Here is a 72,089-nt window from a genome sequence, read left to right as displayed (position 1 = left end):
CTAGAAACAAGGCTCCATGATGACACCGTGGGGAATCATGGAACCACATGGAAATGTGTTCCTCATGAGACGCAGCAGGGCCTTGTTGGAACCAAAGACACCTCTGCAAAAAGCAGGGTAGCTCACAGAACCAAGGAGTCCATTGTTACAATAGAAAACCTATGGAAGCAAGGAGACCATTGTGACCCAGTGGGGCCACATGGAAGCCACGGAGCCATTGTGACCCAGTGGGGCCTCATGGAATCAAGGAGACCATGGTGACACAGGTGATGCACATGAAGCCAAGGAGCCATTGTGACCCAGTGGGGCCTCATGGAATCAAGGAGACCATGGTGACACAGGTGATGCACATGAAGCCAAGGAGCCATTGTGACACAGTGGGGCCTCATGGAATCAAGGAGACCATGGTGACACAGGTGATGCACATGAAGCCAAGGAGCCATTGTGACACAGTGGGGGCTCATGGAATCAAGGAGACCATTGTGACACAGGTGATGCACATGAAGCCAAGGAGCCATTGTGACACAACAGGGCCTCATTTAATCAAGGAGACCATGGTGACACAGGTGATGCACATGAAGCCAAGGAGCCATTGTGACCCAGTGGGGCCTCATGGAATCAAGGAGACCATGGTGACACAGGTGATGCACATGAAGCCAAGGAGCCATTGTGACCCAGTGGGGCCTCATGGAATCAAGGAGACCATGGTGACACAGGTGATGCACATGAAGCCAAGGAGCCATTGTGACACAGTGGGGCCTCATGGAATCAAGGAGACCATGGTGACACAGGTGATGCACATGAAGCCAAGGAGCCATTGTGACCCAGTGGGGCCTCATGGAATCAAGGAGACCATGGTGACACAGGTGATGCACATGAAGCCAAGGAGCCATTGTGACACAGTGGGGCCTCATGGAATCAAGGAGACCATGGTGACACAGGTGATGCACATGAAGCCAAGGAGCCATTGTGACACAGCGGGGCTTCATGGAATCAAGGAGACCATGGTGACACAGGTGATGCACATGAAGCCAAGGAGCCATTGTGACACAGCGGGGCTTCTTCCCTTCAGCTCTGCAGCTGGCTGTCCCAGACCGGGGCACCATGTGCCAAGTACTCTCCTCAGGGCTCTGCCTGCACACAGGCCCAGGAGAAGTTTTCCTGTTTGTAAGGAAAGAATGAAAAAGCCTGAGCAGGTTCCCTAGACAACCAAACCCACATGCTCAAGTCCAGGCTGCCTGCAATGATGTCCCCTTTCTACAAGGGACACTGTGAGCAGGAATGATCTCTGGGAGCAGAATTCTCGCAGTCTTTCCACAGAATTCTCTGTCCCTGGCCTTTCCCTGGCTCTCTGTTGCAGATGGAAGCTGCTGCTGCCATTCTCTGCTTGAAGCCCTCTTTTGATGCAAGCAGATGCTCCCAGGTGTGTTCAGCAGCTGTTGCTCAGTGTTGATGCAAAGCTTTTGTGTTCCTCATGGAAGCAAGGAGCCATTGTGACACTGCAGGGGCTCATGGCATCAAGGAGACAATTGTGACACTACAGAACCTCCTAGAAACAAGGCTCCATGGTGACACCGTGGGGAATCATGGAACCACATGGAAATGTGTTCCTCATGAGACGCAGCAGGGCCTTGTTGGAACCAAAGACACCTCTGCAAAAAGCAGGGTAGCTCACAGAACCAAGGAGTCCATTGTTACAGTAGAAAACCTATGGAAGCAAGGAGACCATTGTGACCCAGTGGGGCCACATGGAAGCCACGGAGCCATTGTGACACAGTGGGGCCTCATGGAATCAAGGAGACCATGGTGACACAGGTGATGCACATGAAGCCAAGGAGCCATTGTGACACAGTGGGGCCTCATGGAATCAAGGAGACCATGGTGACACAGGTGATGCACATGAAGCCAAGGAGCCATTGTGACACAGTGGGGCCTCATGGAATCAAGGAGACCATGGTGACACAGGTGATGCACATGAAGCCAAGGAGCCATTGTGACACAGCGGGGCTTCTTCCCTTCAGCTCTGCAGCTGGCTGTCCCAGCCCACAGCACCATGTGCCAACTGCTCTCCTCAGGGCTCTGCCTGCACACAGGCCCAGAGAAGTTTTCCTGTTTGTAAGGAAAGAATGGAAAAGCCTGAGCAGGTTTCCTAAACAACAAACCCCACATGCTCAGTCCAGGCTGCCTGCAATCATGTCCCCTTTCTACAAGGGACACTGTGAGCAGGAATGATCTCTGGGAGCAGAATTCTCGCAGTCTTTCCACTGAATTCTCTGTCCCTGTCCTTTCCCTGGCTCTCAGTGTCAGATGGAGGCTGCTGCTGCCATTCTCTGCTTGAAGCCCTCTTTTGATGCAAGCAGATGCTCCCAGGTGTGTTCAGCAGCTGTTGCTCAGTGTTGATGCAAAGCTTTTGTGTTCCTCATGGAAGCAAGGAGCCATTGTGACACTGCAGGGGCTCATGGCATCAAGGAGACAATTGTGACACTACAGAACCTCCTAGAAACAAGGCTCCATGATGACACCGTGGGGAATCATGGAACCACATGGAAATGTGTTCCTCATGAGACGCAGCAGGGCCTTGTTGGAACCAAAGACACCTCTGCAAAAAGCAGGGTAGCTCACAGAACCAAGGAGTCCATTGTTACAATAGAAAACCTATGGAAGCAAGGAGACCATTGTGACCCAGTGGGGCCACATGGAAGCCACGGAGCCATTGTGACCCAGTGGGGCCTCATGGAATCAAGGAGACCATGGTGACACAGGTGATGCACATGAAGCCAAGGAGCCATTGTGACCCAGTGGGGCCTCATGGAATCAAGGAGACCATGGTGACACAGGTGATGCACATGAAGCCAAGGAGCCATTGTGACACAGTGGGGCCTCATGGAATCAAGGAGACCATGGTGACACAGGTGATGCACATGAAGCCAAGGAGCCATTGTGACACAGTGGGGGCTCATGGAATCAAGGAGACCATTGTGACACAGGTGATGCACATGAAGCCAAGGAGCCATTGTGACACAACAGGGCCTCATTTAATCAAGGAGACCATGGTGACACAGGTGATGCACATGAAGCCAAGGAGCCATTGTGACCCAGTGGGGCCTCATGGAATCAAGGAGACCATGGTGACACAGGTGATGCACATGAAGCCAAGGAGCCATTGTGACCCAGTGGGGCCTCATGGAATCAAGGAGACCATGGTGACACAGGTGATGCACATGAAGCCAAGGAGCCATTGTGACACAGTGGGGCCTCATGGAATCAAGGAGACCATGGTGACACAGGTGATGCACATGAAGCCAAGGAGCCATTGTGACACAGCGGGGCTTCTTCCCTTCAGCTCTGCAGCTGGCTGTCCCAGACCGGGGCACCATGTGCCAAGTACTCTCCTCAGGGCTCTGCCTGCACACAGGCCCAGGAGAAGTTTTCCTGTTTGTAAGGAAAGAATGAAAAAGCCTGAGCAGGTTCCCTAGACAACCAAACCCACATGCTCAGTCCAGGCTGCCTGCAATGATGTCCCCTTTCTACAAGGGACACTGTGAGCAGGAATGATCTCTGGGAGCAGAATTCTCGCAGTCTTTCCACAGAATTCTCTGTCCCTGTCCTTTCCCTGGCTCTCTGTTGCAGATGGAAGCTGCTGCTGCCATTCTCTGCTTGAAGCCCTCTTTTGATGCAAGCAGATGCTCCCAGGTGTGTTCAGCAGCTGTTGCTCAGTGTTGATGCAAAGCTTTTGTGTTCCTCATGGAAGCAAGGAGCCATTGTGACACTGCAGGGGCTCATGGCATCAAGGAGACAATTGTGACACTACAGAACCTCCTAGAAACAAGGCTCCATGGTGACACCGTGGGGAATCATGGAACCACATGGAAATGTGTTCCTCATGAGACGCAGCAGGGCCTTGTTGGAACCAAAGACACCTCTGCAAAAAGCAGGGTAGCTCACAGAACCAAGGAGTCCATTGTTACAATAGAAAACCTATGGAAGCAAGGAGACCATTGTGACCCAGTGGGGCCACATGGAAGCCACGGAGCCATTGTGACCCAGTGGGGCCTCATGGAATCAAGGAGACCATGGTGACACAGGTGATGCACATGAAGCCAAGGAGCCATTGTGACCCAGTGGGGCCTCATGGAATCAAGGAGACCATGGTGACACAGGTGATGCACATGAAGCCAAGGAGCCATTGTGACACAGTGGGGCCTCATGGAATCAAGGAGACCATGGTGACACAGGTGATGCACATGAAGCCAAGGAGCCATTGTGACACAGTGGGGGCTCATGGAATCAAGGAGACCATTGTGACACAGGTGATGCACATGAAGCCAAGGAGCCATTGTGACACAACAGGGCCTCATTTAATCAAGGAGACCATGGTGACACAGGTGATGCACATGAAGCCAAGGAGCCATTGTGACCCAGTGGGGCCTCATGGAATCAAGGAGACCATGGTGACACAGGTGATGCACATGAAGCCAAGGAGCCATTGTGACCCAGTGGGGCCTCATGGAATCAAGGAGACCATGGTGACACAGGTGATGCACATGAAGCCAAGGAGCCATTGTGACACAGTGGGGCCTCATGGAATCAAGGAGACCATGGTGACACAGGTGATGCACATGAAGCCAAGGAGCCATTGTGACACAGTGGGGCCTCATGGAATCAAGGAGACCATGGTGACACAGGTGATGCACATGAAGCCAAGGAGCCATTGTGACACAGCGGGGCTTCTTCCCTTCACCTCTGCAGCTGGCTGTCCCAGCCCACAGCACCATGTGCCAAGTGCTCTCCTCAGGGCTCTGCCTGCACACAGGCCCAGAGAAGTTTTCCTGTTTGTAAGGAAAGAATGAAAAAGCCTGAGCAGGTTCCCTAGACAACCAAACCCACATGCTCAGTCCAGGCTGCCTGCAATGATGTCCCCTTTCTACAAGGGACACTGTGAGCAGGAATGATCTCTGGGAGCAGAATTCTCACAGTCTTTCCACTGAATTCTCTGTCCCTGTCCTTTGCCTGGCTCTCTGTTGCAGATGGAAGCTGCTGGTGCCTTTCTCTGCTTGAAGCCCTCGTTTGATGCAAGCAGATGCTCCCAGGTGTGTTCAGCAGCTGTTGCTCAGTGTTGATGCAAAGCTTTTGTGTTCCTCATGGAAGCAAGGAGCCATTGTGACACTGCAGGGGCTCATGGCATCATGGAGACAATTGTGACACTACAGAACCTCCTAGAAACAAGGCTCCATGATGACACCGTGGCGAATCATGGAACCACATGGAAATGTGTTCCTCATGAGACACAGCAGGGCCTTGTTGGAACCAAAGACACCTCTGCAAAAAGCAGGGTAGCTCACAGAACCAAGGAGTCCATTGCTACAATATAAAACCTATGGAAGCAAGGAGACCATTGTGACACAGTGGGGCCACATGGAAGCCAAGGAGCCATTGTGACACAGTGGGGCCTCATGGAATCAAGGAGACCATGGTGACACAGGTGATGCACATGAAGCCAAGGAGCCATTGTGACCCAGTGGGGCCTCATGGAATCAAGGAGACCATTGTCAGGCAGGTGATGCACATGAAGCCAAGGAGCCATTGTGACACAGTGGGGCCTCATGGAATCAAGGAGACCATGGTGACACAGGTGATGCACAGGAAGCCAAGGAGCCATTGTGACACAGCGGGGCTTCTTCCCTTCAGCTCTGCAGCTGGCTGTCCCAGCCCACAGCACCATGTGCCAACTGCTCTCCTCAGGGCTCTGCCTGCACACAGGCCCAGGAGAAGTTTTCCTGTTTGTAAGGAAAGAATGGAAAAGCCTGAGCAGGTTCCCTAGACAACCAAACCCACATGCTCAGTCCAGGCTGCCTGCAATGATGTCCCCTTTCTACAAGGGATACTGTGAGCAGCAATGATCTCTGAGAGCAGAATTCTCACAGTCCTTCCACGGAATGCTCTGACCCTGTCCTTTGCCTGGCTCTCAGTGTCAGATGGAAGCTGCTGCTGCCATTCTCTGCTTGAAGCCCTCGTTTGATGCAAGCAGATGCTCCCAGGTGTGTTCAGCAGCTGTTGCTCAGTGTTGATGCAAAGCTTTTGTGTTCCTCATGGAAGCAAGGAGCCATTGTGACACTGCAGGGGCTCATGGCATCAAGGAGACAATTGTGACACTACAGAACCTCCTAGAAACAAGGCTCCATGGTGACACCGTGACGAATCATGGAACCACATGGAAATGTGTTCCTCATGAGACACAGCAGGGCCTTGTTGGAACCAAAGACACCTCTGCAAAAAGCAGGGTAGCTCACAGAACCAAGGAGTCCATTGTTACAATAGAAAACCTATGGAAGCAAGGGGCCATTGTGACACAGTGGGGCCACATGGAAGCCAAGGAGCCATTGTGACCCAGTGGGGCCTCATGGAATCAAGGAGACCATGGTGACACAGGTGATGCACATGAAGCCAAGGAGCCATTGTGACACAGTGGGGCCTCATGGAATCAAGGAGACCATGGTGACACAGGTGATGCACATGAAGCCAAGGAGCCATTGTGACACAGTGGGGCCTCATGGAATCAAGGAGACCATGGTGACACAGGTGATGCACATGAAGCCAAGGAGCCATTGTGACACAGCGGGGCTTCTTCCCTTCACCTCTGCAGCTGGCTGTCCCAGCCCACAGCACCATGTGCCAAGTGCTCTCCTCAGGGCTCTGCCTGCACACAGGCCCAGAGAAGTTTTCCTGTTTGTAAGGAAAGAATGGAAAAGCCTGAGCAGGTTCCCTAGACAACCAAACCCACATGCTCAGTCCAGGCTGCCTGCAATGATGTCCACTTTCTACAAGGGATACTGTGAGCAGCAATGATCTCTGAGAGCAGAATTCTCACAGTCCTTCCACGGAATGCTCTGTCCCTGTCCTTTCCCTGGCTCTCAGTGTCAGATGGAAGCTGCTGCTGCCATTCTCTGCTTGAAGCCCTCTTTTGATGCAAGCAGATGCTCCCAGGTGTGTTCAGCAGCTGTTGCTCAGTGTTGATGCAAAGCTTTTGTGTTCCTCATGGAAGCAAGGAGCCATTGTGACACTGCAGGGGCTCATGGCATCAAGGAGACAATTGTGACACTACAGAACCTCCTAGAAACAAGGCTCCATGATGACACCGTGGGGAATCATGGAACCACATGGAAATGTGTTCCTCATGAGACGCAGCAGGGCCTTGTTGGAACCAAAGACACCTCTGCAAAAAGCAGGGTAGCTCACAGAACCAAGGAGTCCATTGTTACAATAGAAAACCTATGGAAGCAAGGAGACCATTGTGACCCAGTGGGGCCACATGGAAGCCACGGAGCCATTGTGACCCAGTGGGGCCTCATGGAATCAAGGAGACCATGGTGACACAGGTGATGCACATGAAGCCAAGGAGCCATTGTGACCCAGTGGGGCCTCATGGAATCAAGGAGACCATGGTGACACAGGTGATGCACATGAAGCCAAGGAGCCATTGTGACACAGTGGGGCCTCATGGAATCAAGGAGACCATGGTGACACAGGTGATGCACATGAAGCCAAGGAGCCATTGTGACACAGTGGGGGCTCATGGAATCAAGGAGACCATTGTGACACAGGTGATGCACATGAAGCCAAGGAGCCATTGTGACACAACAGGGCCTCATTTAATCAAGGAGACCATGGTGACACAGGTGATGCACATGAAGCCAAGGAGCCATTGTGACCCAGTGGGGCCTCATGGAATCAAGGAGACCATGGTGACACAGGTGATGCACATGAAGCCAAGGAGCCATTGTGACCCAGTGGGGCCTCATGGAATCAAGGAGACCATGGTGACACAGGTGATGCACATGAAGCCAAGGAGCCATTGTGACCCAGTGGGGCCTCATGGAATCAAGGAGACCATGGTGACACAGGTGATGCACATGAAGCCAAGGAGCCATTGTGACCCAGTGGGGCCTCATGGAATCAAGGAGACCATGGTGACACAGGTGATGCACATGAAGCCAAGGAGCCATTGTGAGACAGTGGGGCCTCATGGAATCAAGGAGACCATGGTGACACAGGTGATGCACATGAAGCCAAGGAGCCATTGTGACACAGCGGGGCTTCATGGAATCAAGGAGACCATGGTGACACAGGTGATGCACATGAAGCCAAGGAGCCATTGTGACACAGCGGGGCTTCTTCCCTTCAGCTCTGCAGCTGGCTGTCCCAGACCGGGGCACCATGTGCCAAGTACTCTCCTCAGGGCTCTGCCTGCACACAGGCCCAGAGAAGTTTTCCTGTTTGTAAGGAAAGAATGAAAAAGCCTGAGCAGGTTCCCTAGACAACCAAACCCACATGCTCAGTCCAGGCTGCCTGCAATGATGTCCCCTTTCTACAAGGGACACTGTGAGCAGGAATGATCTCTGGGAGCAGAATTCTCGCAGTCTTTCCACAGAATTCTCTGTCCCTGGCCTTTCCCTGGCTCTCTGTTGCAGATGGAAGCTGCTGCTGCCATTCTCTGCTTGAAGCCCTCTTTTGATGCAAGCAGATGCTCCCAGGTGTGTTCAGCAGCTGTTGCTCAGTGTTGATGCAAAGCTTTTGTGTTCCTCATGGAAGCAAGGAGCCATTGTGACACTGCAGGGGCTCATGGCATCAAGGAGACAATTGTGACACTACAGAACCTCCTAGAAACAAGGCTCCATGGTGACACCGTGGGGAATCATGGAACCACATGGAAATGTGTTCCTCATGAGACGCAGCAGGGCCTTGTTGGAACCAAAGACACCTCTGCAAAAAGCAGGGTAGCTCACAGAACCAAGGAGTCCATTGTTACAGTAGAAAACCTATGGAAGCAAGGAGACCATTGTGACCCAGTGGGGCCACATGGAAGCCACGGAGCCATTGTGACCCAGTGGGGCCTCATGGAATCAAGGAGACCATGGTGACACAGGTGATGCACATGAAGCCAAGGAGCCATTGTGACACAACAGGGCCTCATTTAATCAAGGAGACCATGGTGACACAGGTGATGCACATGAAGCCAAGGAGCCATTGTGACCCAGTGGGGCCTCATGGAATCAAGGAGACCATGGTGACACAGGTGATGCACATGAAGCCAAGGAGCCATTGTGACACAGCGGGGCTTCTTCCCTTCACCTCTGCAGCTGGCTGTCCCAGCCCACAGCACCATGTGCCAAGTGCTCTCCTCAGGGCTCTGCCTGCACACAGGCCCAGAGAAGTTTTCCTGTTTGTAAGGAAAGAATGAAAAAGCCTGAGCAGGTTCCCTAGACAACCAAACCCACATGCTCAGTCCAGGCTGCCTGCAATGATGTCCCCTTTCTACAAGGGACACTGTGAGCAGGAATGATCTCTGGGAGCAGAATTCCCGCAGTCTTTCCACGGAATTCTCTGTCCCTGTCCTTTGCCTGGCTCTCTGTTGCAGATGGAAGCTGCTGGTGCCTTTCTCTGCTTGAAGCCCTCGTTTGATGCAAGCAGATGCTCCCAGGTGTGTTCAGCAGCTGTTGCTCAGTGTTGATGCAAAGCTTTTGTGTTCCTCATGGAAGCAAGGAGCCATTGTGACACTGCAGGGGCTCATGGCATCATGGAGACAATTGTGACACTACAGAACCTCCTAGAAACAAGGCTCCATGATGACACCGTGGCGAATCATGGAACCACATGGAAATGTGTTCCTCATGAGACACAGCAGGGCCTTGTTGGAACCAAAGACACCTCTGCAAAAAGCAGGGTAGCTCACAGAACCAAGGAGTCCATTGCTACAATATAAAACCTATGGAAGCAAGGAGACCATTGTGACACAGTGGGGCCACATGGAAGCCAAGGAGCCATTGTGACACAGTGGGGCCTCATGGAATCAAGGAGACCATGGTGACACAGGTGATGCACATGAAGCCAAGGAGCCATTGTGACCCAGTGGGGCCTCATGGAATCAAGGAGACCATTGTCAGGCAGGTGATGCACATGAAGCCAAGGAGCCATTGTGACACAGTGGGGCCTCATGGAATCAAGGAGACCATGGTGACACAGGTGATGCACATGAAGCCAAGGAGCCATTGTGACACAGCGGGGCTTCTTCCCTTCAGCTCTGCAGCTGGCTGTCCCAGCCCACAGCACCATGTGCCAACTGCTCTCCTCAGGGCTCTGCCTGCACACAGGCCCAGGAGAAGTTTTCCTGTTTGTAAGGAAAGAATGGAAAAGCCTGAGCAGGTTCCCTAGACAACCAAACCCACATGCTCAGTCCAGGCTGCCTGCAATGATGTCCCCTTTCTACAAGGGATACTGTGAGCAGCAATGATCTCTGAGAGCAGAATTCTCACAGTCCTTCCACGGAATGCTCTGACCCTGTCCTTTGCCTGGCTCTCAGTGTCAGATGGAAGCTGCTGCTGCCATTCTCTGCTTGAAGCCCTCGTTTGATGCAAGCAGATGCTCCCAGGTGTGTTCAGCAGCTGTTGCTCAGTGTTGATGCAAAGCTTTTGTGTTCCTCATGGAAGCAAGGAGCCATTGTGACACTGCAGGGGCTCATGGCATCAAGGAGACAATTGTGACACTACAGAACCTCCTAGAAACAAGGCTCCATGGTGACACCGTGACGAATCATGGAACCACATGGAAATGTGTTCCTCATGAGACACAGCAGGGCCTTGTTGGAACCAAAGACACCTCTGCAAAAAGCAGGGTAGCTCACAGAACCAAGGAGTCCATTGTTACAATAGAAAACCTATGGAAGCAAGGGGCCATTGTGACACAGTGGGGCCACATGGAAGCCAAGGAGCCATTGTGACCCAGTGGGGCCTCATGGAATCAAGGAGACCATGGTGACACAGGTGATGCACATGAAGCCAAGGAGCCATTGTGACACAGTGGGGCCTCATGGAATCAAGGAGACCATGGTGACACAGGTGATGCACATGAAGCCAAGGAGCCATTGTGACCCAGTGGGGCCTCATGGAATCAAGGAGACCATGGTGACACAGGTGATGCACATGAAGCCAAGGAGCCATTGTGACACAGCGGGGCTTCTTCCCTTCACCTCTGCAGCTGGCTGTCCCAGCCCACAGCACCATGTGCCAAGTGCTCTCCTCAGGGCTCTGCCTGCACACAGGCCCAGAGAAGTTTTCCTGTTTGTAAGGAAAGAATGGAAAAGCCTGAGCAGGTTCCCTAGACAACCAAACCCACATGCTCAGTCCAGGCTGCCTGCAATGATGTCCACTTTCTACAAGGGATACTGTGAGCAGCAATGATCTCTGAGAGCAGAATTCTCACAGTCCTTCCACGGAATGCTCTGTCCCTGTCCTTTCCCTGGCTCTCAGTGTCAGATGGAAGCTGCTGCTGCCATTCTCTGCTTGAAGCCCTCTTTTGATGCAAGCAGATGCTCCCAGGTGTGTTCAGCAGCTGTTGCTCAGTGTTGATGCAAAGCTTTTGTGTTCCTCATGGAAGCAAGGAGCCATTGTGACACTGCAGGGGCTCATGGCATCAAGGAGACAATTGTGACACTACAGAACCTCCTAGAAACAAGGCTCCATGATGACACCGTGGCGAATCATGGAACCACATGGAAATGTGTTCCTCATGAGACGCAGCAGGGCCTTGTTGGAACCAAAGACACCTCTGCAAAAAGCAGGGTAGCTCACAGAACCAAGGAGTCCATTGTTACAATAGAAAACCTATGGAAGCAAGGAGACCATTGTGACCCAGTGGGGCCACATGGAAGCCACGGAGCCATTGTGACCCAGTGGGGCCTCATGGAATCAAGGAGACCATGGTGACACAGGTGATGCACATGAAGCCAAGGAGCCATTGTGACCCAGTGGGGCCTCATGGAATCAAGGAGACCATGGTGACACAGGTGATGCACATGAAGCCAAGGAGCCATTGTGACACAGTGGGGCCTCATGGAATCAAGGAGACCATGGTGACACAGGTGATGCACATGAAGCCAAGGAGCCATTGTGACACAGTGGGGGCTCATGGAATCAAGGAGACCATTGTGACACAGGTGATGCACATGAAGCCAAGGAGCCATTGTGACACAACAGGGCCTCATTTAATCAAGGAGACCATGGTGACACAGGTGATGCACATGAAGCCAAGGAGCCATTGTGACCCAGTGGGGCCTCATGGAATCAAGGAGACCATGGTGACACAGGTGATGCACATGAAGCCAAGGAGCCATTGTGACCCAGTGGGGCCTCATGGAATCAAGGAGACCATGGTGACACAGGTGATGCACATGAAGCCAAGGAGCCATTGTGACCCAGTGGGGCCTCATGGAATCAAGGAGACCATGGTGACACAGGTGATGCACATGAAGCCAAGGAGCCATTGTGACCCAGTGGGGCCTCATGGAATCAAGGAGACCATGGTGACACAGGTGATGCACATGAAGCCAAGGAGCCATTGTGAGACAGTGGGGCCTCATGGAATCAAGGAGACCATGGTGACACAGGTGATGCACATGAAGCCAAGGAGCCATTGTGACACAGCGGGGCTTCATGGAATCAAGGAGACCATGGTGACACAGGTGATGCACATGAAGCCAAGGAGCCATTGTGACACAGCGGGGCTTCTTCCCTTCTGCTCTGCAGCTGGCTGTCCCAGACCGGGGCACCATGTGCCAAGTACTCTCCTCAGGGCTCTGCCTGCACACAGGCCCAGAGAAGTTTTCCTGTTTGTAAGGAAAGAATGAAAAAGCCTGAGCAGGTTCCCTAGACAACCAAACCCACATGCTCAGTCCAGGCTGCCTGCAATGATGTCCCCTTTCTACAAGGGACACTGTGAGCAGGAATGATCTCTGGGAGCAGAATTCTCGCAGTCTTTCCACAGAATTCTCTGTCCCTGTCCTTTCCCTGGCTCTCTGTTGCAGATGGAAGCTGCTGCTGCCATTCTCTGCTTGAAGCCCTCTTTTGATGCAAGCAGATGCTCCCAGGTGTGTTCAGCAGCTGTTGCTCAGTGTTGATGCAAAGCTTTTGTGTTCCTCATGGAAGCAAGGAGCCATTGTGACACTGCAGGGGCTCATGGCATCAAGGAGACAATTGTGACACTACAGAACCTCCTAGAAACAAGGCTCCATGGTGACACCGTGGGGAATCATGGAACCACATGGAAATGTGTTCCTCATGAGACGCAGCAGGGCCTTGTTGGAACCAAAGACACCTCTGCAAAAAGCAGGGTAGCTCACAGAACCAAGGAGTCCATTGTTACAGTAGAAAACCTATGGAAGCAAGGAGACCATTGTGACCCAGTGGGGCCACATGGAAGCCACGGAGCCATTGTGACCCAGTGGGGCCTCATGGAATCAAGGAGACCATGGTGACACAGGTGATGCACATGAAGCCAAGGAGCCATTGTGACACAGTGGGGCCTCATGGAATCAAGGAGACCATGGTGACACAGGTGATGCACATGAAGCCAAGGAGCCATTGTGACACAGTGGGGCCTCATGGAATCAAGGAGACCATGGTGACACAGGTGATGCACATGAAGCCAAGGAGCCATTGTGACACAGCGGGGCTTCTTCCCTTCAGCTCTGCAGCTGGCTGTCCCAGCCCACAGCACCATGTGCCAAGTGCTCTCCTCAGGGCTCTGCCTGCACACAGGCCCAGAGAAGTTTTCCTGTTTGTAAGGAAAGAATGGAAAAGCCTGAGCAGGTTTCCTAAACAACAAACCCCACATGCTCAGTCCAGGCTGCCTGCAATCATGTCCCCTTTCTACAAGGGACACTGTGAGCAGGAATGATCTCTGGGAGCAGAATTCTCGCAGTCTTTCCACTGAATTCTCTGTCCCTGTCCTTTCCCTGGCTCTCAGTGTCAGATGGAGGCTGCTGGTGCCATTCTCAGCTTGAAGCCCTCTTTTGATGCAAGCAGATGCTCCCAGGTGTGTTCAGCAGGTGTTGCTCAGTGTTGATGCAAAGCTTTTGTGTTCCTCATGGAAGCAAGGAGCCATTGTGACACTGCAGGGGCTCATGGCATCAAGGAGACAATTGTGACACTACAGAACCTCCTAGAAACAAGACTCCATGATGACACCGTGGGGAATCATGGAACCACATGGAAATGTGTTCCTCATGAGACACAGCAGGGCCTTGTTGGAACCAAAGACACCTCTGCAAAAAGCAGGGTAGCTCACAGAACCAAGGAGTCCATTGTTACAATAGAAAACCTATGGAAGCAAGGACACCGTTGTGACACAGTGGGGCCACATGGAAGCCACGGAGCCATTGTGACCCAGTGGGGCCTCATGGAATCAAGGAGACCATGGTGACACAGGTGATGCACATGAAGCCAAGGAGCCATTGTGACACAGTGGGGCCTCATGGAATCAAGGAGACCATGGTGACACAGGTGATGCACATGAAGCCAAGGAGCCATTGTGACACAGTGGGGGCTCATGGAATCAAGGAGACCATGGTGACACAGGTGATGCACATGAAGCCAAGGAGCCATTGTGACACAACAGGGCCTCATTTAATCAAGGAGACCATGGTGACACAGGTGATGCACATGAAGCCAAGGAGCCATTGTGACCCAGTGGGGCCTCATGGAATCAAGGAGACCATGGTGACACAGGTGATGCACATGAAGCCAAGGAGCCATTGTGACCCAGTGGGGCCTCATGGAATCAAGGAGACCATGGTGACACAGGTGATGCACATGAAGCCAAGGAGCCATTGTGACACAGTGGGGCCTCATGGAATCAAGGAGACCATGGTGACACAGGTGATGCACATGAAGCCAAGGAGCCATTGTGACACAGCGGGGCTTCATGGAATCAAGGAGACCATGGTGACACAGGTGATGCACATGAAGCCAAGGAGCCATTGTGACACAGCGGGGCTTCTTCCCTTCAGCTCTGCAGCTGGCTGTCCCAGACCGGGGCACCATGTGCCAAGTACTCTCCTCAGGGCTCTGCCTGCACACAGGCCCAGGAGAAGTTTTCCTGTTTGTAAGGAAAGAATGAAAAAGCCTGAGCAGGTTCCCTAGACAACCAAACCCACATGCTCAGTCCAGGCTGCCTGCAATGATGTCCCCTTTCTACAAGGGACACTGTGAGCAGGAATGATGTCTGGGAGCAGAATTCTCGCAGTCTTTCCACAGAATTCTCTGTCCCTGTCCTTTCCCTGGCTCTCTGTTGCAGATGGAAGCTGCTGCTGCCATTCTCTGCTTGAAGCCCTCTTTTGATGCAAGCAGATGCTCCCAGGTGTGTTCAGCAGCTGTTGCTCAGTGTTGATGCAAAGCTTTTGTGTTCCTCATGGAAGCAAGGAGCCATTGTGACACTGCAGGGGCTCATGGCATCAAGGAGACAATTGTGACACTACAGAACCTCCTAGAAACAAGGCTCCATGGTGACACCGTGGGGAATCATGGAACCACATGGAAATGTGTTCCTCATGAGACGCAGCAGGGCCTTGTTGGAACCAAAGACACCTCTGCAAAAAGCAGGGTAGCTCACAGAACCAAGGAGTCCATTGTTACAATAGAAAACCTATGGAAGCAAGGAGACCATTGTGACCCAGTGGGGCCACATGGAAGCCACGGAGCCATTGTGACCCAGTGGGGCCTCATGGAATCAAGGAGACCATGGTGACACAGGTGATACACATGAAGCCAAGGAGCCATTGTGACCCAGTGGGGCCTCATGGAATCAAGGAGACCATGGTGACACAGGTGATGCACATGAAGCCAAGGAGCCATTGTGACACAGTGGGGCCTCATGGAATCAAGGAGACCATGGTGACACAGGTGATGCACATGAAGCCAAGGAGCCATTGTGACACAGTGGGGGCTCATGGAATCAAGGAGACCATTGTGACACAGGTGATGCACATGAAGCCAAGGAGCCATTGTGACACAACAGGGCCTCATTTAATCAAGGAGACCATGGTGACACAGGTGATGCACATGAAGCCAAGGAGCCATTGTGACCCAGTGGGGCCTCATGGAATCAAGGAGACCATGGTGACACAGGTGATGCACATGAAGCCAAGGAGCCATTGTGACCCAGTGGGGCCTCATGGAATCAAGGAGACCATGGTGACACAGGTGATGCACATGAAGCCAAGGAGCCATTGTGACACAGTGGGGCCTCATGGAATCAAGGAGACCATGGTGACACAGGTGATGCACATGAAGCCAAGGAGCCATTGTGACACAGTGGGGCCTCATGGAATCAAGGAGACCATGGTGACACAGGTGATGCACATGAAGCCAAGGAGCCATTGTGACACAGCGGGGCTTCTTCCCTTCACCTCTGCAGCTGGCTGTCCCAGCCCACAGCACCATGTGCCAAGTGCTCTCATCAGGGCTCTGCCTGCACACAGGCCCAGAGAAGTTTTCCTGTTTGTAAGGAAAGAATGAAAAAGCCTGAGCAGGTTCCCTAGACAACCAAACCCACATGCTCAGTCCAGGCTGCCTGCAATGATGTCCCCTTTCTACAAGGGACACTGTGAGCAGGAATGATCTCTGGGAGCAGAATTCCCGCAGTCTTTCCACGGAATTCTCTGTCCCTGTCCTTTGCCTGGCTCTCTGTTGCAGATGGAAGCTGCTGGTGCCTTTCTCTGCTTGAAGCCCTCGTTTGATGCAAGCAGATGCTCCCAGGTGTGTTCAGCAGCTGTTGCTCAGTGTTGATGCAAAGCTTTTGTGTTCCTCATGGAAGCAAGGAGCCATTGTGACACTGCAGGGGCTCATGGCATCATGGAGACAATTGTGACACTACAGAACCTCCTAGAAACAAGGCTCCATGATGACACCGTGGCGAATCATGGAACCACATGGAAATGTGTTCCTCATGAGACGCAGCAGGGCCTTGTTGGAACCAAAGACACCTCTGCAAAAAGCAGGGTAGCTCACAGAACCAAGGAGTCCATTGTTACAATATAAAACCTATGGAAGCAAGGAGACCATTGTGACACAGTGGGGCCACATGGAAGCCACGGAGCCATTGTGACCCAGTGGGGCCTCATGGAATCAAGGAGACCATGGTGACACAGGTGATGCACATGAAGCCAAGGAGCCATTGTGACCCAGTGAGGCCTCATGGAATCAAGGAGACCATTGTCAGGCAGGTGATGCACATGAAGCCAAGGAGCCATTGTGAGACAGTGGGGCCTCATGGAATCAAGGAGACCATGGTGACACAGGTGATGCACATGAAGCCAAGGAGCCATTGTGACACAGCGGGGCTTCTTCCCTTCAGCTCTGCAGCTGGCTGTCCCAGCCCACAGCACCATGTGCCAACTGCTCTCCTCAGGGCTCTGCCTGCACACAGGCCCAGGAGAAGTTTTCCTGTTTGTAAGGAAAGAATGGAAAAGCCTGAGCAGGTTCCCTAGACAACAAACCCCACATGCTCAGTCCAGGCTGCCTGCAATGATGTCCCCTTTCTACAAGGGATACTGTGAGCAGCAATGATCTCTGAGAGCAGAATTCTCACAGTCCTTCCACGGAATGCTCTGACCCTGTCCTTTGCCTGGCTCTCTGTTGCAGATGGAAGCTGCTGCTGCCATTCTCTGCTTGAAGCCCTCGTTTGATGCAAGCAGATGCTCCCAGGTGTGTTCAGCAGCTGTTGCTCAGTGTTGATGCAAAGCTTTTGTGTTCCTCATGGAAGCAAGGAGCCATTGTGACACTGCAGGGGCTCATGGCATCAAGGAGACAATTGTGACACTACAGAACCTCCTAGAAACAAGGCTCCATGGTGACACCGTGGCGAATCATGGAACCACATGGAAATGTGTTCCTCATGAGACACAGCAGGGCCTTGTTGGAACCAAAGACACCTCTGCAAAAACAGGGTAGCTCACAGAACCAAGGAGTCCATTGTTACAATAGAAAACCTATGGAAGCAAGGAGACCATTGTGACACAGTGGGGGCTCATGGAATCAAGGAGACCATGGTGACACAGGTGATGCACATGAAGCCAAGGAGCCATTGTGACCCAGTGGGGCCTCATGGAATCAAGGAGACCATGGTGACACAGGTGATGCACATGAAGCCAAGGAGCCATTGTGACCCAGTGGGGCCTCATGGAATCAAGGAGACCATGGTGACACAGGTGATGCACATGAAGCCAAGGAGCCATTGTGACCCAGCGGGGCTTCTTCCCTTCACCTCTGCAGCTGGCTGTCCCAGCCCACAGCACCATGTGCCAAGTGCTCTCCTCAGGGCTCTGCCTGCACACAGGCCCAGAGAAGTTTTCCTGTTTGTAAGGAAAGAATGAAAAAGCCTGAGCAGGTTCCCTAGACAACCAAACCCACATGCTCAGTCCAGGCTGCCTGCAATGATGTCCCCTTTCTACAAGGGACACTGTGAGCAGGAATGATCTCTGGGAGCAGAATTCCCGCAGTCTTTCCACGGAATTCTCTGTCCCTGTCCTTTGCCTGGCTCTCTGTTGCAGATGGAAGCTGCTGGTGCCTTTCTCTGCTTGAAGCCCTCGTTTGATGCAAGCAGATGCTCCCAGGTGTGTTCAGCAGCTGTTGCTCAGTGTTGATGCAAAGCTTTTGTGTTCCTCATGGAAGCAAGGAGCCATTGTGACACTGCAGGGGCTCATGGCATCATGGAGACAATTGTGACAGTACAGAACCTCCTAGAAACAAGGCTCCATGATGACACCGTGGCGAATCATGGAACCACATGGAAATGTGTTCCTCATGAGACGCAGCAGGGCCTTGTTGGAACCAAAGACACCTCTGCAAAAAGCAGGGTAGCTCACAGAACCAAGGAGTCCATTGTTACAATAGAAAACCTATGGAAGCAAGGAGACCATTGTGACACAGTGGGGCCACATGGAAGCCACGGAGCCATTGTGACACAGTGGGGCCTCATGGAATCAAGGAGACCATGGTGACACAGGTGATGCACATGAAGCCAAGGAGCCATTGTGACCCAGTGGGGCCTCATGGAATCAAGGAGACCATTGTCAGGCAGGTGATGCACATGAAGCCAAGGAGCCATTGTGACACAGTGGGGCCTCATGGAATCAAGGAGACCATGGTGACACAGGTGATGCACATGAAGCCAAGGAGCCATTGTGACACAGTGGGGCCTCATGGAATCAAGGAGACCATGGTGACACAGGTGATGCACATGAAGCCAAGGAGCCATTGTGACACAGCGGGGCTTCTTCCCTTCAGCTCTGCAGCTGGCTGTCCCAGCCCACAGCACCATGTGCCAAGTGCTCTCCTCAGGGCTCTGCCTGCACACAGGCCCAGAGAAGTTTTCCTGTTTGTAAGGAAAGAATGGAAAAGCCTGAGCAGGTTTCCTAAACAACAAACCCCACATGCTCAGTCCAGGCTGCCTGCAATCATGTCCCCTTTCTACAAGGGACACTGTGAGCAGGAATGATCTCTGGGAGCAGAATTCTCGCAGTCTTTCCACTGAATTCTCTGTCCCTGTCCTTTCCCTGGCTCTCAGTGTCAGATGGAGGCTGCTGGTGCCATTCTCAGCTTGAAGCCCTCTTTTGATGCAAGCAGATGCTCCCAGGTGTGTTCAGCAGGTGTTGCTCAGTGTTGATGCAAAGCTTTTGTGTTCCTCATGGAAGCAAGGAGCCATTGTGACACTGCAGGGGCTCATGGCATCAAGGAGACAATTGTGACACTACAGAACCTCCTAGAAACAAGACTCCATGATGACACCGTGGGGAATCATGGAACCACATGGAAATGTGTTCCTCATGAGACACAGCAGGGCCTTGTTGGAACCAAAGACACCTCTGCAAAAAGCAGGGTAGCTCACAGAACCAAGGAGTCCATTGTTACAATAGAAAACCTATGGAAGCAAGGACACCGTTGTGACACAGTGGGGCCACATGGAAGCCACGGAGCCATTGTGACCCAGTGGGGCCTCATGGAATCAAGGAGACCATGGTGACACAGGTGATGCACATGAAGCCAAGGAGCCATTGTGACACAGTGGGGCCTCATGGAATCAAGGAGACCATGGTGACACAGGTGATGCACATGAAGCCAAGGAGCCATTGTGACACAGTGGGGCCTCATGGAATCAAGGAGACCATGGTGACACAGGTGATGCACATGAAGCCAAGGAGCCATTGTGACACAGTGGGGCCTCATGGAATCAAGGAGACCATGGTGACACAGGTGATGCACATGAAGCCAAGGAGCCATTGTGACACAGCGGGGCTTCTTCCCTTCTGCTCTGCAGCTGGCTGTCCCAGACCGGGGCACCATGTGCCAAGTACTCTCCTCAGGGCTCTGCCTGCACACAGGCCCAGAGAAGTTTTCCTGTTTGTAAGGAAAGAATGAAAAAGCCTGAGCAGGTTCCCTAGACAACCAAACCCACATGCTCAGTCCAGGCTGCCTGCAATGATGTCCCCTTTCTACAAGGGACACTGTGAGCAGGAATGATCTCTGGGAGCAGAATTCTCGCAGTCTTTCCACAGAATTCTCTGTCCCTGTCCTTTCCCTGGCTCTCTGTTGCAGATGGAAGCTGCTGCTGCCATTCTCTGCTTGAAGCCCTCTTTTGATGCAAGCAGATGCTCCCAGGTGTGTTCAGCAGCTGTTGCTCAGTGTTGATGCAAAGCTTTTGTGTTCCTCATGGAAGCAAGGAGCCATTGTGACACTGCAGGGGCTCATGGCATCAAGGAGACAATTGTGACAGTACAGAACCTCCTAGAAACAAGGCTCCATGGTGACACCGTGGCGAATCATGGAACCACATGGAAATGTGTTCATCATGAGACGCAGCAGGGCCTTGTTGGAACCAAAGACACCTCTGCAAAAAGCAGGGTAGCTCACAGAACCAAGGAGTCCATTGTTACAATAGAAAACCTATGGAAGCAAGGAGACCATTGTGACCCAGTGGGGCCACATGGAAGCCACGGAGCCATTGTGACCCAGTGGGGCCTGATGGAATCAAGGAGACCATGGTGACACAGGTGATGCACATGAAGCCAAGGAGCCATTGTGACCCAGTGGGGCCTCATGGAATCAAGGAGACCATGGTGACACAGGTGATGCACATGAAGCCAAGGAGCCATTGTGACACAGTGGGGGCTCATGGAATCAAGGAGACCATGGTGACACAGGTGATGCACATGAAGCCAAGGAGCCATTGTGACCCAGTGGGGCCTCATGGAATCAAGGAGACCATGGTGACACAGGTGATGCACATGAAGCCAAGGAGCCATTGTGACCCAGTGGGGCCTCATGGAATCAAGGAGACCATGGTGACACAGGTGATGCACATGAAGCCAAGGAGCCATTGTGACCCAGCGGGGCTTCTTCCCTTCACCTCTGCAGCTGGCTGTCCCAGCCCACAGCACCATGTGCCAAGTGCTCTCATCAGGGCTCTGCCTGCACACAGGCCCAGAGAAGTTTTCCTGTTTGTAAGGAAAGAATGAAAAAGCCTGAGCAGGTTCCCTAGACAACCAAACCCACATGCTCAGTCCAGGCTGCCTGCAATGATGTCCCCTTTCTACAAGGGACACTGTGAGCAGGAATGATCTCTGGGAGCAGAATTCCCGCAGTCTTTCCACGGAATTCTCTGTCCCTGTCCTTTGCCTGGCTCTCTGTTGCAGATGGAAGCTGCTGGTGCCTTTCTCTGCTTGAAGCCCTCGTTTGATGCAAGCAGATGCTCCCAGGTGTGTTCAGCAGCTGTTGCTCAGTGTTGATGCAAAGCTTTTGTGTTCCTCATGGAAGCAAGGAGCCATTGTGACACTGCAGGGGCTCATGGCATCATGGAGACAATTGTGACACTACAGAACCTCCTAGAAACAAGGCTCCATGATGACACCGTGGCGAATCATGGAACCACATGGAAATGTGTTCCTCATGAGACGCAGCAGGGCCTTGTTGGAACCAAAGACACCTCTGCAAAAAGCAGGGTAGCTCACAGAACCAAGGAGTCCATTGTTACAATATAAAACCTATGGAAGCAAGGAGACCATTGTGACACAGTGGGGCCACATGGAAGCCACGGAGCCATTGTGACCCAGTGGGGCCTCATGGAATCAAGGAGACCATGGTGACACAGGTGATGCACATGAAGCCAAGGAGCCATTGTGACCCAGTGAGGCCTCATGGAATCAAGGAGACCATTGTCAGGCAGGTGATGCACATGAAGCCAAGGAGCCATTGTGAGACAGTGGGGCCTCATGGAATCAAGGAGACCATGGTGACACAGGTGATGCACATGAAGCCAAGGAGCCATTGTGACACAGCGGGGCTTCTTCCCTTCAGCTCTGCAGCTGGCTGTCCCAGCCCACAGCACCATGTGCCAACTGCTCTCCTCAGGGCTCTGCCTGCACACAGGCCCAGGAGAAGTTTTCCTGTTTGTAAGGAAAGAATGGAAAAGCCTGAGCAGGTTCCCTAGACAACAAACCCCACATGCTCAGTCCAGGCTGCCTGCAATGATGTCCCCTTTCTACAAGGGATACTGTGAGCAGCAATGATCTCTGAGAGCAGAATTCTCACAGTCCTTCCACGGAATGCTCTGACCCTGTCCTTTGCCTGGCTCTCTGTTGCAGATGGAAGCTGCTGCTGCCATTCTCTGCTTGAAGCCCTCGTTTGATGCAAGCAGATGCTCCCAGGTGTGTTCAGCAGCTGTTGCTCAGTGTTGATGCAAAGCTTTTGTGTTCCTCATGGAAGCAAGGAGCCATTGTGACACTGCAGGGGCTCATGGCATCAAGGAGACAATTGTGACACTACAGAACCTCCTAGAAACAAGGCTCCATGGTGACACCGTGGCGAATCATGGAACCACATGGAAATGTGTTCCTCATGAGACACAGCAGGGCCTTGTTGGAACCAAAGACACCTCTGCAAAAACAGGGTAGCTCACAGAACCAAGGAGTCCATTGTTACAATAGAAAACCTATGGAAGCAAGGAGACCATTGTGACACAGTGGGGGCTCATGGAATCAAGGAGACCATGGTGACACAGGTGATGCACATGAAGCCAAGGAGCCATTGTGACCCAGTGGGGCCTCATGGAATCAAGGAGACCATGGTGACACAGGTGATGCACATGAAGCCAAGGAGCCATTGTGACCCAGTGGGGCCTCATGGAATCAAGGAGACCATGGTGACACAGGTGATGCACATGAAGCCAAGGAGCCATTGTGACCCAGCGGGGCTTCTTCCCTTCACCTCTGCAGCTGGCTGTCCCAGCCCACAGCACCATGTGCCAAGTGCTCTCCTCAGGGCTCTGCCTGCACACAGGCCCAGAGAAGTTTTCCTGTTTGTAAGGAAAGAATGAAAAAGCCTGAGCAGGTTCCCTAGACAACCAAACCCACATGCTCAGTCCAGGCTGCCTGCAATGATGTCCCCTTTCTACAAGGGACACTGTGAGCAGGAATGATCTCTGGGAGCAGAATTCCCGCAGTCTTTCCACGGAATTCTCTGTCCCTGTCCTTTGCCTGGCTCTCTGTTGCAGATGGAAGCTGCTGGTGCCTTTCTCTGCTTGAAGCCCTCGTTTGATGCAAGCAGATGCTCCCAGGTGTGTTCAGCAGCTGTTGCTCAGTGTTGATGCAAAGCTTTTGTGTTCCTCATGGAAGCAAGGAGCCATTGTGACACTGCAGGGGCTCATGGCATCATGGAGACAATTGTGACAGTACAGAACCTCCTAGAAACAAGGCTCCATGATGACACCGTGGCGAATCATGGAACCACATGGAAATGTGTTCCTCATGAGACGCAGCAGGGCCTTGTTGGAACCAAAGACACCTCTGCAAAAAGCAGGGTAGCTCACAGAACCAAGGAGTCCATTGTTACAATATAAAACCTATGGAAGCAAGGAGACCATTGTGACACAGTGGGGCCACATGGAAGCCACGGAGCCATTGTGACACAGTGGGGCCTCATGGAATCAAGGAGACCATGGTGACACAGGTGATGCACATGAAGCCAAGGAGCCATTGTGACCCAGTGAGGCCTCATGGAATCAAGGAGACCATTGTCAGGCAGGTGATGCACATGAAGCCAAGGAGCCATTGTGAGACAGTGGGGCCTCATGGAATCAAGGAGACCATGGTGACACAGGTGATGCACATGAAGCCAAGGAGCCATTGTGACACAGCGGGGCTTCTTCCCTTCAGCTCTGCAGCTGGCTGTCCCAGCCCACAGCACCATGTGCCAACTGCTCTCCTCAGGGCTCTGCCTGCACACAGGCCCAGGAGAAGTTTTCCTGTTTGTAAGGAAAGAATGGAAAAGCCTGAGCAGGTTCCCTAGACAACCAAACCCACATGCTCAGTCCAGGCTGCCTGCAATGATGTCCCCTTTCTACAAGGGATACTGTGAGCAGCAATGATCTCTGAGAGCAGAATTCTCACAGTCCTTCCACGGAATGCTCTGACCCTGTACTTTGCCTGGCTCTCTGTTGCAGATGGAAGCTGCTGCTGCCATTCTCTGCTTGAAGCCCTCGTTTGATGCAAGCAGATGCTCCCAGGTGTGTTCAGCAGCTGTTGCTCAGTGTTGATGCAAAGCTTTTGTGTTCCTCATGGAAGCAAGGAGCCATTGTGACACTGCAGGGGCTCATGGCATCAAGGAGACAATTGTGACACTACAGAACCTCCTAGAAACAAGGCTCCATGGTGACACCGTGGCGAATCATGGAACCACATGGAAATGTGTTCCTCATGAGACACAGCAGGGCCTTGTTGGAACCAAAGACACCTCTGCAAAAACAGGGTAGCTCACAGAACCAAGGAGTCCATTGTTACAATAGAAAACCTATGGAAGCAAGGAGACCATTGTGACACAGTGGGGGCTCATGGAATCAAGGAGACCATGGTGACACAGGTGATGCACATGAAGCCAAGGAGCCATTGTGACCCAGTGGGGCCTCATGGAATCAAGGAGACCATGGTGACACAGGTGATGCACATGAAGCCAAGGAGCCATTGTGACACAGTGGGGCCTCATGGAATCAAGGAGACCATTGTCAGGCAGGTGATGCACATGAAGCCAAGGAGCCATTGTGACACAGTGGGGCCTCATGGAATCAAGGAGACCATGGTGACACAGGTGATGCACATGAAGCCAAGGAGCCATTGTGACACAGCGGGGCTTCTTCCCTTCTGCTCTGCAGCTGGCTGTCCCAGACCGGGGCACCATGTGCCAAGTACTCTCCTCAGGGCTCTGCCTGCACACAGGCCCAGAGAAGTTTTCCTGTTTGTAAGGAAAGAATGAAAAAGCCTGAGCAGGTTCCCTAGACAACCAAACCCACATGCTCAGTCCAGGCTGCCTGCAATGATGTCCCCTTTCTACAAGGGACACTGTGAGCAGGAATGATCTCTGGGAGCAGAATTCTCGCAGTCTTTCCACAGAATTCTCTGTCCCTGTCCTTTCCCTGGCTCTCTGTTGCAGATGGAAGCTGCTGCTGCCATTCTCTGCTTGAAGCCCTCTTTTGATGCAAGCAGATGCTCCCAGGTGTGTTCAGCAGCTGTTGCTCAGTGTTGATGCAAAGCTTTTGTGTTCCTCATGGAAGCAAGGAGCCATTGTGACACTGCAGGGGCTCATGGCATCAAGGAGACAATTGTGACAGTACAGAACCTCCTAGAAACAAGGCTCCATGGTGACACCGTGGCGAATCATGGAACCACATGGAAATGTGTTCATCATGAGACGCAGCAGGGCCTTGTTGGAACCAAAGACACCTCTGCAAAAAGCAGGGTAGCTCACAGAACCAAGGAGTCCATTGTTACAATAGAAAACCTATGGAAGCAAGGAGACCATTGTGACCCAGTGGGGCCACATGGAAGCCAAGGAGCCATTGTGACACAGTGGGGCCTCATGGAATCAAGGAGACCATGGTGACACAGGTGATGCACATGAAGCCAAGGAGCCATTGTGACCCAGTGGGGCCTCATGGAATCAAGGAGACCATGGTGACACAGGTGATGCACATGAAGCCAAGGAGCCATTGTGACACAGTGGGGGCTCATGGAATCAAGGAGACCATGGTGACACAGGTGATGCACATGAAGCCAAGGAGCCATTGTGACACAACAGGTCCTCATTTACTCAAGGAGACCATGGTGACACAGGTGATGCACATGAAGCCAAGGAGCCATTGTGACCCAGTGGGGCCTCATGGAATCAAGGAGACCATGGTGACACAGGTGATGCACATGAAGCCAAGGAGCCATTGTGACCCAGCGGGGCTTCTTCCCTTCACCTCTGCAGCTGGCTGTCCCAGCCCACAGCACCATGTGCCAAGTGCTCTCATCAGGGCTCTGCCTGCACACAGGCCCAGAGAAGTTTTCCTGTTTGTAAGGAAAGAATGAAAAAGCCTGAGCAGGTTCCCTAGACAACCAAACCCACATGCTCAGTCCAGGCTGCCTGCAATGATGTCCCCTTTCTACAAGGGACACTGTGAGCAGGAATGATCTCTGGGAGCAGAATTCCCGCAGTCTTTCCACGGAATTCTCTGTCCCTGTCCTTTGCCTGGCTCTCTGTTGCAGATGGAAGCTGCTGGTGCCTTTCTCTGCTTGAAGCCCTCGTTTGATGCAAGCAGATGCTCCCAGGTGTGTTCAGCAGCTGTTGCTCAGTGTTGATGCAAAGCTTTTGTGTTCCTCATGGAAGCAAGGAGCCATTGTGACACTGCAGGGGCTCATGGCATCATGGAGACAATTGTGACACTACAGAACCTCCTAGAAACAAGGCTCCATGATGACACCGTGGCGAATCATGGAACCACATGGAAATGTGTTCCTCATGAGACGCAGCAGGGCCTTGTTGGAACCAAAGACACCTCTGCAAAAAGCAGGGTAGCTCACAGAACCAAGGAGTCCATTGCTACAATATAAAACCTATGGAAGCAAGGAGACCATTGTGACCCAGTGGGGCCACATGGAAGCCACGGAGCCATTGTGAGACAGTGGGGCCTCATGGAATCAAGGAGACCATGGTGACACAGGTGATGCACATGAAGCCAAGGAGCCATTGTGACACAGCGGGGCTTCTTCCCTTCAGCTCTGCAGCTGGCTGTCCCAGCCCACAGCACCATGTGCCAACTGCTCTCCTCAGGGCTCTGCCTGCACACAGGCCCAGGAGAAGTTTTCCTGTTTGTAAGGAAAGAATGGAAAAGCCTGAGCAGGTTCCCTAGACAACCAAACCCACATGCTCAGTCCAGGCTGCCTGCAATGATGTCCCCTTTCTACAAGGGATACTGTGAGCAGCAATGATCTCTGAGAGCAGAATTCTCACAGTCCTTCCACGGAATGCTCTGACCCTGTCCTTTGCCTGGCTCTCTGTTGCAGATGGAAGCTGCTGCTGCCATTCTCTGCTTGAAGCCCTCGTTTGATGCAAGCAGATGCTCCCAGGTGTGTTCAGCAGCTGTTGCTCAGTGTTGATGCAAAGCTTTTGTGTTCCTCATGGAAGCAAGGAGCCATTGTGACACTGCAGGGGCTCATGGCATCAAGGAGACAATTGTGACACTACAGAACCTCCTAGAAACAAGGCTCCATGGTGACACCGTGGCGAATCATGGAACCACATGGAAATGTGTTCCTCATGAGACACAGCAGGGCCTTGTTGGAACCAAAGACACCTCTGCAAAAACAGGGTAGCTCACAGAACCAAGGAGTCCATTGTTACAATAGAAAACCTATGGAAGCAAGGAGACCATTGTGACACAGTGGGGGCTCATGGAATCAAGGAGACCATGGTGACACAGGTGATGCACATGAAGCCAAGGAGCCATTGTGACCCAGTGGGGCCTCATGGAATCAAGGAGACCATGGTGACACAGGTGATGCACATGAAGCCAAGGAGCCATTGTGACACAGTGGGGCCTCATGGAATCAAGGAGACCATTGTGACACAGGTGATGCACATGAAGCCAAGGAGCCATTGTGACACAGTGGGGCCTCATGGAATCAAGGAGACCATGGTGACACAGGTGATGCACATGAAGCCAAGGAGCCATTGTGACACAGCGGGGCTTCTTCCCTTCAGCTCTGCAGCTGGCTGTCTCAGCCCACAGCACCATGTGCCAACTGCTCTCCTCAGGGCTCTGCCTGCACACAGGCCCAGAGAAGTTTTCCTGTTTGTAAGGAAAGAATGAAAAAGCCTGAGCAGGTTCCCTAGACAACCAAACCCACATGCTCAGTCCAGGCTGCCTGCAATGATGTCCCCTTTCTACAAGGGACACTGTGAGCAGGAATGATCTCTGGGAGCAGAATTCTCACAGTCTTTCCACTGAATTCTCTGTCCCTGTCCTTTGCCTGGCTCTCTGTTGCAGATGGAAGCTGCTGCTGCCATTCTCTGCTTGAAGCCCTCGTTTGATGCAAGCAGATGCTCCCAGGTGTGTTCAGCAGCTGTTGCTCAGTGTTGATGCAAAGCTTTTGTGTTCCTCATGGAAGCAAGGAGCCATTGTGACACTGCAGGGGCTCATGGCATCAAGGAGACAATTGTGACACTACAGAACCTCCTAGAAACAAGGCTCCATGGTGACACCGTGGCGAATCATGGAACCACATGGAAATGTGTTCCTCATGAGACACAGCAGGGCCTTGTTGGAACCAAAGACACCTCTGCAAAAAGCAGGGTAGCTCACAGAACCAAGGAGTCCATTGTTACAATAGAAAACCTATGGAAGCAAGGACACCATTATGAACCAGTGCGGCCACATGGAAGCCACGGAGCCATTGTGACACAGTGGGGCCTCATGGAATCAAGGAGACCATGGTGACACAGGTGATGCACATGAAGCCAAGGAGCCATTGTGACACAGTGGGGCCTCATGGAATCAAGGAGACCATGGTGACACAGGTGATGCACATGAAGCCAAGGAGCCATTGTGACACAGTGGGGCCTCATGGAATCAAGGAGACCATGGTGACACAGGTGATGCACATGAAGCCAAGGAGCCATTGTGACCCAGTGGGGCCTCATGGAATCAAGGAGACCATGGTGACACAGGTGATGCACATGAAGTCAAGGAGCCATTGTGACACAGTGGGGCCTCATGGAATCAAGGAGACCATTGTGAGGCAGGTGATGCACATGAAGCCAAGGAGCCATTGTGACACAGTGGGGCCTCATGGAATCAAGGAGACCATGGTGACACAGGTGATGCACATGAAGCCAAGGAGCCATTGTGACACAGGGGGGCCTCATGGAATCAAGGAGACCATGGTGACACAGGTGATGCACATGAAGCCAAGGAGCCATTGTGACCCAGTGGGGCCTCATGGAATCAAGGAGACCATGGTGACACAGGTGATGCACATGAAGCCAAGGAGCCATTGTGACACAGTGGGGCCTCATGGAATCAAGGAGACCATGGTGACACAGGTGATGCACATGAAGCCAAGGAGCCATTGTGACACAGTGGGGCCTCATGGAATCAAGGAGACCCTGGTGACACAGGTGATGCACATGAAGCCAAGGAGCCATTGTGACACAGCGGGGCTTCTTCCCTTCAGCTCTGCAGCTGGCTGTCCCAGCCCACAGCACCATGTGCCAAGTGCTTTCCTCAGGGCTCTGCCTGCACACAGGCCCAGAGAAGTTTTCCTGTTTGTAAGGAAAGAATGAAAAAGCCTGAGCAGGTTCCCTAGACAACCAAACCCACATGCTCAGTCCAGGCTGCCTGCAATGATGTCCCCTTTCTACAAGGGACACTGTGAGCAGGAATGATCTCTGGGAGCAGAATTCTCACAGTCTTTCCACTGAATTCTCTGTCCCTGTCCTTTGCCTGGCTCTCTGTTGCAGATGGAAGCTGCTGGTGCCATTCTCTGCTTGAAGCCCTCGTTTGATGCAAGCAGATGCTCCCAGGTGTGTTCAGCAGCTGTTGCTCAGTGTTGATGCAAAGCTTTTGTGTTCCTCATGGAAGCAAGGAGCCATTGTGACACTGCAGGGGCTCATGGCATCAAGGAGACAATTGTGACACTACAGAACCTCCTAGAAACAAGGCTCCATGGTGACACCGTGGCGAATCATGGAACCACATGGAAATGTGTTCCTCATGAGACACAGCAGGGCCTTGTTGGAACCAAAGACACCTCTGCAAAAAGCAGGGTAGCTCACAGAACCAAGGAGTCCATTGTTACAATAGAAAACCTATGGAAGCAAGGGGCCATTGTGACACAGTGGGGCCACATGGAAGCCAAGGAGCCATTGTGACCCAGTGGGGCCTCATGGAATCAAGGAGACCATGGTGACACAGGTGATGCACATGAAGCCAAGGAGCCATTGTGACACAGTGGGGCCTCATGGAATCAAGGAGACCATGGTGACACAGGTGATGCACATGAAGCCAAGGAGCCATTGTGACACAGTGGGGCCTCATGGAATCAAGGAGACCATGGTGACACAGGTGATGCACATGAAGCCAAGGAGCCATTGTGACACAGCGGGGCTTCTTCCCTTCAGCTCTGCAGCTGGCTGTCCCAGCCCACAGCACCATGTGCCAAGTGCTCTCCTCAGGGCTCTGCCTGCACACAGGCCCAGAGAAGTTTTCCTGTTTGTAAGGAAAGAATGGAAAAGCCTGAGCAGGTTTCCTAAACAACAAACCCCACATGCTCAGTCCAGGCTGCCTGCAATCATGTCCCCTTTCTACAAGGGACACTGTGAGCAGCAATGATCTCTGAGAGCAGAATTCTCACAGTCCTTCCACGGAATGCTCTGTCCCTGTCCTTTCCCTGGCTCTCAGTGTCAGATGGAAGCTGCTGCTGCCATTCTCTGCTTGAAGCCCTCGTTTGATGCAAGCAGATGCTCCCAGGTGCGTTCAGCAGCTGTTGCTCAGTGTTGATGCAAAGCTTTTGTGTTCCTCATGGAAGCAAGGAGCCATTGTGACACTGCAGGGGCTCATGGGATCAAGGAGACAATTGTGACACTACAGAACCTCCTAGAAACAAGACTCCATGATGACACCGTGGGGAATCATGGAACCACATGGAAATGTGTTCCTGATGAGACGCAGCAGGGCCTTGTTGGAACCAAAGACACCTCTGCAAAAAGCAGGGTAGCTCACAGAACCAAGGAGTCCATTGTTACAATAGAAAACCTATGGAAGCAAGGAGACCATTGTGACACAGTGGGGCCACATGGAAGCCAAGGAGCCATTGTGACCCAGTGGGGCCTCATGGAATCAAGGAGACCATGGTGACACAGGTGATGCACATGAAGCCAAGGAGCCATTGTGACCCAGTGGGGCCTCATGGAATCAAGGAGACCATGGTGACACAGGTGATGCACATGAAGCCAAGGAGCCATTGTGACACAGTGGGGCCTCATGGAATCAAGGAGACCATGGTGACACAGGTGATGCACATGAAGCCAAGGAGCCATTGTGACACAGTGGGGCCTCATGGAATCAAGGAGACCATGGTGACACAGGTGATGCACATGAAGCCAAGGAGCCATTGTGACACAGCGGGGCTTCTTCCCTTCTGCTCTGCAGCTGGCTGTCCCAGACCGGGGCACCATGTGCCAAGTACTCTCCTCAGGGCTCTGCCTGCACACAGGCCCAGGAGAAGTTTTCCTGTTTGTAAGGAAAGAATGAAAAAGCCTGAGCAGGTTCCCTAGACAACCAAACCCACATGCTCAGTCCAGGCTGCCTGCAATGATGTCCCCTTTCTACAAGGGACACTGTGAGCAGGAATGATCTCTGGGAGCAGAATTCTCGCAGTCTTTCCACAGAATTCTCTGTCCCTGTCCTTTCCCTGGCTCTCTGTTGCAGATGGAAGCTGCTGCTGCCATTCTCTGCTTGAAGCCCTCTTTTGATGCAAGCAGATGCTCCCAGGTGTGTTCAGCAGCTGTTGCTCAGTGTTGATGCAAAGCTTTTGTGTTCCTCATGGAAGCAAGGAGCCATTGTGACACTGCAGGGGCTCATGGCATCAAGGAGACAATTGTGACACTACAGAACCTCCTAGAAACAAGGCTCCATGATGACACCGTGGGGAATCATGGAACCACATGGAAATGTGTTCCTCATGAGACGCAGCAGGGCCTTGTTGGAACCAAAGACACCTCTGCAAAAAGCAGGGTAGCTCACAGAACCAAGGAGTCCATTGTTACAATAGAAAACCTATGGAAGCAAGGAGACCATTGTGACCCAGTGGGGCCACATGGAAGCCACGGAGCCATTGTGACCCAGTGGGGCCTCATGGAATCAAGGAGACCATGGTGACACAGGTGATGCACATGAAGCCAAGGAGCCATTGTGACCCAGTGGGGCCTCATGGAATCAAGGAGACCATGGTGACACAGGTGATCCACAAGAAGCCAAGGAGCCATTGTGACCCAGTGGGGCCTCATGGAATCAAGGAGACCATGGTGACACAGGTGATGCACATGAAGCCAAGGAGCCATTGTGACACAGTGGGGGCTCATGGAATCAAGGAGACCATTGTGACACAGGTGATGCACATGAAGCCAAGGAGCCATTGTGACACAACAGGGCCTCATTTAATCAAGGAGACCATGGTGACACAGGTGATGCACATGAAGCCAAGGAGCCATTGTGACCCAGTGGGGCCTCATGGAATCAAGGAGACCATGGTGACACAGGTGATGCACATGAAGCCAAGGAGCCATTGTGACTCAGTGGGGCCTCATGGAATCAAGGAGACCATGGTGACACAGGTGATGCACATGAAGCCAAGGAGCCATTGTGACACAGTGGGGCCTCATGGAATCAAGGAGACCATGGTGACACAGGTGATGCACATGAAGCCAAGGAGCCATTGTGACACAGTGGGGCCTGATGGAATCAAGGAGACCATGGTGACACAGGTGATGCACATGAAGCCAAGGAGCCATTGTGACACAGCGGGGCTTCTTCCCTTCACCTCTGCAGCTGGCTGTCCCAGCCCACAGCACCATGTGCCAAGTGCTCTCCTCAGGGCTCTGCCTGCACACAGGCCCAGAGAAGTTTTCCTGTTTGTAAGGAAAGAATGAAAAAGCCTGAGCAGGTTCCCTAGACAACCAAACCCACATGCTCAGTCCAGGCTGCCTGCAATGATGTCCCCTTTCTACAAGGGACACTGTGAGCAGGAATGATCTCTGGGAGCAGAATTCCCGCAGTCTTTCCACGGAATTCTCTGTCCCTGTCCTTTGCCTGGCTCTCTGTTGCAGATGGAAGCTGCTGGTGCCTTTCTCTGCTTGAAGCCCTCGTTTGATGCAAGCAGATGCTCCCAGGTGTGTTCAGCAGCTGTTGCTCAGTGTTGATGCAAAGCTTTTGTGTTCCTCATGGAAGCAAGGAGCCATTGTGACACTGCAGGGGCTCATGGCATCATGGAGACAATTGTGACACTACAGAACCTCCTAGAAACAAGGCTCCATGATGACACCATGGCGAATCATGGAACCACATGGAAATGTGTTCCTCATGAGACGCAGCAGGGCCTTGTTGGAACCAAAGACACCTCTGCAAAAAGCAGGGTAGCTCACAGAACCAAGGAGTCCATTGCTACAATATAAAACCTATGGAAGCAAGGAGACCATTGTGACACAGTGGGGCCACATGGAAGCCACGGAGCCATTGTGACACAGTGGGGCCTCATGGAATCAAGGAGACCATGGTGACACAGGTGATGCACATGAAGCCAAGGAGCCATTGTGACACAGTGGGGCCTCATGGAATCAAGGAGACCATGGTGACACAGGTGATGCACATGAAGCCAAGGAGCCATTGTGACACAGCGGGGCTTCATGGAATCAAGGAGACCATGGTGACACAGGTGATGCACATGAAGCCAAGGAGCCATTGTGACACAGCGGGGCTTCTTCCCTTCAGCTCTGCAGCTGGCTGTCCCAGACCGGGGCACCATGTGCCAAGTACTCTCCTCAGGGCTCTGCCTGCACACAGGCCCAGGAGAAGTTTTCCTGTTTGTAAGGAAAGAATGAAAAAGCCTGAGCAGGTTCCCTAGACAACCAAACCCACATGCTCAGTCCAGGCTGCCTGCAATGATGTCCCCTTTCTACAAGGGACACTGTGAGCAGGAATGATCTCTGGGAGCAGAATTCTCGCAGTCTTTCCACTGAATTCTCTGTCCCTGGCCTTTCCCTGGCTCTCTGTTGCAGATGGAAGCTGCTGCTGCCATTCTCTGCTTGAAGCCCTCTTTTGATGCAAGCAGATGCTCCCAGGTGTGTTCAGCAGCTGTTGCTCAGTGTTGATGCAAAGCTTTTGTGTTCCTCATGGAAGCAAGGAGCCATTGTGACACTGCAGGGGCTCATGGCATCAAGGAGACAATTGTGACACTACAGAACCTCCTAGAAACAAGGCTCCATGGTGACACCGTGGCGAATCATGGAACCACATGGAAATGTGTTCCTCATGAGACGCAGCAGGGCCTTGTTGGAACCAAAGACACCTCTGCAAAAAGCAGGGTAGCTCACAGAACCAAGGAGTCCATTGTTACAATAGAAAACCTATGGAAGCAAGGAGACCATTGTGACACAGTGGGGCCACATGGAAGCCACGGAGCCATTGTGACCCAGTGGGGCCTCATGGAATCAAGGAGACCATGGTGACACAGGTGATGCACATGAAGCCAAGGAGCCATTGTGACACAGTGGGGCCTCATGGAATCAAGGAGACCATGGTGACACAGGTGATGCACATGAAGCCAAGGAGCCATTGTGACACAGTGGGGCCTCATGGAATCAAGGAGACCATTGTGACACAGGTGATGCACATGAAGCCAAGGAGCCATTGTGACACAACAGGGCCTCATTTAATCAAGGAGACCATGGTGACACAGGTGATGCACATGAAGCCAAGGAGCCATTGTGACCCAGTGGGGCCTCATGGAATCAAGGAGACCATGGTGACACAGGTGATGCACATGAAGCCAAGGAGCCATTGTGACCCAGTGGGGCCTCATGGAATCAAGGAGACCATGGTGACACAGGTGATGCACATGAAGCCAAGGAGCCATTGTGACACAGTGGGGCCTCATGGAATCAAGGAGACCATGGTGACACAGGTGATGCACATGAAGCCAAGGAGCCATTGTGACACAGTGGGGCCTCATGGAATCAAGGAGACCATGGTGACACAGGTGATGCACATGAAGCCAAGGAGCCATTGTGACCCAGCGGGGCTTCTTCCCTTCACCTCTGCAGCTGGCTGTCCCAGCCCACAGCACCATGTGCCAACTGCTCTCCTCAGGGCTCTGCCTGCACACAGGCCCAGAGAAGTTTTCCTGTTTGTAAGGAAAGAATGAAAAAGCCTGAGCAGGTTCCCTAGACAACCAAACCCACATGCTCAGTCCAGGCTGCCTGCAATGATGTCCCCTTTCTACAAGGGACACTGTGAGCAGGAATGATCTCTGGGAGCAGAATTCCCGCAGTCTTTCCACGGAATTCTCTGTCCCTGTCCTTTGCCTGGCTCTCTGTTGCAGATGGAAGCTGCTGGTGCCTTTCTCTGCTTGAAGCCCTCGTTTGATGCAAGCAGATGCTCCCAGGTGTGTTCAGCAGCTGTTGCTCAGTGTTGATGCAAAGCTTTTGTGTTCCTCATGGAAGCAAGGAGCCATTGTGACACTGCAGGGGCTCATGGCATCATGGAGACAATTGTGACACTACAGAACCTCCTAGAAACAAGGCTCCATGATGACACCGTGGCGAATCATGGAAGCACATGGAAATGTGTTCCTCATGAGACGCAGCAGGGCCTTGTTGGAACCAAAGACACCTCTGCAAAAAGCAGGGTAGCTCACAGAACCAAGGAGTCCATTGTTACAATATAAAACCTATGGAAGCAAGGAGACCATTGTAACACAGTGGGGCCACATGGAAGCCACGGAACCATTGTGACACAGTGGGGCCTCATGGAATCAAGGAGACCATGGTGACACAGGTGATGCACATGAAGCCAAGGAGCCATTGTGACCCAGTGAGGCCTCATGGAATCAAGGAGACCATTGTCAGGCAGGTGATGCACATGAAGCCAAGGAGCCATTGTGACACAGCGGGGCTTCTTCCCTTCAGCTCTGCAGCTGGCTGTCCCAGCCCACAGCACCATGTGCCAACTGCTCTCCTCAGGGCTCTGCCTGCACACAGGCCCAGGAGAAGTTTTCCTGTTTGTAAGGAAAGAATGGAAAAGCCTGAGCAGGTTCCCTAGACAACCAAACCCACATGCTCAGTCCAGGCTGCCTGCAATCATGTCCCCTTTCTACAAGGGATACTGTGAGCAGCAATGATCTCTGAGAGCAGAATTCTCACAGTCCTTCCACGGAATGCTCTGACCCTGTCCTTTGCCTGGCTCTCTGTTGCAGATGGAAGCTGCTGCTGCCATTCTCTGCTTGAAGCCCTCGTTTGATGCAAGCAGATGCTCCCAGGTGTGTTCAGCAGCTGTTGCTCAGTGTTGATGCAAAGCTTTTGTGTTCCTCATGGAAGCAAGGAGCCATTGTGACACTGCAGGGGCTCATGGGATCAAGGAGACAATTGTGACAGTACAGAACCTCCTAGAAACAAGGCTCCATGGTGACACCGTGGCGAATCATGGAACCACATGGAAATGTGTTCCTCATGAGACACAGCAGGGCCTTGTTGGAACCAAAGACACCTCTGCAAAAACAGGGTAGCTCACAGAACCAAGGAGTCCATTGTTACAATAGAAAACCTATGGAAGCAAGGAGACCATTGTGACACAGTGGGGGCTCATGGAATCAAGGAGACCATGGTGACACAGGTGATGCACATGAAGCCAAGGAGCCATTGTGACCCAGTGGGGCCTCATGGAATCAAGGAGACCATGGTGACACAGGTGATGCACATGAAGCCAAGGAGCCATTGTGACACAGTGGGGCCTCATGGAATCAAGGAGACCATTGTGACACAGGTGATGCACATGAAGCCAAGGAGCCATTGTGACACAGTGGGGCCTCATGGAATCAAGGAGACCATGGTGACACAGGTGATGCACATGAAGCCAAGGAGCCATTGTGACACAGCGGGGCTTCTTCCCTTCAGCTCTGCAGCTGGCTGTCCCAGCCCACAGCACCATGTGCCAAGTGCTCTCCTCAGGGCTCTGCCTGCACACAGGCCCAGGAGAAGTTTTCCTGTTTGTAAGGAAAGAATGAAAAAGCCTGAGCAGGTTCCCTAGACAACCAAACCCACATGCTCAGTCCAGGCTGCCTGCAATGATGTCCCCTTTCTACAAGGGACACTGTGAGCAGGAATGATCTCTGGGAGCAGAATTCTCACAGTCTTTCCACTGAATTCTCTGTCCCTGTCCTTTGCCTGGCTCTCTGTTGCAGATGGAAGCTGCTGCTGCCATTCTCTGCTTGAAGCCCTCTTTTGATGCAAGCAGATGCTCCCAGGTGTGTTCAGCAGCTGTTGCTCAGTGTTGATGCAAAGCTTTTGTGTTCCTCATGGAAGCAAGGAGCCATTGTGACACTGCAGGGGCTCATGGCATCAAGGAGACAATTGTGACACTACAGAACCTCCTAGAAACAAGGCTCCATGGTGACACCGTGGCGAATCATGGAACCACATGGAAATGTGTTCCTCATGAGACGCAACAGGGCCTTGTTGGAACCAAAGACACCTCTGCAAAAAGCAGGGTAGCTCACAGAACCAAGGAGTCCATTGTTACAATAGAAAACCTATGGAAGCAAGGACACCATTATGAAACAGTGGGGCCACATGGAAGCCACGGAGCCATTGTGACCCAGTGGGGCCTCATGGAATCAAGGAGACCATGGTGACACAGGTGATGCACATGAAGCCAAGGAGCCATTGTGACACAGTGGGGCCTCATGGAATCAAGGAGACCATGGTGACACAGGTGATGCACATGAAGCCAAGGAGCCATTGTGACCCAGTGGGGCCTCATGGAATCAAGGAGACCATGGTGACACAGGTGATGCACATGAAGCCAAGGAGCCATTGTGACCCAGTGGGGCCTCATGGAATCAAGGAGACCATGGTGACACAGGTGATGCACATGAAGTCAAGAAGCCATTGTGACACAGTGGGGCCTCATGGAATCAAGGAGACCATTGTGAGGCAGGTGATGCACATGAAGCCAAGGAGCCATTGTGACACAGTGGGGCCTCATGGAATCAAGGAGACCATTGTCAGGCAGGTGATGCACATGAAGCCAAGGAGCCATTGTGAGACAGGGGGGCCTCATGGAATCAAGGAGACCATGGTGACACAGGTGATGCACATGAAGCCAAGGAGCCATTGTGACACAGTGGGGCCTCATGGAATCAAGGAGACCATGGTGACACAGGTGATGCACATGAAGCCAAGGAGCCATTGTGACACAGTGGGGCCTCATGGAATCAAGGAGACCATGGTGACACAGGTGATGCACATGAAGCCAAGGAGCCATTGTGACACAGCGGGGCTTCTTCCCTTCAGCTCTGCAGCTGGCTGTCCCAGCCCACAGCACCATGTGCCAAGTGCTCTCCTCAGGGCTCTGCCTGCACACAGGCCCAGAGAAGTTTTCCTGTTTGTAAGGAAAGAATGGAAAAGCCTGAGCAGGTTCCCTAGACAACCAAACCCACATGCTCAGTCCAGGCTGCCTGCAATGATGTCCACTTTCTACAAGGGATACTGTGAGCAGCAATGATCTCTGAGAGCAGAATTCTCACAGTCCTTCCACGGAATGCTCTGTCCCTGTCCTTTCCCTGGCTCTCAGTGTCAGATGGAAGCTGCTGCTGCCATTCTCTGCTTGAAGCCCTCGTTTGATGCAAGCAGATGCTCCCAGGTGTGTTCAGCAGCTGTTGCTCAGTGTTGATGCAAAGCTTTTGTGTTCCTCATGGAAGCAAGGAGCCATTGTGACACTGCAGGGGCTCATGGCATCAAGGAGACAATTGTGACACTACAGAACCTCCTAGAAACAAGGCTCCATGGTGACACCGTGGCGAATCATGGAACCACATGGAAATGTGTTCCTCATGAGACACAGCAGGGCCTTGTTGGAACCAAAGACACCTCTGCAAAAACAGGGTAGCTCACAGAACCAAGGAGTCCATTGTTACAATAGAAAACCTATGGAAGCAAGGAGACCATTGTGACACAGTGGGGGCTCATGGAATCAAGGAGACCATGGTGACACAGGTGATGCACATGAAGCCAAGGAGCCATTGTGACCCAGTGGGGCCTCATGGAATCAAGGAGACCATGGTGACACAGGTGATGCACATGAAGCCAAGGAGCTATTGTGACACAGTGGGGCCTCATGGAATCAAGGAGACCATTGTGACACAGGTGATGCACATGAAGCCAAGGAGCCATTGTGACACAGTGGGGCCTCATGGAATCAAGGAGACCATGGTGACACAGGTGATGCACATGAAGCCAAGGAGCCATTGTGACACAGCGGGGCTTCTTCCCTTCAGCTCTGCAGCTGGCTGTCTCAGCCCACAGCACCATGTGCCAAGTGCTCTCCTCAGGGCTCTGCCTGCACACAGGCCCAGAGAAGTTTTCCTGTTTGTAAGGAAAGAATGAAAAAGCCTGAGCAGGTTCCCTAGACAACCAAACCCACATGCTCAGTCCAGGCTGCCTGCAATGATGTCCCCTTTCTACAAGGGACACTGTGAGCAGGAATGATCTCTGGGAGCAGAATTCTCACAGTCTTTCCACTGAATTCTCTGTCCCTGTCCTTTGCCTGGCTCTCTGTTGCAGATGGAAGCTGCTGCTGCCATTCTCTGCTTGAAGCCCTCGTTTGATGCAAGCAGATGCTCCCAGGTGTGTTCAGCAGCTGTTGCTCAGTGTTGATGCAAAGCTTTTGTGTTCCTCATGGAAGCAAGGAGCCATTGTGACACTGCAGGGGCTCATGGCATCAAGGAGACAATTGTGACAGTACAGAACCTCCTAGAAACAAGGCTCCATGGTGACACCGTGGCGAATCATGGAACCACATGGAAATGTGTTCCTCATGAGACACAGCAGGGCCTTGTTGGAACCAAAGACACCTCTGCAAAAAGCAGGGTAGCTCACAGAACCAAGGAGTCCATTGTTACAATAGAAAACCTATGGAAGCAAGGACACCATTATGAACCAGTGCGGCCACATGGAAGCCACGGAGCCATTGTGACACAGTGGGGCCTCATGGAATCAAGGAGACCATGGTGACACAGGTGATGCACATGAAGCCAAGGAGCCATTGTGACACAGGGGGGCCTCATGGAATCAAGGAGACCATGGTGACACAGGTGATGCACATGAAGCCAAGGAGCCATTGTGACCCAGTGGGGCCTCATGGAATCAAGGAGACCATGGTGACACAGGTGATGCACATGAAGCCAAGGAGCCATTGTGACACAGTGGGGCCTGATGGAATCAAGGAGACCATGGTGACACAGGTGATGCACATGAAGCCAAGGAGCCATTGTGACACAGTGGGGCCTCATGGAATCAAGGAGACCCTGGTGACACAGGTGATGCACATGAAGCCAAGGAGCCATTGTGACACAGCGGGGCTTCTTCCCTTCAGCTCTGCAGCTGGCTGTCCCAGCCCACAGCACCATGTGCCAAGTGCTTTCCTCAGGGCTCTGCCTGCACACAGGCCCAGAGAAGTTTTCCTGTTTGTAAGGAAAGAATGAAAAAGCCTGAGCAGGTTCCCTAGACAACCAAACCCACATGCTCAGTCCAGGCTGCCTGCAATGATGTCCCCTTTCTACAAGGGACACTGTGAGCAGGAATGATCTCTGGGAGCAGAATTCTCACAGTCTTTCCACTGAATTCACTGTCCCTGTCCTTTCCCTGGCTCTCTGTTGCAGATGGAAGCTGCTGGTGCCATTCTCTGCTTGAAGCCCTCGTTTGATGCAAGCAGATGCTCCCAGGTGTGTTCAGCAGCTGTTGCTCAGTGTTGATGCAAAGCTTTTGTGTTCCTCATGGAAGCAAGGAGCCATTGTGACACTGCAGGGGCTCATGGCATCAAGGAGACAATTGTGACACTACAGAACCTCCTAGAAACAAGGCTCCATGGTGACACCGTGGCGAATCATGGAACCACATGGAAATGTGTTCCTCATGAGACACAGCAGGGCCTTGTTGGAACCAAAGACACCTCTGCAAAAAGCAGGGTAGCTCACAGAACCAAGGAGTCCATTGTTACAATAGAAAACCTATGGAAGCAAGGGGCCATTGTGACACAGTGGGGCCACATGGAAGCCACGGAGCCATTGTGACCCAGTGGGGCCTCATGGAATCAAGGAGACCATGGTGACACAGGTGATGCACATGAAGCCAAGGAGCCATTGTGACACAGTGGGGCCTCATGGAATCAAGGAGACCATGGTGACACAGGTGATGCACATGAAGCCAAGGAGCCATTGTGACACAGTGGGGCCTCATGGAATCAAGGAGACCATGGTGACACAGGTGATGCACATGAAGCCAAGGAGCCATTGTGACACAGCGGGGCTTCTTCCCTTCAGCTCTGCAGCTGGCTGTCCCAGCCCACAGCACCATGTGCCAAGTGCTCTCCTCAGGGCTCTGCCTGCACACAGGCCCAGAGAAGTTTTCCTGTTTGTAAGGAAAGAATGGAAAAGCCTGAGCAGGTTTCCTAAACAACAAACCCCACATGCTCAGTCCAGGCTGCCTGCAATCATGTCCCCTTTCTACAAGGGACACTGTGAGCAGCAATGATCTCTGAGAGCAGAATTCTCACAGTCCTTCCACGGAATGCTCTGTCCCTGTCCTTTCCCTGGCTCTCAGTGTCAGATGGAAGCTGCTGCTGCCATTCTCTGCTTGAAGCCCTCGTTTGATGCAAGCAGATGCTCCCAGGTGCGTTCAGCAGCTGTTGCTCAGTGTTGATGCAAAGCTTTTGTGTTCCTCATGGAAGCAAGGAGCCATTGTGACACTGCAGGGGCTCATGGGATCAAGGAGACAATTGTGACACTACAGAACCTCCTAGAAACAAGACTCCATGATGACACCGTGGGGAATCATGGAACCACATGGAAATGTGTTCCTCATGAGACGCAGCAGGGCCTTGTTGGAACCAAAGACACCTCTGCAAAAAGCAGGGTAGCTCACAGAACCAAGGAGTCCATTGTTACAATAGAAAACCTATGGAAGCAAGGAGACCATTGTGACACAGTGGGGCCACATGGAAGCCAAGGAGCCATTGTGACCCAGTGGGGCCTCATGGAATCAAGGAGACCATGGTGACACAGGTGATGCACATGAAGCCAAGGAGCCATTGTGACCCAGTGGGGCCTCATGGAATCAAGGAGACCATGGTGACACAGGTGATGCACATGAAGCCAAGGAGCCATTGTGACACAGTGGGGCCTCATGGAATCAAGGAGACCATGGTGACACAGGTGATGCACATGAAGCCAAGGAGCCATTGTGACACAGTGGGGCCTCATGGAATCAAGGAGACCATGGTGACACAGGTGATGCACATGAAGCCAAGGAGCCATTGTGACACAGCGGGGCTTCTTCCCTTCTGCTCTGCAGCTGGCTGTCCCAGACCGGGGCACCATGTGCCAAGTACTCTCCTCAGGGCTCTGCCTGCACACAGGCCCAGGAGAAGTTTTCCTGTTTGTAAGGAAAGAATGAAAAAGCCTGAGCAGGTTCCCTAGACAACCAAACCCACATGCTCAGTCCAGGCTGCCTGCAATGATGTCCCCTTTCTACAAGGGACACTGTGAGCAGGAATGATCTCTGGGAGCAGAATTCTCGCAGTCTTTCCACAGAATTCTCTGTCCCTGTCCTTTCCCTGGCTCTCTGTTGCAGATGGAAGCTGCTGCTGCCATTCTCTGCTTGAAGCCCTCTTTTGATGCAAGCAGATGCTCCCAGGTGTGTTCAGCAGCTGTTGCTCAGTGTTGATGCAAAGCTTTTGTGTTCCTCATGGAAGCAAGGAGCCATTGTGACACTGCAGGGGCTCATGGCATCAAGGAGACAATTGTGACACTACAGAACCTCCTAGAAACAAGGCTCCATGATGACACCGTGGGGAATCATGGAACCACATGGAAATGTGTTCCTCATGAGACGCAGCAGGGCCTTGTTGGAACCAAAGACACCTCTGCAAAAAGCAGGGTAGCTCACAGAACCAAGGAGTCCATTGTTACAATAGAAAACCTATGGAAGCAAGGAGACCATTGTGACCCAGTGGGGCCACATGGAAGCCACGGAGCCATTGTGACCCAGTGGGGCCTCATGGAATCAAGGAGACCATGGTGACACAGGTGATGCACATGAAGCCAAGGAGCCATTGTGACACAGTGGGGCCTCATGGAATCAAGGAGACCATGGTGACACAGGTGATGCACATGAAGCCAAGGAGCCATTGTGACTCAGTGGGGCCTCATTTAATCAAGGAGACCATGGTGACACAGGTGATGCACATGAAGCCAAGGAGCCATTGTGACCCAGTGGGGCCTCATGGAATCAAGGAGACCATGGTGACACAGGTGATGCACATGAAGCCAAGGAGCCATTGTGACTCAGTGGGGCCTCATGGAATCAAGGAGACCATGGTGACACAGGTGATGCACATGAAGCCAAGGAGCCATTGTGACACAGTGGGGCCTCATGGAATCAAGGAGACCATGGTGACACAGGTGATGCACATGAAGCCAAGGAGCCATTGTGACACAGTGGGGCCTGATGGAATCAAGGAGACCATGGTGACACAGGTGATGCACATGAAGCCAAGGAGCCATTGTGACACAGCGGGGCTTCTTCCCTTCACCTCTGCAGCTGGCTGTCCCAGCCCACAGCACCATGTGCCAAGTGCTCTCCTCAGGGCTCTGCCTGCACACAGGCCCAGAGAAGTTTTCCTGTTTGTAAGGAAAGAATGAAAAAGCCTGAGCAGGTTCCCTAGACAACCAAACCCACATGCTCAGTCCAGGCTGCCTGCAATGATGTCCCCTTTCTACAAGGGACACTGTGAGCAGGAATGATCTCTGGGAGCAGAATTCCCGCAGTCTTTCCACGGAATTCTCTGTCTCTGTCCTTTGCCTGGCTCTCTGTTGCAGATGGAAGCTGCTGGTGCCTTTCTCTGCTTGAAGCCCTCGTTTGATGCAAGCAGATGCTCCCAGGTGTGTTCAGCAGCTGTTGCTCAGTGTTGATGCAAAGCTTTTGTGTTCCTCATGGAAGCAAGGAGCCATTGTGACACTGCAGGGGCTCATGGCATCATGGAGACAATTGTGACACTACAGAACCTCCTAGAAACAAGGCTCCATGATGACACCATGGCGAATCATGGAACCACATGGAAATGTGTTCCTCATGAGACGCAGCAGGGCCTTGTTGGAACCAAAGACACCTCTGCAAAAAGCAGGGTAGCTCACAGAACCAAGGAGTCCATTGCTACAATATAAAACCTATGGAAGCAAGGAGACCATTGTGACACAGTGGGGCCACATGGAAGCCACGGAGCCATTGTGACCCAGTGGGGCCTCATGGAATCAAGGAGACCATGGTGACACAGGTGATGCACATGAAGCCAAGGAGCCATTGTGACACAGTGGGGCCTCATGGAATCAAGGAGACCATGGTGACACAGGTGATGCACATGAAGCCAAGGAGCCATTGTGACACAGCGGGGCTTCATGGAATCAAGGAGACCATGGTGACACAGGTGATGCACATGAAGCCAAGGAGCCATTGTGACACAGCGGGGCTTCTTCCCTTCAGCTCTGCAGCTGGCTGTCCCAGACCGGGGCACCATGTGCCAAGTACTCTCCTCAGGGCTCTGCCTGCACACAGGCCCAGGAGAAGTTTTCCTGTTTGTAAGGAAAGAATGAAAAAGCCTGAGCAGGTTCCCTAGACAACCAAACCCACATGCTCAGTCCAGGCTGCCTGCAATGATGTCCCCTTTCTACAAGGGACACTGTGAGCAGGAATGATCTCTGGGAGCAGAATTCTCGCAGTCTTTCCACTGAATTCTCTGTCCCTGGCCTTTCTCTGGCTCTCTGTTGCAGATGGAAGCTGCTGCTGCCATTCTCTGCTTGAAGCCCTCTTTTGATGCAAGCAGATGCTCCCAGGTGTGTTCAGCAGCTGTTGCTCAGTGTTGATGCAAAGCTTTTGTGTTCCTCATGGAAGCAAGGAGCCATTGTGACACTGCAGGGGCTCATGGCATCAAGGAGACAATTGTGACACTACAGAACCTCCTAGAAACAAGGCTCCATGGTGACACCGTGGCGAATCATGGAACCACATGGAAATGTGTTCCTCATGAGACGCAGCAGGGCCTTGTTGGAACCAAAGACACCTCTGCAAAAAGCAGGGTAGCTCACAGAACCAAGGAGTCCATTGTTACAATAGAAAACCTATGGAAGCAAGGAGACCATTGTGACCCAGTGGGGCCACATGGAAGCCACGGAGCCATTGTGACCCAGTGGGGCCTCATGGAATCAAGGAGACCATGGTGACACAGGTGATGCACATGAAGCCAAGGAGCCATTGTGACACAGTGGGGCCTCATGGAATCAAGGAGACCATGGTGACACAGGTGATGCACATGAAGCCAAGGAGCCATTGTGACACAGTGGGGCCTCATGGAATCAAGGAGACCATTGTGACACAGGTGATGCACATGAAGCCAAGGAGCCATTGTGACACAACAGGGCCTCATTTAATCAAGGAGACCATGGTGACACAGGTGATGCACATGAAGCCAAGGAGCCATTGTGACCCAGTGGGGCCTCATGGAATCAAGGAGACCATGGTGACACAGGTGATGCACATGAAGCCAAGGAGCCATTGTGACCCAGTGGGGCCTCATGGAATCAAGGAGACCATGGTGACACAGGTGATGCACATGAAGCCAAGGAGCCATTGTGACACAGTGGGGCCTCATGGAATCAAGGAGACCATGGTGACACAGGTGATGCACATGAAGCCAAGGAGCCATTGTGACCCAGTGGGGCCTCATGGAATCAAGGAGACCATGGTGACACAGGTGATGCACATGAAGCCAAGGAGCCATTGTGACCCAGCGGGGCTTCTTCCCTTCACCTCTGCAGCTGGCTGTCCCAGCCCACAGCACCATGTGCCAAGTGCTCTCCTCAGGGCTCTGCCTGCACACAGGCCCAGAGAAGTTTTCCTGTTTGTAAGGAAAGAATGAAAAAGCCTGAGCAGGTTCCCTAGACAACCAAACCCACATGCTCAGTCCAGGCTGCCTGCAATGATGTCCCCTTTCTACAAGGGACACTGTGAGCAGGAATGATCTCTGGGAGCAGAATTCCCGCAGTCTTTCCACGGAATTCTCTGTCCCTGTCCTTTGCCTGGCTCTCTGTTGCAGATGGAAGCTGCTGGTGCCTTTCTCTGCTTGAAGCCCTCGTTTGATGCAAGCAGATGCTCCCAGGTGTGTTCAGCAGCTGTTGCTCAGTGTTGATGCAAAGCTTTTGTGTTCCTCATGGAAGCAAGGAGCCATTGTGACACTGCAGGGGCTCATGGCATCATGGAGACAATTGTGACACTACAGAACCTCCTAGAAACAAGGCTCCATGATGACACCGTGGCGAATCATGGAAGCACATGGAAATGTGTTCCTCATGAGACGCAGCAGGGCCTTGTTGGAACCAAAGACACCTCTGCAAAAAGCAGGGTAGCTCACAGAACCAAGGAGTCCATTGTTACAATATAAAACCTATGGAAGCAAGGAGACCATTGTAACACAGTGGGGCCACATGGAAGCCACGGAGCCATTGTGACACAGTGGGGCCTCATGGAATCAAGGAGACCATGGTGACACAGGTGATGCACATGAAGCCAAGGAGCCATTGTGACCCAGTGAGGCCTCATGGAATCAAGGAGACCATTGTCAGGCAGGTGATGCACATGAAGCCAAGGAGCCATTGTGACACAGTGGGGCCTCATGGAATCAAGGAGACCATGGTGACACAGGTGATGCACATGAAGCCAAGGAGCCATTGTGACACAGCGGGGCTTCTTCCCTTCAGCTCTGCAGCTGGCTGTCCCAGCCCACAGCACCATGTGCCAACTGCTCTCCTCAGGGCTCTGCCTGCACACAGGCCCAGGAGAAGTTTTCCTGTTTGTAAGGAAAGAATGGAAAAGCCTGAGCAGGTTCCCTAGACAACCAAACCCACATGCTCAGTCCAGGCTGCCTGCAATGATGTCCCCTTTCTACAAGGGATACTGTGAGCAGCAATGATCTCTGAGAGCAGAATTCTCACAGTCCTTCCACGGAATGCTCTGACCCTGTCCTTTGCCTGGCTCTCTGTTGCAGATGGAAGCTGCTGCTGCCATTCTCTGCTTGAAGCCCTCGTTTGATGCAAGCAGATGCTCCCAGGTGTGTTCAGCAGCTGTTGCTCAGTGTTGATGCAAAGCTTTTGTGTTCCTCATGGAAGCAAGGAGCCATTGTGACACTGCAGGGGCTCATGGCATCAAGGAGACAATTGTGACAGTACAGAACCTCCTAGAAACAAGGCTCCATGGTGACACCGTGGCGAATCATGGAACCACATGGAAATGTGTTCCTCATGAGACACAGCAGGGCCTTGTTGGAACCAAAGACACCTCTGCAAAAACAGGGTAGCTCACAGAACCAAGGAGTCCATTGTTACAATAGAAAACCTATGGAAGCAAGGAGACCATTGTGACACAGTGGGGGCTCATGGAATCAAGGAGACCATGGTGACACAGGTGATGCACATGAAGCCAAGGAGCCATTGTGACCCAGTGGGGCCTCATGGAATCAAGGAGACCATGGTGACACAGGTGATGCACATGAAGCCAAGGAGCCATTGTGACACAGTGGGGCCTCATGGAATCAAGGAGACCATTGTGACACAGGTGATGCACATGAAGCCAAGGAGCCATTGTGACACAGTGGGGCCTCATGGAATCAAGGAGACCATGGTGACACAGGTGATGCACATGAAGCCAAGGAGCCATTGTGACACAGCGGGGCTTCTTCCCTTCAGCTCTGCAGCTGGCTGTCCCAGCCCACAGCACCATGTGCCAAGTGCTCTCCTCAGGGCTCTGCCTGCACACAGGCCCAGGAGAAGTTTTCCTGTTTGTAAGGAAAGAATGAAAAAGCCTGAGCAGGTTCCCTAGACAACCAAACCCACATGCTCAGTCCAGGCTGCCTGCAATGATGTCCCCTTTCTACAAGGGACACTGTGAGCAGGAATGATCTCTGGGAGCAGAATTCTCACAGTCTTTCCACTGAATTCTCTGTCCCTGTCCTTTGCCTGGCTCTCTGTTGCAGATGGAAGCTGCTGCTGCCATTCTCTGCTTGAAGCCCTCTTTTGATGCAAGCAGATGCTCCCAGGTGTGTTCAGCAGCTGTTGCTCAGTGTTGATGCAAAGCTTTTGTGTTCCTCATGGAAGCAAGGAGCCATTGTGACACTGCAGGGGCTCATGGCATCAAGGAGACAATTGTGACACTACAGAACCTCCTAGAAACAAGGCTCCATGGTGACACCGTGGCGAATCATGGAACCACATGGAAATGTGTTCCTCATGAGACGCAACAGGGCCTTGTTGGAACCAAAGACACCTCTGCAAAAAGCAGGGTAGCTCACAGAACCAAGGAGTCCATTGTTACAATAGAAAACCTATGGAAGCAAGGACACCATTATGAAACAGTGGGGCCACATGGAAGCCACGGAGCCATTGTGACACAGTGGGGCCTCATGGAATCAAGGAGACCATGGTGACACAGGTGATGCACATGAAGCCAAGGAGCCATTGTGACACAGTGGGGCCTCATGGAATCAAGGAGACCATGGTGACACAGGTGATGCACATGAAGCCAAGGAGCCATTGTGACACAGTGGGGCCTCATGGAATCACGGAGACCATGGTGACACAGGTGATGCACATGAAGCCAAGGAGCCATTGTGACACAGTGGGGCCTCATGGAATCAAGGAGACCATGGTGACACAGGTGATGCACATGAAGTCAAGAAGCCATTGTGACACAGTGGGGCCTCATGGAATCAAGGAGACCATTGTGAGGCAGGTGATGCACATGAAGCCAAGGAGCCATTGTGACACAGTGGGGCCTCATGGAATCAAGGAGACCATTGTCAGGCAGGTGATGCACATGAAGCCAAGGAGCCATTGTGAGACAGGGGGGCCTCATGGAATCAAGGAGACCATGGTGACACAGGTGATGCACATGAAGCCAAGGAGCCATTGTGACACAGTGGGGCCTCATGGAATCAAGGAGACCATGGTGACACAGGTGATGCACATGAAGCCAAGGACCCATTGTGACACAGTGGGGCCTCATGGAATCAAGGAGACCATGGTGACACAGGTGATGCACATGAAGCCAAGGAGCCATTGTGACACAGTGGGGCCTCATGGAATCAAGGAGACCCTGGTGACACAGGTGATGCACATGAAGCCAAGGAGCCATTGTGACACAGCGGGGCTTCTTCCCTTCAGCTCTGCAGCTGGCTGTCCCAGCCCACAGCACCATGTGCCAAGTGCTTTCCTCAGGGCTCTGCCTGCACACAGGCCCAGAGAAGTTTTCCTGTTTGTAAGGAAAGAATGAAAAAGCCTGAGCAGGTTCCCTAGACAACCAAACCCACATGCTCAGTCCAGGCTGCCTGCAATGATGTCCCCTTTCTACAAGGGACACTGTGAGCAGGAATGATCTCTGGGAGCAGAATTCTAGCAGTCTTTCCACGGAATTCTCTGTCCCTGTCCTTTGCCTGGCTCTCTGTTGCAGATGGAAGCTGCTGGTGCCATTCTCTGCTTGAAGCCCTCGTTTGATGCAAGCAGATGCTCCCAGGTGTGTTCAGCAGCTGTTGCTCAGTGTTGATGCAAAGCTTTTGTGTTCCTCATGGAAGCAAGGAGCCATTGTGACACTGCAGGGGCTCATGGCATCAAGGAGACAATTGTGACACTACAGAACCTCCTAGAAACAAGGCTCCATGTTGACACCGTGGCGAATCATGGAACCACATGGAAATGTGTTCCTCATGAGACACAGCAGGGCCTTGTTGGAACCAAAGACACCTCTGCAAAAAGCAGGGTAGCTCACAGAACCAAGGAGTCCATTGTTACAATAGAAAACCTATGGAAGCAAGGGGCCATTGTGACACAGTGGGGCCACATGGAAGCCACGGAGCCATTGTGACCCAGTGGGGCCTCATGGAATCAAGGAGACCATGGTGACACAGGTGATGCACATGAAGCCAAGGAGCCATTGTGACACAGTGGGGCCTCATGGAATCAAGGAGACCCTGGTGACACAGGTGATGCACATGAAGCCAAGGAGCCATTGTGACACAGCGGGGCTTCTTCCCTTCAGCTCTGCAGCTGGCTGTCCCAGCCCACAGCACCATGTGCCAAGTGCTTTCCTCAGGGCTCTGCCTGCACACAGGCCCAGAGAAGTTTTCCTGTTTGTAAGGAAAGAATGAAAAAGCCTGAGCAGGTTCCCTAGACAACCAAACCCACATGCTCAGTCCAGGCTGCCTGCAATGATGTCCCCTTTCTACAAGGGACACTGTGAGCAGGAATGATCTCTGGGAGCAGAATTCTAGCAGTCTTTCCACGGAATTCTCTGTCCCTGTCCTTTGCCTGGCTCTCTGTTGCAGATGGAAGCTGCTGGTGCCATTCTCTGCTTGAAGCCCTCGTTTGATGCAAGCAGATGCTCCCAGGTGTGTTCAGCAGCTGTTGCTCAGTGTTGATGCAAAGCTTTTGTGTTCCTCATGGAAGCAAGGAGCCATTGTGACACTGCAGGGGCTCATGGCATCAAGGAGACAATTGTGACACTACAGAACCTCCTAGAAACAAGGCTCCATGTTGACACCGTGGCGAATCATGGAACCACATGGAAATGTGTTCCTCATGAGACACAGCAGGGCCTTGTTGGAACCAAAGACACCTCTGCAAAAACAGGGTAGCTCACAGAACCAAGGAGTCCATTGTTACAATAGAAAACCTATGGAAGCAAGGAGACCATTGTGACACAGTGGGGGCTCATGGAATCAAGGAGACCATGGTGACACAGGTGATGCACATGAAGCCAAGGAGCCATTGTGACCCAGTGGGGCCTCATGGAATCAAGGAGACCATGGTGACACAGGTGATGCACATGAAGCCAAGGAGCCATTGTGACACAGTGGGGCCTCATGGAATCAAGGAGACCATTGTGACACAGGTGATGCACATGAAGCCAAGGAGCCATTGTGACACAGTGGGGCCTCATGGAATCAAGGAGACCATGGTGACACAGGTGATGCACATGAAGCCAAGGAGCCATTGTGACACAGCGGGGCTTCTTCCCTTCAGCTCTGCAGCTGGCTGTCCCAGCCCACAGCACCATGTGCCAAGTGCTCTCCTCAGGGCTCTGCCTGCACACAGGCCCAGGAGAAGTTTTCCTGTTTGTAAGGAAAGAATGAAAAAGCCTGAGCAGGTTCCCTAGACAACCAAACCCACATGCTCAGTCCAGGCTGCCTGCAATGATGTCCCCTTTCTACAAGGGACACTGTGAGCAGGAATGATCTCTGGGAGCAGAATTCTCACAGTCTTTCCACTGAATTCTCTGTCCCTGTCCTTTGCCTGGCTCTCTGTTGCAGATGGAAGCTGCTGCTGCCATTCTCTGCTTGAAGCCCTCTTTTGATGCAAGCAGATGCTCCCAGGTGTGTTCAGCAGCTGTTGCTCAGTGTTGATGCAAAGCTTTTGTGTTCCTCATGGAAGCAAGGAGCCATTGTGACACTGCAGGGGCTCATGGCATCAAGGAGACAATTGTGACACTACAGAACCTCCTAGAAACAAGGCTCCATGGTGACACCGTGGCGAATCATGGAACCACATGGAAATGTGTTCCTCATGAGACGCAACAGGGCCTTGTTGGAACCAAAGACACCTCTGCAAAAAGCAGGGTAGCTCACAGAACCAAGGAGTCCATTGTTACAATAGAAAACCTATGGAAGCAAGGACACCATTATGAAACAGTGGGGCCACATGGAAGCCACGGAGCCATTGTGACACAGTGGGGCCTCATGGAATCAAGGAGACCATGGTGACACAGGTGATGCACATGAAGCCAAGGAGCCATTGTGACACAGTGGGGCCTCATGGAATCAAGGAGACCATGGTGACACAGGTGATGCACATGAAGCCAAGGAGCCATTGTGACACAGTGGGGCCTCATGGAATCACGGAGACCATGGTGACACAGGTGATGCACATGAAGCCAAGGAGCCATTGTGACACAGTGGGGCCTCATGGAATCAAGGAGACCATGGTGACACAGGTGATGCACATGAAGTCAAGAAGCCATTGTGACACAGTGGGGCCTCATGGAATCAAGGAGACCATTGTGAGGCAGGTGATGCACATGAAGCCAAGGAGCCATTGTGACACAGTGGGGCCTCATGGAATCAAGGAGACCATTGTCAGGCAGGTGATGCACATGAAGCCAAGGAGCCATTGTGAGACAGGGGGGCCTCATGGAATCAAGGAGACCATGGTGACACAGGTGATGCACATGAAGCCAAGGAGCCATTGTGACACAGTGGGGCCTCATGGAATCAAGGAGACCATGGTGACACAGGTGATGCACATGAAGCCAAGGACCCATTGTGACACAGTGGGGCCTCATGGAATCAAGGAGACCATGGTGACACAGGTGATGCACATGAAGCCAAGGAGCCATTGTGACACAGTGGGGCCTCATGGAATCAAGGAGACCCTGGTGACACAGGTGATGCACATGAAGCCAAGGAGCCATTGTGACACAGCGGGGCTTCTTCCCTTCAGCTCTGCAGCTGGCTGTCCCAGCCCACAGCACCATGTGCCAAGTGCTTTCCTCAGGGCTCTGCCTGCACACAGGCCCAGAGAAGTTTTCCTGTTTGTAAGGAAAGAATGAAAAAGCCTGAGCAGGTTCCCTAGACAACCAAACCCACATGCTCAGTCCAGGCTGCCTGCAATGATGTCCCCTTTCTACAAGGGACACTGTGAGCAGGAATGATCTCTGGGAGCAGAATTCTAGCAGTCTTTCCACGGAATTCTCTGTCCCTGTCCTTTGCCTGGCTCTCTGTTGCAGATGGAAGCTGCTGGTGCCATTCTCTGCTTGAAGCCCTCGTTTGATGCAAGCAGATGCTCCCAGGTGTGTTCAGCAGCTGTTGCTCAGTGTTGATGCAAAGCTTTTGTGTTCCTCATGGAAGCAAGGAGCCATTGTGACACTGCAGGGGCTCATGGCATCAAGGAGACAATTGTGACACTACAGAACCTCCTAGAAACAAGGCTCCATGTTGACACCGTGGCGAATCATGGAACCACATGGAAATGTGTTCCTCATGAGACACAGCAGGGCCTTGTTGGAACCAAAGACACCTCTGCAAAAAGCAGGGTAGCTCACAGAACCAAGGAGTCCATTGTTACAATAGAAAACCTATGGAAGCAAGGGGCCATTGTGACACAGTGGGGCCACATGGAAGCCACGGAGCCATTGTGACCCAGTGGGGCCTCATGGAATCAAGGAGACCATGGTGACACAGGTGATGCACATGAAGCCAAGGAGCCATTGTGACACAGTGGGGCCTCATGGAATCAAGGAGACCATGGTGACACAGGTGATGCACATGAAGCCAAGGAGCCATTGTGACACAGTGGGGCCTCATGGAATCAAGGAGACCATGGTGACACAGGTGATGCACATGAAGCCAAGGAGCCATTGTGACACAGCGGGGCTTCTTCCCTTCACCTCTGCAGCTGGCTGTCCCAGCCCACAGCACCATGTGCCAAGTGCTCTCCTCAGGGCTCTGCCTGCACACAGGCCCAGAGAAGTTTTCCTGTTTGTAAGGAAAGAATGGAAAAGCCTGAGCAGGTTTCCTAAACAACAAACCCCACATGCTGAGTCCAGGCTGCCTGCAATCATGTCCCCTTTCTACAAGGGACACTGTGAGCAGGAATGATCTCTGGGAGCAGAATTCTCTCAGTCTTTCCACTGAATTCTCTGTCCCTGTCCTTTCCCTGGCTCTCAGTGTCAGATGGAGGCTGCTGGTGCCATTCTCAGCTTGAAGCCCTCTTTTGATGCAAGCAGATGCTCCCAGGTGTGTTCAGCAGCTGTTGCTCAGTGTTGATGCAAAGCTTTTGTGTTCCTCATGGAAGCAAGGAGCCATTGTGACACTGCAGGGGCTCATGGGATCAAGGAGACAATTGTGACACTACAGAACCTCCTAGAAACAAGACTCCATGATGACACCGTGGGGAATCATGGAACCACATGGAAATGTGTTCCTCATGAGACACAGCAGGGCCTTGTTGGAACCAAAGACACCACTGCAAAAAGCAGGGTAGCTCACAGAACCAAGGAGTCCATTGTTACAATAGAAAACCTATGGAAGCAAGGACACCGTTGTGACACAGTGGGGCCACATGGAAGCCACGGAGCCATTGTGACTCAGTGGGGCCTCATGGAATCAAGGAGACCATGGTGACACAGGTGATGCACATGAAGCCAAGGAGCCATTGTGACACAGTGGGGCCTCATGGAATCAAGGAGACCATGGTGACACAGGTGATGCACATGAAGCCAAGGAGCCATTGTGACACAGTGGGGCCTCATGGAATCAAGGAGACCATGGTGACACAGGTGATGCACATGAAGCCAAGGAGCCATTGTGACCCAGTGGGGCCTCATGGAATCAAGGAGACCATGGTGACACAGGTGATGCACATGAAGCCAAGGAGCCATTGTGACACAGCGGGGCTTCTTCCCTTCTGCTCTGCAGCTGGCTGTCCCAGACCGGGGCACCATGTGCCAAGTACTCTCCTCAGGGCTCTGCCTGCACACAGGCCCAGAGAAGTTTTCCTGTTTGTAAGGAAAGAATGAAAAAGCCTGAGCAGGTTCCCTAGACAACCAAACCCACATGCTCAGTCCAGGCTGCCTGCAATGATGTCCCCTTTCTACAAGGGACACTGTGAGCAGGAATGATCTCTGGGAGCAGAATTCTCGCAGTCTTTCCACTGAATTCTCTGTCCCTGTCCTTTCCCTGGCTCTCTGTTGCAGATGGAAGCTGCTGCTGCCATTCTCTGCTTGAAGCCCTCTTTTGATGCAAGCAGATGCTCCCAGGTGTGTTCAGCAGCTGTTGCTCAGTGTTGATGCAAAGCTTTTGTGTTCCTCATGGAAGCAAGGAGCCATTGTGACACTGCAGGGGCTCATGGCATCAAGGAGACAATTGTGACACTACAGAACCTCCTAGAAACAAGACTCCATGATGACACCGTGGGGAATCATGGAACCACATGGAAATGTGTTCCTCATGAGATGCAGCAGGGCCTTGTTGGAACCAAAGACACCTCTGCAAAAAGCAGGGTAGCTCACAGAACCAAGGAGTCCATTGTTACAATAGAAAACCTATGGAAGCAAGGAGACCATTGTGACCCAGTGGGGCCACATGGAAGCCACGGAGCCATTGTGACCCAGTGGGGCCTCATGGAATCAAGGAGACCATGGTGACACAGGTGATGCACATGAAGCCAAGGAGCCATTGTGACCCAGTGGGGCCTCATGGAATCAAGGAGACCATGGTGACACAGGTGATGCACATGAAGCCAAGGAGCCATTGTGACCCAGTGGGGCCTCATGGAATCAAGGAGACCATGGTGACACAGGTGATGCACATGAAGCCAAGGAGCCATTGTGACACAGTGGGGCCTGATGGAATCAAGGAGACCATGGTGACACAGGTGATGCACATGAAGCCAAGGAGCCATTGTGACACAGCGGGGCTTCTTCCCTTCAGCTCTGCAGCTGGCTGTCCCAGACCGGGGCACCATGTGCCAAGTACTCTCCTCAGGGCTCTGCCTGCACACAGGCCCAGGAGAAGTTTTCCTGTTTGTAAGGAAAGAATGAAAAAGCCTGAGCAGGTTCCCTAGACAACCAAACCCACATGCTCAGTCCAGGCTGCCTGCAATGATGTCCCCTTTCTACAAGGGACACTGTGAGCAGGAATGATCTCTGGGAGCAGAATTCTCACAGTCTTTCCACTGAATTCTCTGTCCCTGTCCTTTGCCTGGCTCTCTGTTGCAGATGGAAGCTGCTGCTGCCATTCTCTGCTTGAAGCCCTCTTTTGATGCAAGCAGATGCTCCCAGGTGTGTTCAGCAGCTGTTGCTCAGTGTTGATGCAAAGCTTTTGTGTTCCTCATGGAAGCAAGGAGCCATTGTGACACTGCAGGGGCTCATGGCATCAAGGAGACAATTGTGACACTACAGAACCTCCTAGAAACAAGGCTCCATGGTGACACCGTGGCGAATCATGGAACCACATGGAAATGTGTTCCTCATGAGACGCAACAGGGCCTTGTTGGAACCAAAGACACCTCTGCAAAAAGCAGGGTAGCTCACAGAACCAAGGAGTCCATTGTTACAATAGAAAACCTATGGAAGCAAGGACACCATTATGAAACAGTGGGGCCACATGGAAGCCACGGAGCCATTGTGACACAGTGGGGCCTCATGGAATCAAGGAGACCATGGTGACACAGGTGATGCACATGAAGCCAAGGAGCCATTGTGACACAGTGGGGCCTCATGGAATCAAGGAGACCATGGTGACACAGGTGATGCACATGAAGCCAAGGAGCCATTGTGACACAGTGGGGCCTCATGGAATCACGGAGACCATGGTGACACAGGTGATGCACATGAAGCCAAGGAGCCATTGTGACACAGTGGGGCCTCATGGAATCAAGGAGACCATGGTGACACAGGTGATGCACATGAAGTCAAGAAGCCATTGTGACACAGTGGGGCCTCATGGAATCAAGGAGACCATTGTGAGGCAGGTGATGCACATGAAGCCAAGGAGCCATTGTGACACAGTGGGGCCTCATGGAATCAAGGAGACCATTGTCAGGCAGGTGATGCACATGAAGCCAAGGAGCCATTGTGAGACAGGGGGGCCTCATGGAATCAAGGAGACCATGGTGACACAGGTGATGCACATGAAGCCAAGGAGCCATTGTGACACAGTGGGGCCTCATGGAATCAAGGAGACCATGGTGACACAGGTGATGCACATGAAGCCAAGGAGCCATTGTGACACAGTGGGGCCTCATGGAATCAAGGAGACCATGGTGACACAGGTGATGCACATGAAGCCAAGGAGCCATTGTGACACAGTGGGGCCTCATGGAATCAAGGAGACCCTGGTGACACAGGTGATGCACATGAAGCCAAGGAGCCATTGTGACACAGCGGGGCTTCTTCCCTTCAGCTCTGCAGCTGGCTGTCCCAGCCCACAGCACCATGTGCCAAGTGCTTTCCTCAGGGCTCTGCCTGCACACAGGCCCAGAGAAGTTTTCCTGTTTGTAAGGAAAGAATGAAAAAGCCTGAGCAGGTTCCCTAGACAACCAAACCCACATGCTCAGTCCAGGCTGCCTGCAATGATGTCCCCTTTCTACAAGGGACACTGTGAGCAGGAATGATCTCTGGGAGCAGAATTCTAGCAGTCTTTCCACGGAATTCTCTGTCCCTGTCCTTTGCCTGGCTCTCTGTTGCAGATGGAAGCTGCTGGTGCCATTCTCTGCTTGAAGCCCTCGTTTGATGCAAGCAGATGCTCCCAGGTGTGTTCAGCAGCTGTTGCTCAGTGTTGATGCAAAGCTTTTGTGTTCCTCATGGAAGCAAGGAGCCATTGTGACACTGCAGGGGCTCATGGCATCAAGGAGACAATTGTGACACTACAGAACCTCCTAGAAACAAGGCTCCATGTTGACACCGTGGCGAATCATGGAACCACATGGAAATGTGTTCCTCATGAGACACAGCAGGGCCTTGTTGGAACCAAAGACACCTCTGCAAAAAGCAGGGTAGCTCACAGAACCAAGGAGTCCATTGTTACAATAGAAAACCTATGGAAGCAAGGGGCCATTGTGACACAGTGGGGCCACATGGAAGCCACGGAGCCATTGTGACCCAGTGGGGCCTGATGGAATCAAGGAGACCATGGTGACACAGGTGATGCACATGAAGCCAAGGAGCCATTGTGACACAGTGGGGCCTCATGGAATCAAGGAGACCATGGTGACACAGGTGATGCACATGAAGCCAAGGAGCCATTGTGACACAGTGGGGCCTCATGGAATCAAGGAGACCATGGTGACACAGGTGATGCACATGAAGCCAAGGAGCCATTGTGACACAGCGGGGCTTCTTCCCTTCACCTCTGCAGCTGGCTGTCCCAGCCCACAGCACCATGTGCCAAGTGCTCTCCTCAGGGCTCTGCCTGCACACAGGCCCAGAGAAGTTTTCCTGTTTGTAAGGAAAGAATGGAAAAGCCTGAGCAGGTTTCCTAAACAACAAACCCCACATGCTGAGTCCAGGCTGCCTGCAATCATGTCCCCTTTCTACAAGGGACACTGTGAGCAGGAATGATCTCTGGGAGCAGAATTCTCTCAGTCTTTCCACTGAATTCTCTGTCCCTGTCCTTTCCCTGGCTCTCAGTGTCAGATGGAGGCTGCTGGTGCCATTCTCAGCTTGAAGCCCTCTTTTGATGCAAGCAGATGCTCCCAGGTGTGTTCAGCAGCTGTTGCTCAGTGTTGATGCAAAGCTTTTGTGTTCCTCATGGAAGCAAGGAGCCATTGTGACACTGCAGGGGCTCATGGGATCAAGGAGACAATTGTGACACTACAGAACCTCCTAGAAACAAGACTCCATGATGACACCGTGGGGAATCATGGAACCACATGGAAATGTGTTCCTCATGAGACACAGCAGGGCCTTGTTGGAACCAAAGACACCACTGCAAAAAGCAGGGTAGCTCACAGAACCAAGGAGTCCATTGTTACAATAGAAAACCTATGGAAGCAAGGACACCGTTGTGACACAGTGGGGCCACATGGAAGCCACGGAGCCATTGTGACTCAGTGGGGCCTCATGGAATCAAGGAGACCATGGTGACACAGGTGATGCACATGAAGCCAAGGAGCCATTGTGACACAGTGGGGCCTCATGGAATCAAGGAGACCATGGTGACACAGGTGATGCACATGAAGCCAAGGAGCCATTGTGACACAGTGGGGCCTCATGGAATCAAGGAGACCATGGTGACACAGGTGATGCACATGAAGCCAAGGAGCCATTGTGACCCAGTGGGGCCTCATGGAATCAAGGAGACCATGGTGACACAGGTGATGCACATGAAGCCAAGGAGCCATTGTGACACAGCGGGGCTTCTTCCCTTCTGCTCTGCAGCTGGCTGTCCCAGACCGGGGCACCATGTGCCAAGTACTCTCCTCAGGGCTCTGCCTGCACACAGGCCCAGAGAAGTTTTCCTGTTTGTAAGGAAAGAATGAAAAAGCCTGAGCAGGTTCCCTAGACAACCAAACCCACATGCTCAGTCCAGGCTGCCTGCAATGATGTCCCCTTTCTACAAGGGACACTGTGAGCAGGAATGATCTCTGGGAGCAGAATTCTCGCAGTCTTTCCACTGAATTCTCTGTCCCTGTCCTTTCCCTGGCTCTCTGTTGCAGATGGAAGCTGCTGCTGCCATTCTCTGCTTGAAGCCCTCTTTTGATGCAAGCAGATGCTCCCAGGTGTGTTCAGCAGCTGTTGCTCAGTGTTGATGCAAAGCTTTTGTGTTCCTCATGGAAGCAAGGAGCCATTGTGACACTGCAGGGGCTCATGGCATCAAGGAGACAATTGTGACACTACAGAACCTCCTAGAAACAAGACTCCATGATGACACCGTGGGGAATCATGGAACCACATGGAAATGTGTTCCTCATGAGATGCAGCAGGGCCTTGTTGGAACCAAAGACACCTCTGCAAAAAGCAGGGTAGCTCACAGAACCAAGGAGTCCATTGTTACAATAGAAAACCTATGGAAGCAAGGAGACCATTGTGACCCAGTGGGGCCACATGGAAGCCACGGAGCCATTGTGACCCAGTGGGGCCTCATGGAATCAAGGAGACCATGGTGACACAGGTGATGCACATGAAGCCAAGGAGCCATTGTGACCCAGTGGGGCCTCATGGAATCAAGGAGACCATGGTGACACAGGTGATGCACATGAAGCCAAGGAGCCATTGTGACCCAGTGGGGCCTCATGGAATCAAGGAGACCATGGTGACACAGGTGATGCACATGAAGCCAAGGAGCCATTGTGACACAGTGGGGCCTGATGGAATCAAGGAGACCATGGTGACACAGGTGATGCACATGAAGCCAAGGAGCCATTGTGACACAGCGGGGCTTCTTCCCTTCAGCTCTGCAGCTGGCTGTCCCAGACCGGGGCACCATGTGCCAAGTACTCTCCTCAGGGCTCTGCCTGCACACAGGCCCAGGAGAAGTTTTCCTGTTTGTAAGGAAAGAATGAAAAAGCCTGAGCAGGTTCCCTAGACAACCAAACCCACATGCTCAGTCCAGGCTGCCTGCAATGATGTCCCCTTTCTACAAGGGACACTGTGAGCAGGAATGATCTCTGGGAACAGAATTCTCGCAGTCTTTCCACAGAATTCTCTGTCCCTGTCCTTTCCCTGGCTCTCTGTTGCAGATGGAAGCTGCTGCTGCCATTCTCTGCTTGAAGCCCTCTTTTGATGCAAGCAGATGCTCCCAGGTGTGTTCAGCAGCTGTTGCTCAGTGTTGATGCAAAGCTTTTGTGTTCCTCATGGAAGCAAGGAGCCATTGTGACACTGCAGGGGCTCATGGCATCAAGGAGACAATTGTGACACTACAGAACCTCCTAGAAACAAGGCTCCATGGTGACACCGTGGCGAATCATGGAACCACATGGAAATGTGTTCCTCATGAGACACAGCAGGGCTTTGTTGGAACCAAAGACACCTCTGCAAAAAGCAGGGTAGCTCACAGAACCAAGGAGTCCATTGTTACAATAGAAAACCTATGGAAGCAAGGAGACCATTGTGACACAGTGGGGCCACATGGAAGCCAAGGAGCCATTGTGACCCAGTGGGGCCTCATGGAATCAAGGAGACCATGGTGACACAGGTGATGCACATGAAGCCAAGGAGCCATTGTGACACAGCGGGGCTTCTTCCCTTGAGCTCTGCAGCTGGCTGTCCCAGCCCACAGCACCATGTGCCAAGTGCTCTCCTCAGGGCTCTGCCTGCACACAGGCCCAGAGAAGTTTTCCTGTTTGTAAGGAACGAATGGAAAAGCCCGAGCAGCTTTCCTAAACAACCAACCCCACATGCTGAGTCCAGGCTGCCTGCAATGATGTCCCCTTTCTACAAGGGACACTGTGAGCAGGAATGATGTCTGGGAGCAGAATTCCCGCAGTCTTTCCACGGAATTCCCTGTCCCTGTCCTTTGCCTGGCTCTCTGTTGCAGATGGAAGCTGCTGCTGCCATTCTCAGCTTGAAGCCCTCGTTTGATGCAAGCAGATGCTCCCAGGTGTGTTCAGCAGCTGTTGCTCAGTGTTGATGCAAAGCTTTTGTGTTCCTCATGGAAGCAAGGAGCCATTGTGACACTGCAGGGGCTCATGGCATCAAGGAGACAATTGTGACACTACAGAACCTCCTAGAAACAAGGCTCCATGGTGACACCATGATGAATCATGGAACCACATGGAAATGTGTTCCTGATGAGATGCAGCAGGGCCTTGTTGGAACCAAAGACACCTCTGCAAAAAGCAGGGTAGCTCACAGAACCAAGGAGTCCATTGTTACAATAGAAAACCTATGGAAGCAAGGAGCCATTGTGACAAAGTGGGGCCACATGGAAGCCAAGGAGCCATTGTGACCCAGTGGGGCCTCATGGAATCAAGGAGACCATTGTGACACAGTGGGGCCACATGGAAGCCAAGGAGCCATTGTGACCCAGTGGGGCCTCATGGAATCAAGGAGACCATGGTAACACAGGTGATGCACATGAAGCCAAGGAGCCATTGTGACCCAGTGGGGCCTCATGGAATCAAGGAGACCATGGTGACACAGGTGATGCACATGAAGCCAAGGAGCCATTGTGACACAGCAGAGCCTCATGGAATCAAGGAGACCATGGTGACACAGGTGATGCACATGAAGCCAAGGAGCCATTGTGACCCAGTGGGGCCTCATGGAATCAAGGAGACCATGGTGACACAGGTGATGCACATGAAGCCAAGGAGCCATTGTGACACAGCGGGGCTTCTTCCCTTCAGCTCTGCAGCTGGCTGTCCCAGACCGAGGCACCATGTGCCAAGTGCTCTCCTCAGGGCTCTCCCTGCACACAGGCCCAGAGAAGTTTTCCTGTTTGTAAGGAAAGAATGAAAAAGCCTGAGCAGCTTTCCTAAACAACCAACACCACATGCTCAGTCCAGGCTGCCTGCAATGATGTCCCCTTTCTACAAGGGACACTGTGAGCAGGAATGATCTCTGGGAGCAGAATTCTCACAATCTTTCCACAGAATTCTCTGTCCCTGTCTCTTGCCTGGCTCTCTGTTGCAGATGGAAGCTGCTGCTGCCATTCTCAGCTTGAAGCCCTCGTTTGATGCAAGCAGATGCTCCCAGGTGTGTTCAGCAGCTGTTGCTCAGTGTTGATGCAAAGCTTTTGTGTTCCTCATGGAAGCAAGGAGCCAGTGTGACACTGCAGGGGCTCATGGCATCAAGGAGACAATTGTGACAGTACAGAACCTCCTAGAAACAAGGCTCCATGGTGACACCGTGGGGAATCATGGAACCACATGGACATGTGTTCCTCATGAGAAACAGCAGGGCCTTGTTGGAACCAAAGACACCTCTGCAAAAAGCAGGGTAGCTCACAGAACCAAGGAGTCCATTGTTACAATCGAAAACCTATGGAAGCAAGGGGCCATTGTGACACAGTGGGGCCACATGGAAGCCACGGAGCCATTGTGACCCAGTGGGGCCTCATGGAATCAAGGAGACCATGGTGACACAGGTGATGCACATGAAGCCTAGGAGCCATTGTGACCCAGTGGGGCCGCATGGAATCAAGGAGACCATGGTGACACAGGTGATGCACATGAAGCCAAGGAGCCATTGTGACCCAGTGGGGCCTCATGGAATCAAGGAGACCATGGTGACACAGGTGATGCACATGAAGCCAAGGAGCCATTGTGACCCAGTGGGGCCTCATGGAATCAAGGAGACCATGGTGACACAGGTGATGCACATGAAGCCAAGGAGCCATTGTGACCCAGTGGGGCCTCATGGAATCAAGGAGACCATGGTGACACAGGTGATGCACATGAAGCCAAGGAGCCATTGTGACACAGTGGGGCCTCATGGAATCAAGGAGACCATGGTGACACAGGTGATTCACATGAAGCCAAGAAGCCATTGTGACAAAGTGGGGCCTCATGGAATCAAGGAGACCATGGTGACACAGGTGATGCACATGAAGCCAAGGAGCCATTGTGACACAGTGGGGCCTCATGGAATCAAGGAGACCATGGTGACACAGGTGATGCACATGAAGCCAAGGAGCCATTGTGACACAGCGGGGCTTCTTCCCTTCAGCTCTGCAGCTGGCTGTCCCAGCCCACAGCACCATGTGCCAAGTGCTCTCCTCAGGGCTCTGCCTGCACACAGGCCCAGAGAAGTTTTCCTGTTTGTAAGGAACGAATGGAAAAGCCCGAGCAGCTTTCCTAAACAACCAACCCCACATGCTCAGTCCAGGCTGCCTGCAATGATGTCCCCTTTCTACAAGGGACACTGTGAGCAGGAATGATGTCTGGGAGCAGAATTCTCGCAGTCTTTCCACGGAATTCTCTGTCCCTGTCTCTTGCCTGGCTCTCTGTTGCAGATGGAAGCTGCTGCTGCCATTCTCAGCTTGAAGCCCTCGTTTGATGCAAGCAGATGCTCCCAGGTGTGTTCAGCAGCTGTTGCTCAGTGTTGATGCAAAGCTTTTGTGTTCCTCATGGAAGCAAGGAGCCATTGTGACACTGCAGGGGCTCATGGCATCAAGGCGACAATTGTGACAGTACAGAACCTCCTAGAAACAAGGCTCCATGGTGACACCGTGGGGAATCATGGAACCACATGGAAATGTGTTCCTGATGAGACACAGCAGGGCCTTGTTGGAACCAAAGACACCTCTGCAAAAAGCAGGGTAGCTCACAGAACCAAGGAGTCCATTGTTACAATAGAAAACCTATGGAAGCAAGGGGCCATTGTGACACAGTGGGGCCACATGGAAGCCACGGAGACATTGTGACACAGTGGGGCCTCATGGAATCAAGGAGACCATGGTGACACAGGTGATGCACATGAAGCCTAGGAGCCATTGTGACCCAGTGGGGCCGCATGGAATCAAGGAGACCATGGTGACACAGGTGATGCACACGAAGCCAAGGAGCCATTGTGACCCAGTGGGGCCTCATGGAATCAAGGAGACCATTGTGACACAGGTGATTCACATGAAGCCAAGGAGCCATTGTGACACAGTGGGGGCTCATGGAATCAAGGAGACCATTGTGACACAGGTGATGCACATGAAGCCAAGGAGCCATTGTGACACAGCGGGGCCTCATGGAATCAAGGAGACCATGGTGACACAGGTGATGCACATGAAGCCAAGGAGCCATTGTGACACAGCGGGGCTTCTTCCCTTCAGCTCTGCAGCTGGCTGTCCCAGCCCTAGGCACCATGTGCCAACTGCTCTCCTCAGGGCTCTGCCTGCACACAGGCCCAGAGAAGTTTTCCTGTTTGTAAGGAAAGAATGGAAAAGCCTGAGCAGGTTCCCTAGACAACCAACCCCACATGCTCAGTCCAGGCTGCCTGCAATGATGTCCCCTTTCTACAAGGGACACTGTGAGCAGGAATGATGTCTGGGAGCAGAATTCTCGCAGTCTTTCCACGGAATTCTCTGTCCCTGTCCTTTCCCAGGCTCTCTGTTGCAGATGGAAGCTGCTGCTGCCATTCTCAGCTTGAAGCCCTCGTTTGATGCAAGCAGATGCTCCCAGGTGTGTTCAGCAGCTGTTGCTCAGTGTTGATGCAAAGCTTTTGTGTTCCTCATGGAAGCAAGGAGCCATTGTGACACTGCAGGGGCTCATGGCATCAAGGCGACAATTGTGACAGTACAGAACCTCCTAGAAACAAGGCTCCATGGTGACACCGTGGGGAATCATGGAACCACATGGAAATGTGTTCCTGATGAGACACAGCAGGGCCTTGTTGGAACCAAAGACACCTCTGCAAAAAGCAGGGTAGCTCACAGAACCAAGGAGTCCATTGTTACAATAGAAAACCTATGGAAGCAAGGGGCCATTGTGACCCAGTGGGGCCACATGGAAGCCACGGAGCCATTGTGACCCAGTGGGGCCTCATGGAATCAAGGAGACCATGGTGACACAGGTGATGCACATGAAGCCAAGGAGCCATTGTGACCCAGTGGGGCCTCATGGAATCAAGGAGACCATGGTGACACAGGTGATGCACATGAAGCCAAGGAGCCATTGTGACCCAGTGGGGCCTCATGGAATCAAGGAGACCATTGTGAGGCAGGTGATGCACATGAAGCCAAGGAGCCATTGTGACACAGTGGGGCCTCATGGAATCAAGGAGACCATTGTGAGGCAGGTGATGCACATGAAGCCAAGGAGCCATTGTGACAAAGTGGGGCCTCATGGAATCAAGGAGACCATGGTGACACAGGTGATGCACATGAAGCCAAGGAGCCATTGTGACCCAGTGGGGCCTCATGGAATCAAGGAGACCATGGTGACACAGGTGATTCACATGAAGCCAAGGAGCCATTGTGACCCAGTGGGGCCTCATGGAATCAAGGAGACCATGGTGACACAGGTGATGCACATGAAGCCAAGGAGCCATTGTGACCCAGTGGGGCCTCATGGAATCAAGGAGACCATGGTGACACAGGTGATGCACATGAAGCCAAGGAGCCATTGTGACACAGCGGGGCTTCTTCCCTTGAGCTCTGCAGCTGGCTGTCCCAGCCCACAGCACCATGTGCCAAGTGCTCTCCTCAGGGCTCTGCCTGAACACAGGCCCAGAGAAGTTTTCCTGTTTGTAAGGAACGAATGGAAAAGCCCGAGCAGCTTTCCTAAACAACCAACCCCACATGCTGAGTCCAGGCTGCCTGCAATGATGTCCCCTTTCTACAAGGGACACTGTGAGCAGGAATGATCTCTGGGAGCAGAATTCCCGCAGTCTTTCCACGGAATTCTCTGTCCCTGTCCTTTGCCTGGCTCTCTGTTGCAGATGGAAGCTGCTGCTGCCATTCTCTGCTTGAAGCCCTCGTTTGATGCAAGCAGATGCTCCCAGGTGTGTTCAGCAGCTGTTGCTCAGTGTTGATGCAAAGCTTTTGTGTTCCTCATGGAAGCAAGGAGCCATTGTGACACTGCAGGGGCTCATGGCATCAAGGAGACAATTGTGACACTACAGAACCTCCTAGAAACAAGGCTCCATGGTGACACCATGATGAATCATGGAACCACATGGAAATGTGTTCCTGATGAGATGCAGCAGGGCCTTGTTGGAACCAAAGACACCTCTGCAAAAAGCAGGGTAGCTCACAGAACCAAGGAGTCCATTGTTACAATAGAAAACCTATGGAAGCAAGGAGCCATTGTGACAAAGTGGGGCCACATGGAAGCCAAGGAGCCATTGTGACCCAGTGGGGCCTCATGGAATCAAGGAGACCATTGTGACACAGTGGGGCCACATGGAAGCCAAGGAGACATTGTGACCCAGTGGGGCCTCATGGAATCAAGGAGACCATGGTAACACAGGTGATGCACATGAAGCCAAGGAGCCATTGTGACCCAGTGGGGCCTCATGGAATCAAGGAGACCATGGTGACACAGGTGATGCACATGAAGCCAAGGAGCCATTGTGACACAGCAGAGCCGCATGGAATCAAGGAGACCATGGTGACACAGGTGATGCACATGAAGCCAAGGAGCCATTGTGACCCAGTGGGGCCTCATGGAATCAAGGAGACCATGGTGACACAGGTGATGCACATGAAGCCAAGGAGCCATTGTGACACAGCGGGGCTTCTTCCCTTCAGCTCTGCAGCTGGCTGTCCCAGACCGAGGCACCATGTGCCAAGTGCTCTCCTCAGGGCTCTCCCTGCACACAGGCCCAGAGAAGTTTTCCTGTTTGTAAGGAAAGAATGAAAAAGCCTGAGCAGCTTTCCTAAACAACCAACACCACATGCTCAGTCCAGGCTGCCTGCAATGATGTCCCCTTTCTACAAGGGACACTGTGAGCAGGAATGATCTCTGGGAGCAGAATTCTCACAATCTTTCCACAGAATTCTCTGTCCCTGTCTCTTGCCTGGCTCTCTGTTGCAGATGGAAGCTGCTGCTGCCATTCTCAGCTTGAAGCCCTCGTTTGATGCAAGCAGATGCTCCCAGGTGTGTTCAGCAGCTGTTGCTCAGTGTTGATGCAAAGCTTTTGTGTTCCTCATGGAAGCAAGGAGCCAGTGTGACACTGCAGGGGCTCATGGCATCAAGGAGACAATTGTGACAGTACAGAACCTCCTAGAAACAAGGCTCCATGGTGACACCGTGGGGAATCATGGAACCACATGGAAATGTGTTCCTGATGAGACGCAGCAGGGCCTTGTTGGAACCAAAGACACCTCTGCAAAAAGCAGGGTAGCTCACAGAACCAAGGAGTCCATTGTTACAATAGAAAACCTATGGAAGCAAGGAGCCATTGTGACAAAGTGGGGCCACATGGAAGCCAAGGAGCCATTGTGACCCAGTGGGGCCTCATGGAATCAAGGAGACCATTGTGACACAGTGGGGCCACATGGAAGCCAAGGAGCCATTGTGACCCAGTGGGGCCTCATGGAATCAAGGAGACCATGGTAACACAGGTGATGCACATGAAGCCAAGGAGCCATTGTGACCCAGTGGGGCCTCATGGAATCAAGGAGACCATGGTGACACAGGTGATGCACATGAAGCCAAGGAGCCATTGTGACACAGCAGGGCCTCATGGAATCAAGGAGACCATGGTGACACAGGTGATGCACATGAAGCCAAGGAGCCATTGTGACCCAGCAGGGCCTCATGGAATCAAGGAGACCATGGTGACACAGGTGATGCACATGAAGCCAAGGAGCCATTGTGACACAGCGGGGCTACTTCCCTTCAGCTCTGCAGCTGGCTGTCCCAGACCGAGGCACCATGTGCCAACTGCTCTCCTCAGGCCTCTGCCTGCACACAGGCCCAGAGAAGTTTTCCTGTTTGTAAGGAAAGAATGAAAAAGCCTGAGCAGGTTCCCTAGACAACCAAACCCACATGCTCAGTCCAGGCTGCCTGCAATCATGTCCCCTTTCTACAAGGGACACTGTGAGCAGGAATGATGTCTGGGAGCAGAATTCTCGCAGTCTTTCCACGGAATTCTCTGTCCCTGTCCTTTGCCTGGCTCTCTGTTGCAGATGGAAGCTGCTGCTGCCATTCTCAGCTTGAAGCCCTCGTTTGATGCAAGCAGATGCTCCCAGGTGTGTTCAGCAGCTGTTGCTCAGTGTTGATGCAAAGCTTTTGTGTTCCTCATGGAAGCAAGGAGCCATTGTGACACTGCAGGGGCTCATGGCATCAAGGAGACAATTGTGACAGTACAGAACCTCCTAGAAACAAGGCTCCATGGTGACACCGTGGGGAATCATGGAACCACATGGACATGTGTTCCTCATGAGAAACAGCAGGGCCTTGTTGGAACCAAAGACACCTCTGCAAAAAGCAGGGTAGCTCACAGAACCAAGGAGTCCATTGTTACAATCGAAAACCTATGGAAGCAAGGGGCCATTGTGACACAGTGGGGCCACATGGAAGCCACGGAGCCATTGTGACCCAGTGGGGCCTCATGGAATCAAGGAGACCATGGTGACACAGGTGATGCACATGAAGCCTAGGAGCCATTGTGACCCAGTGGGGCCGCATGGAATCAAGGAGACCATGGTGACACAGGTGATGCACATGAAGCCAAGGAGCCATTGTGACACAGCGGGGCTTCTTCCCTTCAGCTCTGCAGCTCGCTGTCCCAGCCCTAGGCACCATGTGCCAACTGCTCTCCTCAGGGCTCTGCCTGCACACAGGCCCAGAGAAGTTTTCCTGTTTGTAAGGAAAGAATGAAAAAGCCTGAGCAGGTTCCCTAGACAACCAACCCCACATGCTCAGTCCAGGCTGCCTGCAATGATGTCCCCTTTCTACAAGGGACACTGTGAGCAGGAATGATGTCTGGGAGCAGAATTCTCGCAGTCTTTCCACGGAATTCTCTGTCCCTGTCCTTTGCCTGGCTCTCTGTTGCAGATGGAAGCTGCTGCTGCCATTCTCAGCTTGAAGCCCTCGTTTGATGCAAGCAGATGCTCCCAGGTGTGTTCAGCAGCTGTTGCTCAGTGTTGATGCAAAGCTTTTGTGTTCCTCATGGAAGCAAGGAGCCATTGTGACACTGCAGGGGCTCATGGCATCAAGGCGACAATTGTGACAGTACAGAACCTCCTAGAAACAAGGCTCCATGGTGACACCGTGGCGAATCATGGAACCACATGGAAATGTGTTCCTCATGAGACACAGCAGGGCCTTGTTGGAACCAAAGACACCTCTGCAAAAAGCAGGGTAGCTCACAGAACCAAGGAGTCCATTGTTACAATAGAAAACCTATGGAAGCAAGGGGCCATTGTGACACAGTGGGGCCACATGGAAGCCACGGAGCCATTGTGACCCAGTGGGGCCTCATGGAATCAAGGAGACCATGGTGACACAGGTGATGCACATGAAGCCAAGGAGCCATTGTGACCCAGTGGGGCCTCATGGAATCAAGGAGACCATGGTGACACAGGTGATGCACATGAAGCCAAGGAGCCATTGTGACCCAGTGGGGCCTCATGGAATCAAGGAGACCATTGTGAGGCAGGTGATGCACATGAAGCCAAGGAGCCATTGTGACCCAGTGGGGCCTCATGGAATCAAGGAGACCATGGTGACACAGGTGATGCACATGAAGCCAAGGAGCCATTGTGACAAAGTGGGGCCTCATGGAATCAAGGAGACCATGGTGACACAGGTGATGCACATGAAGCCAAGGAGCCATTGTGACCCAGTGGGGCCTCATGGAATCAAGGAGACCATGGTGACACAGGTGATTCACATGAAGCCAAGGAGCCATTGTGACAAAGTGGGGCCTCATGGAATCAAGGAGACCATGGTGACACAGGTGATGCACATGAAGCCAAGGAGCCATTGTGACACAGCGGGGCTTCTTCCCTTCAGCTCTGCAGCTGGCTGTCCCAGCCCACAGCACCATGTGCCAAGTGCTCTCCTCAGGGCTCTGCCTGCACACAGGCCCAGAGAAGTTTTCCTGTTTGTAAGGAACGAATGGAAAAGCCCGAGCAGCTTTCCTAAACAACCAACCCCACATGCTCAGTCCAGGCTGCCTGCAATGATGTCCCCTTTCTACAAGGGACACTGTGAGCAGGAATGATCTCTGGGAGCAGAATTCCCGCAGTCTTTCCACGGAATTCCCTGTCCCTGTCCTTTGCCTGGCTCTCTGTTGCAGATGGAAGCTGCTGCTGCCATTCTCTGCTTGAAGCCCTCGTTTGATGCAAGCAGATGCTCCCAGGTGTGTTCAGCAGCTGTTGCTCAGTGTTGATGCAAAGCTTTTGTGTTCCTCATGGAAGCAAGGAGCCATTGTGACACTGCAGGGGCTCATGACATCAAGGAGACAATTGTGACACTACAGAACCTCCTAGAAACAAGGCTCCATGGTGACACCATGATGAATCATGGAACCACATGGAAATGTGTTCCTGATGAGACGCAGCAGGGCCTTGTTGGAACCAAAGACACCTCTGCAAAAAGCAGGGTAGCTCACAGAACCAAGGAGTCCATTGTTACAATAGAAAACCTATGGAAGCAAGGGGCCATTGTGACACAGTGGGGCCTCATGGAATCAAGGAGACCATGGTGACACAGGTGATGCACATGAAGCCAAGGAGCCATTGTGACACAGTGGGGCCTCATGGAATCAAGGAGACCATGGTGACACAGGTGATGCACATGAAGCCAAGGAGCCATTGTGACCCAGTGGGGCCTCATGGAATCAAGGAGACCATGGTGACACAGGTGATGCACATGAAGCCAAGGAGCCATTGTGACACAGTGGGGCCTCATGGAATCAAGGAGACCATGGTGACACAGGTGATGCACATGAAGCCAAGGAGCCATTGTGACCCAGTGGGGCCTCATGGAATCAAGGAGACCATGGTGACACAGGTGATGCACATGAAGCCAAGGAGCCATTGTGACACAGTGGGGCCTCATGGAATCAAGGAGACCATGGTGACACAGGTGATGCACATGAAGCCAAGGAGCCATTGTGACACAGCGGGGCTTCTTCCCTTGAGCTCTGCAGCTGGCTGTCCCAGCCCACAGCACCATGTGCCAAGTGCTCTCCTCAGGGCTCTGCCTGCACACAGGCCCAGAGAAGTTTTCCTGTTTGTAAGGAACGAATGGAAAAGCCTGAGCAGGTTTCCTATACAACAAACCCCACATGCTCAGTCCAGGCTGCCTGCAATCATGTCCCCTTTCTACAAGGGACACTGTGAGCAGGAATGATCTCTGGGAGCAGAATTCTCGCAGTCTTTCCACTGAATTCTCTGTCCCTGTCCTTTCCCTGGCTCTCAGTGTCAGATGGAAGCTGCTGGTGCCATTCTCAGCTTGAAGCCCTCAATTGATGCAAGCAGATGCTCCCAGGTGTGTTCAGCAGCTGTTGCTCAGTGTTGATGCAAAGCTTTTGTGTTCCTCATGGAAGCAAGGAGCCATTGTGACACTGCAGGGGCTCATGGCATCAAGGAGACAATTGTGACACTACAGAACCTCCTAGAAACAAGACTCCATGATGACACCGTCGGGAATCATGGAACCACATGGAAATGTGTTCCTCATGAGACACAGCAGGGCCTTGTTGGAACCAAAGACACCTCTGCAAAAAGCAGGGTAGCTCACAGAACCAAGGAGTCCATTGTTACAATAGAAAACCTATGGAAGCAAGGACACCATTGTGACCCAGTGGGGCCACATGGAAGCCACGGAGCCATTGTGACCCAGTGGGGCCTCATGGAATCAAGGAGACCATGGTGACACAGGTGATGCACATGAAGCCAAGGAGCCATTGTGACACAGTGGGGCCTCATGGAATCAAGGAGACCATGGTGACACAGGTGATGCACATGAAGTCAAGGAGCCATTGTGACACAGTGGGGGCTCATGGAATCAAGGAGACCATGGTGACACAGGTGATGCACATGAAGCCAAGGAGCCATTGTGACACAGTGGGGGCTCATGGAATCAAGGAGACCATTGTGAGGCAGGTGATGCACATGAAGCCATGGAGCCATTGTGACAC

This window comes from Corvus hawaiiensis, unplaced genomic scaffold (assembly GCF_020740725.1).
Source record: "Corvus hawaiiensis isolate bCorHaw1 unplaced genomic scaffold, bCorHaw1.pri.cur U_2, whole genome shotgun sequence".
Lineage (NCBI taxonomy): Eukaryota > Metazoa > Chordata > Aves > Passeriformes > Corvidae > Corvus > Corvus hawaiiensis.
Note: the sequence above shows the minus strand (reverse complement) of the source record.